Source organism: Myodes glareolus, chromosome 7, assembly GCF_982192425.1.
Source record: "Myodes glareolus chromosome 7, mMyoGla1.1, whole genome shotgun sequence".
In the NCBI taxonomy this organism is placed as follows: domain Eukaryota; kingdom Metazoa; phylum Chordata; class Mammalia; order Rodentia; family Cricetidae; genus Myodes; species Myodes glareolus.
The window spans coordinates 22,184,257-22,256,345 of NC_142032.1; the positions used below are offsets into that span (position 1 = coordinate 22,184,257).

Sequence of the window (72,089 nt, forward strand, 5' to 3'; positions counted from 1 at the left end):
GTTTCTATATACACTTCTGGGCAGGTATCTGAATAAGTTCTAGAAAATTGTTGGAAGTCTGTCACTGTAGTTTAGGAAGTTGTGAGCCACCATATATGGGTGCTGAAAACCATGCTGCAGCCCTCTTCAAGAACAGTAACCCTCTTTATACCCTTACTTGTCTCTCCTGTCCCAATTTATAATACATTGTCTTAAAATTAAAATACATAAAAGATTGTTCTGTGTTGTTTTAAGTATCTTAAAATATTTAGTAGCATACCTTTTAATAGAAAAATCTAATTGAACAAAATATAAGCATTTTGATCCAGTTTTATAGAAACCCTTATTTTAAAACATTTTTATCTGTGCATAGATTGCATAGGTTGCATGATCATTTGCTTCTGCACTGACACTGATGTGTATGTAGTTGTATGTCTGCATTCACCACTACTATAGTGGCTAAGGAGGAACAAAGTGACTTTCTTGGAGTTGATAGGAAAGCTTATGTGAAATCATTTGCCATGAGATGTAACAGAATATCAGCAGATGGAAATTGATATTTAAGTTGTCAGCCCACCAGGAGGAATCACTCTGAGGATGAAAACATCCTGTGAAGTAATAGACAGAAACAAATGATATTAAAGAGTCTGTAGCTTCATGCTTTATAAGACGACCTCTCTAGATAGAGAGCAAAATGACTGCTTCTTTCCTTGCATCTGTAAGGTACAGTTTGCCAATTAGGGAGTTGACTGAGAAAAAAGTTCCTTCCTTGCTATGTGACAAGTTATTTATATTTATTTCATGTGAGTTTTGGGATGACTCTATTTTTATCATTTACTTAAGAATTGGAATGAATCATTCAAATGTTGCTCCTGGATTACCTGAAAGAGTCTGTTGAGTAAATATGGCTGTGAAGAAAAAAGAAGAACTGAAGAATTCAACATGAGAGAGTAAAGAAAAGATTGATCATATATCAAGAGAATGTATGAGTATCTTCCCCCACAGCCAAACACTCAGATAGAAAGTCTTAGTGGATTTCATTCATACCCTGGACAGTCTAGGAGTTGGTTCTCTCTGGTTTTTGGTAGTTATTCTCATTCAATAACTTCCAATGCCGTGGGAAGAGAATATATCAACTGACATAAAAGAAAACTGATGTTTCCTGTAACTTATTCTTGCTGGAGAGAAGAAAAGAGCTTAGAGATATGGTAAGCAATTGAATTATATACCCAAGATCAAGCATGAAGAAACAAGTCAATGCTCAACCTCCTTAGTGATCAGGGAAATGCAAATCAAAACAACTTTGAGATATCATCTTACACCTGTCAGAATGACTAAAATCAAAAACACCAATGATAGCTTATGCTGGAGAGGTTGTGGAGTAATTCCATTGTTGATTGGAATGTAAACTTGAGGAACCACTTTGGAAATCAGTGTGGTGGTTTCTCAGGAAACTGGGAGTCAACCTACCTCAGGATTCAGCAATTCCCCTCTTGGGAATATTCCCAAGAGATGCCAATCATACTAAAAAAGCATTTGTTCAACTATGTTCATAGCAGCATTATTTATAATAGCCAGAACCTGGAAACAACCTAGGTGTCCCTCAATAGAAGAATGGATAAAGAAGGTGTGGCACATATACACTTTATAGTTTTACTCAGCGGTAAAAAAAAATGGCATCTTTAATTTTGCATGCAAATGGATGGAAACAGAAAACACTTTACTGAGTGAGATAACACAGACCCAAAAGGAGGGATATGGTATGTGCTCACTCATAAGTAAATTCTAGCCATAAACAAAGGACATTGAGTCTATAGTTTGTGATCCTGGAGAAGCTAAATAAGAAGGTGAACCCAAAGAAATACATATATATAGTTATCCTCCTGGATATTGGAAGTAGACAAGATCGTCGGGCAAAAGCTGGGAGCAGGGGGATTGGGGTGGGTTAGGGGGAAGGGGAGATGAGGAGAGAGAAGGCAGAAAGGGGGATTGGGGAGAGCTTGGGGGAGTGGGATAATTGAGATGGAGGAAGGATGGATATGGGAGCAGGGAAGAAGATATCTTAACTAAGGGAGCCATTTTAGGGTTGGCTAGAGTCTTGGCTCTAGAGAGGTTCCCAGGTGTCCAAGGGGATTTCTCCAACTAGGTCCGTGGGCAGCAGAGGAGAGGATGCCTGAACTGGCTTTCTCCCATAGACACACTGATGAATATCTTGCATATCACCATAGAACCTTCATCTGGCAAGGGATGGAGATAGAGACAGAGACCCACATTGGAGCACTGGACTGAGCTTCCAAAGCCCAGATGAAGAGCAGAAGAAGGGAGAATATGAGAAAGGAAGGCAGAACCGCGAGGGGTGTGTCGACCCACGGAGACTGTGGAACTGATCTAGTGGGAGCTCACCAAGGCCAATTGAACTGGGTCTGAACGAGCATATGATCAAATCGGACTCTCTGAATGTGGCTGACAATGAGGGCGGACTGAGAAGCCAATGATAATGACACTGGATTTTGATTCTACTGCATGTACTGGCTTTTTGGGAACCTCGTCTGTTTGGATACACACCTTCCTAGGATGGAGGGGGCGAGCCTTGGACATCCCATAAGGCAGAGCGCCCTGACTTCTCTTAGGACTGGAGAGTGAAAGGGAGGGGGCGTGCAGGGCGGGGGAGGGAAATGGGAGGATGGGAGGAGGTGGAAATTTTAAATAAATAAATAAATTTAAAAATAATAATAAAAAAGAAACAAGTCAAAAGCATATTTAAAATGTTTACATTTGTATAAGAGCAAAGCAGGAAATGACCTTACTCTCCCTGTATATTCCACCTATTTTTCTACAGCTTGCTGCTGCTACTGTTCACTGCTTATCTCTTTACAATGCAAGTGCTTCCAGTAACTATAAGGGATCCCCAGGCAAAGAGTGTTCTCACACCATCCTCTTCAATAGCTTCTTTTGCATATGTGTGTTCTGGGTAAGAGTATAGGCCTGTGTGTGTGAATGGTAACAAAGTGCTTGTACAATAGTGAGTATTTGCCTCTTTGTGTGTTGTGTGTGTAAGTGTGTGCACCAGCATGATCATGTGGAGGTCTGCATTCAGTCTTTGGTGTTGTTCCTTTGAAGCTCCCTACCAAGTGGGACTCAGAGATTCGCAGTTATACTGGGCAAGTTGGCTAGATCCAGAGATGATATTGGCTCAGTCTCCCACTGTGGTATAAATAGTAATTATCATTAGGTCTGACCTTTAAGCTGTGTTTTGAATATAGACTTATTTACTTAAGCCCTGTATGGCAAGAACATTGCTGTCTGAGCCATCTCAACACTGTTCCTACTTTACATTCAGAAAATGTCTTGTTATATAGTCCAGCATGACCTTTGGGAACTCTTTTTTTCTTTCATTTCTTATGAAAATTGATGGAAAGTCTGTTGAAATCAGAAATAAAAATTTAATATGTTATTGTCAAGGATATACAGAAGACACAAATACAACTGTGAATTATTATATAGTTGGACACTATTCATTTTATTTGGAAGCCATGTTAACTACATCTTTAGCTACATGTGAGTACAAGGGATAGTAACAGTGCTACGTAGAATATGAAATGGCAAATATCTTTGGTGATGACTTCAGAGACTGTAAAATGGAGAATTGATGATGTCCATGGGAAATTAGAGAACAGAAGCTGTGAGAATGTGGAAGGACACTGTACGCTTTCTGGGAAAGTGTTATATATAAGCTTTGGGAGTGATTTCAGAGAAGAACAGAGCAGGAACCACACATCTAATCTTCATTAGACAGGAATGAAGCAGAGCTGGAAAGGGGGAGGTAATACAATGAATTCGTTGACCAGTAGGGTATCATTGATATCATTCGGGTGATCCAGAGATTTCAGCTTGAAGTTCTGTAAAATGGTGGTCAGAAATAGAAACAGCTCCATTTGTGTCAGACCTTCTCCTAAACACATTCGTTTTCCTGTGGGGGGAAAAAGTCAAAAAAGGTAACTATGCCTCGTATGTGAGTGAGTGTGGGATGCAGTATGTTTGTAACTAGCATAAGATAATAAGGTAAATGCTGAGTTATTGAATGGGTGGTTAGTTGTATGAGTGTGTTAGAGGACAATTGCTTAAGCAAATAAATAAAGGTGGGGAGTCAGGAACTATGTAATCCAGTCTCAGATCAGTATATGAAAGGATGTCCTATGGGTCTCTGCAAGGGAATTACAGTGGAGACAGTATGTCACTTGTCAGAAAACAGTGGATCTGGGCACATAGGAGGATAGTGACATATTTGCTAGGCTTGCGCGCACTTCTCTCTTTCATTCTATTGGTGAATCTTTTGGTGATTTTTAGTTTCACTTTGGCAGTCACACATGCAACAGCTCTAATGTTCCCTGGAAACTCCATTCTTTCTCAAATGGTTTCCCCTAAGATTCAGCAGGGGGCTATTTGCTTCTCCAATTTCTTATCTGGAAGTATTTGGAAACTTTTCTGATTTAGTAGAGGCATTTAAAATTAATTTGAAATGCTTTCTTAATTGTTCTCAGGAAAAGGTAGATAGCAATACAGTGTGGAGAAAGAGACTCAAAATGGTAGTGGCAGGAAACAATTAGTTCATGTGAGGAAACAACACCTGGAACATTAACCATACCTCACAGTTCTGGGAAGGATATTGAGGTAATCAATACACAGAAAAGGGGAAAAGCATCAAGGAAAGACACAGTAGCAACAGTTGAGAATAAGTTCCCTCGATACCAAGCATTTATGGTAGAATATGCAATACTAAAGAGGAAAAAATGCCATGAAAAATCTGGGATGGCTGTATCAATTTTTACCACACACAGGATCATATGTTGGTGGAAGGAGAAAGGTACAATGGAATGGGAGAAGAGTGTGTTGACAAAGTTTGTCTTTTATAGAGAGAATTAGAGGAATAGCACCATCTTGAAGGCCAAGAAAATATATAAAAGCATTTCCTACAGACACCAAAGAATTTCTCAGGTTCAAATATTGTTGTCCTTAGTGCAATGTACCCATGTCTACAACCTTTTAACTTTTAAACAGCAAGTAGCTGCCATCTTACATATGCACTGCAAGAACAAGATGCTGGCTAGATAGTTAGTTAAACTTGCAAAATTGCCAAATTCTATGCCTAGACCGAGGTTGTGTAAGGGATGGGAAAATGTGTTTGGGGAAGCAGATAGGGGATAAAGGAGGTTTTGATGATGACTATGATGTAATTCTTAGAAGCCAATAATAGAAACCAATAATAAAACTATTCGTGGAATCCTGGTAGAACAAGCTCTGTTAATGTATAAATAAAGATGGCTCGTGTTATTTGGTGCCAATTGTGTGCAATCATTAGGTAGTCATTAGGTGGCCCTGAACTTGAGGCAGGATGCTGGCATTGGAGTATATATATATATTTTACCAGATAACATATGATCTTAAGAAATACATTGTTAAAGACAAGTTATCCCCTAAAAAATCAGAGAAATGCTTGAGTTATATAATTATATAGCAATATAAATCAAATTAGCCTAGCAGATATTTATTGACCATTTCACTTAAGTCAGAGCTGATCTACCTTATTCTGAGCAGTTCATGAAACGTTCTCTAAAACTGAATACATACTTGGACACAAGGTGTTTCTCAACAGAAGTAAGAAAATTAAAACAAGACCTTGCAAACTATCTGATTGCTATGGACTAAAGACAGATGCCACTATCAACAGAAACTATAGAAGGTTTACAAATTCAAGGAAAATGAACACAACACTACTGAATGAAAAATTTGTCAAAAGAGAAATCAAAAGTTTTTTAAGTTAAATAAAAGTGAACACTGAAAACTATGGCACACAATGAAGTTCTTCCTAAGAGGCAAGGTCATAGACCTAAAAATTGTCTAACAAAACAAAAGCAAGGGAGGGAACAAAAGGTTGTGAAAGAGAAAGAGGAACAGAGAGACAAAGAGAGCTCATATTACTAAATGGCACACCTGAAAGCTCTAGAAGAAAATGAAAAAAAAATACCCAGAAGTTTAAGATGGCAAGAAATATTCAAACCAAAAGCTAAAATCAATAAATATAAACAAAAACAACAAGACAATACAAAGAATCAATGGAAGTTAGAGTTTACTCTTTGAGAAAAGCAATACAGTTGGTAAACCCTTAACAAATATGTGAAAAGTTGAAGAGAAACAACCTAATTTACTAAAAGTAGATTTGAAAATGGTATAAGAGAAAAGACACTGAGGAAAGCCAGACAACAATAAGGGCACAGTACAAAAATATGTACCCAACTAAATTGGAAAACCAGAAAGACAGATATAAATTTTTGGTACATACAACTTACGAAAGTTAAATCCTGTTTAAGGTAAGAAATTTAAAGAAACTTATGACTCACAGTGGAAAAGAAGTAGTAATTAAATGCTTTCAACCAAAACAAACCCAGGGACAGATGGACTCAGTGAAAAAATTTACCAGTTTCAAAGAATAGTAAGTATAATTGACTCCAAACTATTCAGCAAAATAGAAACAAAAGAAACATTGCCTAAGTATTTTTATGAGGTCACAATTACCCTGAAGTGGAAACCCATGAAGACCTAACTTAAAAAGGGAATTCCAGGCAGATAGGTGTGGTGAGGGCTTTTTCTCAGCACTAGGTAGGCAAAGGCAGCAGTATTTCTACATATTCAAGGCCAGTCTGGTCTACAGAGCAAGTTCTAGGACAACCAATGCTTTTATACAGAGAAACCCTGTCTCAAAAACAAAAATAAACAAACTAAATCAAAATGAGGAAGGAGGGTGATATAGAGAAAGTATTACAGAATTATTTCTCAATTTACCTTATGAATATCATGTAAAAATTCTCAATAAAATACTGGCAAACCAAATATAGGACCACTTTCAAAAGATTATGTACAATGTTAAAATAGACTTCATTTCAGAGATAAAGGAATGGTTCAATATACATATATAAATAATTTGATTCACCATATAAACAAAGTAAAATATAATAACATAATAATCGTTTCATTAGTAAAGGCCTTTTCCTAAACACAATATTCCTTCCTATGAAATGTCCTAAAAGAGACTAGAGATATTAGGAACTGAGGTCTGGTATGTGAGAATTGTCTGTATTCTGTCAATCATGTTTTAAATAAATGCTAATTGGCCAGGCAGGAAGTATAGGCAGGAAAACCAGACAGGAAGTAGAGATGATGCAATGAGAACAGGAGAATTCTGGGAAGGAGAAAGCTGATTCCTCCCAGTTCTGCCAAGACCACAGAAGAGGCAAGATGTGAGCTGCCCCGCTGAGAAAGATACCGAGTCACGTGGCTAATGTAGATAAGAATAATGGGTTAATATAAGCTACAAGAGCTAATAAGTGGCCTGAGCTAATGGGCCAATCAGTTTTATAACTTATGGAGATCTCTGGGTGATTTTCTTTGGGGCTAAACAGCTGTGGGAACCAGGCAGGACAGAAACCCCCAACAAGCAGGCCTCTTCATGTTACAGAGGTCTATATAATAAAGGTGACTAAGAGTTAGCCCATAGACAAAGTCAACCTAAACAGAAAATCCCAAACCATTTCTACTAAAATCAGGAACAACCATATTCCTCTTTTTGGTTCTGGGTTACTTCACTCAGTAAAGCGTTTTCTATGTCCATCCATTTGCATGCAAAATCCAAGATGTCATTGTTTTTTACCGCTGTGTAAAACTCTAATGTATATATGTTCCATACCTTTTTTAAACCATTCTTCTATTGAGGGGCACCTAGGTTGTTTCCAGGTTCTGGCTATTACAAATAGTGCTGCTATGAACATAGTTGAACAAATGCTTTTGTGGTATGATAGGGCATCTCTTGGGTATATTCCCAAGAGTGGAATTGCTGGGTCTTGAGGGAGGTTGACTCCCAGTTTCCTGAGAAACCGCCACACTGATTTCCACAGTGGCTGCGCAAGTTTGCATTCCCACCAACAATAGATGAGAGTTCCCCTTTCTCCACATCCTCTCCAGCATAGGCTATCATTGGTGTTTTTGACTTTAGCTAATCTGACCGGTGTAAAATGGTGTCTCATAGTTGTTTTGATTTGCATTTCCCTGATCACTAAGGATGTTGAGCATGACCTTAAGTGTCTAAGTGGATTCTAGCCATAATAATGTCTTTGAGTCTATTATTCGTGATCCTAGAGAAGCTAAATAAGAAGGTGAACCTGAAGAAAATCATGTAGTTATCCTCCTGGAGATTGGAAGTAGCCAAGAGTGCCAGGCTACTTCGGGTGTATGGGGGGGTGGGAGGGTTGTTGGAAGGGGAGAGGGTTAGAGAGAAGGGAGTAGGGGAGGAATGGGGAAAGCTAGGTGGACTGGGATGGGGGGAGGGAGGAAGGATGGATATGGGATCAGGGAAGTATATATCTCAACTAAAGGAGTCGTTTTAGTGTTTACAAGAGACTTGATTATAAAGGGGATCCCAGGTCCAAGGAGAGATCCCCGGATTGTTCTCTGGACAGGGGAGAGGGTGCCTGAGCCGGCCGTGGCCCATAACCATGCTGATGAGTGGTTTGCATGTCACCATGGAATCTTCATCTGGCGATGGATGGAGACTGAGACAGAGACCCACGTTGGAGCACTGGACTTAATTCCCTAGGTCTGAACGAGAAGCAGAAGGAAAGAAGCAGAAGAGAACGTGAGCAAGGAAGGCAAGACCAGAGGGAACCTTCACCCGTTGATGGATGGAGATTGAGACAGAGACCCACATTGGAGCACTGGACTGAGCCCCCAGGGTCTAGATGAGGAGTGGAAGGAGGGAGAACATGAACAAGAAAGGCAGGACCGCGAGGAGTGCGTTCGCCCACTGATACAAGGGGACTGATCTAATTGGATTTCACCAGGGCCAGTTGGACTGGGACTGAACGAGCATGTGATCCGGCCAGATTCTTTGAATGTGGCCGGATTCTCTGAGTGTGGCTGGCACGGGGTCTTTCTGAAAAGCCATTGACAATGACATTGGGACTCGTTTCCTCTGCATATACTGGATTTTTGGGATCCAGTCTGTTTGGATGCTCACCTTCCTGGACCTGGAGGGAGGGGGGAGGAGCTTGGGCTTCCCATAGGGCAGGAAACCCTGACTGCTCTTGGGGATGGAGGGTGAGGATGAGAGGGAGTGGGGGGGTTGGGGGGTGTTGGAGGGGCAGAAATGGAAACTTTTATAAATTGATAAACTTTTATAAATAAAAAAGAATAAAATAAAAAATATTAAAAAAAAATCAGGAACAAGATAGAAATGTCCATTTTCTCCATATCTTTTTAATATAGTATTCGAAGTATTAGCTATGGTTCTAAGACAACTGAAAGAAATCAAGGTAATGAAAATAGGAAAGGAAGAATAAAAAATAATCCTTATTTGTGGATGATATGATTATATCTATAAAACACTAAAAAACTACACCAGGACCATCAACAGCTGAAACACTCTTTCACTAAGTGTCAGAATACAAAATTAACACACAAAAATTAGCAGGTTTTCTATGTACAGTTGGGAACTGTACTTAGAGAGAAATCAAAGGAAAAATGCTTTTTACAACATTCTAAAACAACGAGAACAAGAATAGCAAAAAAACCCTCAAACTAACCAAACAAAAAACCCAAATAAACAAACATATCTTAGTGTATTTCTAACAAAAAAGTGAAAGATTTTTTAAGATAAAAACTTCAAGACTTTGAAGAAATAGACGAAGATATCAGAAGATGGAAAGCACTCCTGTGCTCATGGATCAGCAGGATTAATATAGTGAAATGGCCACTATATCAAAACAACTCATGATTCAATGCCATCTGTGTAAAAATTCCAACATAATTGTTCATGAAAATTGAGAGGAGAATTTTCAGCTTAAAAACACAAAAGAGCCAGGATAATTAAAAGTATACTGGATGATAAAAGAATGACTACTAGTATCACTATCTCTGATTTCAAATTATTCTACAGAGCTATAGCAATAAAAATCAACATGATATTGACACCAAAAGAAAGAGGTTGAAGGAATCATGTTATGAGTTTGTTGTCAAAATTACTTGATCCATGAAAGAATATCCATGTCAAACACCACATATGAACTGGCTCTGTAGCTATTTAGATGCAATATCTGTGACCAGCATCTTGATTGACAGAGCAGCAGGGACCCCTAAGCTACCAATAGGGTCTCCTGCCACAACTACAAGGATTCCATGACTTCATGGTGACTTTTATGTTTCTTACATTTAGACCTAGGAAATATCATATATATGTGATTCACTATTTTCTTTTAAACAATTAAACATGAGAATAGTGTTTGAATGTGTGAATGAATGAATATGTCCAAGTTACTTGTTTAGGAAGTTCAGGGGATGGCTCCAGGTCTCCTGGAGCAGGGAATACAGGTTGTTCTGAGCTGCTCAAGATCAGCATTGGGCATTTGGTTCAAGTTTATGGGAAAAGAAGCAAGTTTTCTTAATTGCTGATTCATCTATCCAGCCCTTTATCACTTTTGCAAAAATGGCTAACATTAGCCAAAATTCCAGCCAGGACCGGGAATATGCAAAAAGTCTCCCCTCTAATGAAGAGATATGGGTAGCTAGAGGCTACTCAAAGAGTAGATTCAGTTTTCAATCATGAATTTGGCCACCAGTAGGTTATTCATGCTTCAGAGCATGTCACTAAATTTGAAGCACACCAGCAAGTCATAGTGCACTTGGTGCTTTAAGAAAGTGTATGAAGTTGTAAGAGAGAATGGTACAGTGAGAGAATTGAAAAAGTTTGACAATTAGGTTGAAATATAGTTGTGGTTTTGATGAGGAGTCATTGTATACATATATTAAACTCAAACAATAAGAATGAGATTTAAAAATGACATTCATTTTTTGTTTTGTCTTTCTTTTATGTTCTTTGTGCCAGATAGAAAGCCATAAATTAAATTATTGATTCACATTTGTGTTTATATTTGAAGTATATAGAGAAAAATTGTGCAGATTTCTCCCTAGCAACTGTCTTGGTCAGGAATGGGTGATTCTCTCTAACCACAAGTCCAAGCACATTAACCTCTTTTTCATATGCTTCCCTGAGTGGGCTTCATGCCACTGGAAATTTTCTGTATTTTTCGGATGTGTTTCTGTATAACTGAGCCTAGAGAAGTGTGAAACAACAAAGAAATAAAGTCAAATTATGGTAGAGTCTTTATCTTAATGATGATTGTTCAAAGGCCAAGTGACGTTTATTCTCTATGATGTTGTCTTTTGCATCCCTGAGATGTACATATAATGGAAGACTAGAAATTATATAACCACTAGCATTCTTTACTTTAGTGAAATGTGTGAAATAAGTGTAACCTCAAAATTTAATTACAGCAGGGAAGAAGTGTCAAGGACAATGCATAGGTACTAATCACGCACAAAATGAAAGTCTATGAGTCCCTTAGGTGTCACTGTAAATTTTTTTTACAGCTCCTCATGTCACCAAAGTCATGAAAATGAGATTATATTACCTGTTGAGAAAGGCATAAAGTAGTCACTTTTCTTAAAGTTTCCTTTTGCATCCAGAAAATGAGCAGGATCAAACGTCTCTGGATTGGGGAATTCGTTACTGTCATACAACACTGATGATAGTGATGTTATTATGGTCGTTCCCTGCAAACAACTCACACAAAGACACCAAGTTACAAAGATATCATGGCTCCATAAAGTAGGTACAAAGAAGATCGGGGACATTTCGACAGACAGAATATGAAGGGAACAGGGTGGAGTCTGAGACAAGCCACAGTGATATGGCTAATGTGACCCTACTGAATTTGAAGTCAGCACTTAGGTTTTGATAGTAATCCTTCTGAGTCTGTTCCCTTTCCCTGCACACTTGGCCATGGGTGTTTCAACACCTGTTTCTCTAGTTTATCAGTTGCTTTATATAAGTCACATGGGTCATGATATCATGTGGAGAGCTGTACTGTATGTAATAATACAGGAACTCATTCATGATGGAACACAAAGTCTAGACACACAAACATCAACTGGTTTTTCTCATGGACAGAATTCAGATATAGATGCATTCCTACAGGTGAACAAAGAAATGGTCTCTTCTCACATGTATTGTCTATTGTATAAACACACATATACAAGCAGAATGGATGCTGTTTTCCAAGGGAACAGAACTAATGGAACACGAAAGGAAGCAATATAATTTTCTTTTTAAATTTATTCTTCTTTCATATTCTGCATCCTCATCTCCTTCCAATCCCCTTAGTCCCACAGTCTACTCTCTTTTTCAGATCCACTGCTGCTCTGTTTCCCTTCAGAAAAGGCAGGCCTCACAGAAATGTCAACTGAGCAAGGGATAACAAGATGCAATACTGCTATGCAAAAATCCCCATATCAAAGCAGGAAGATGAAACATAATAGGAGGAAAAGTGTACCACAAACAAGAAAATGTGCCAAAGATAACTGCACTGCCAGTGTTTGGAGCTCCACTAGAAACCCAAGATAAACAACCAATCTATACTTTCATAGAATATATTGCAGGCCCATGTAGGCACCATGATGGCTGCTTCAGTCTCTGTGTGCCCCTATCAGCCCTCCTGAGCTAATTCTGTGGGCTGTGTTCTCCTTGCTTCCATGACTCCTCTGAATCCTACCATCCTCCCTCCTCCTCTTCCACAAGATTTACAAAACTCTGCCTCATGTTTCACTGTCCGTCTGCATCTGTTCACATTAACTGCTAGAAGTAGCCTCTCTGACAACTGATCTATCTATGTAGCAGAATATCATTAAAAATCATCTCTTATTTTTTATTTTTTTGTCAATTCTCTTTCATTCTACCCTAGGTCTCTGGGTCATTTAACTCTTGTTTCCTGTGCATCCATCCAGGCAGCATTTGACTTGGGTCTCCTCTCCTGACATGGGCCTCAATTAGACAAGTCATTGGTTGGCCACTCCCACAAGTTCAGAGTTATCATTACCCCATAACATCTTGTAGGTAGGACAAATTGTTGGTCAAAGGTTTTGTGGCCCAGCTAGTATTCTAGTCCCTCACTGGAAGCTCTGACTGCTAACAGAAGATGAATGGTTTAGGCTCCTTAGCCCCTATTATTAGGGGTCCTAAGAATATACTTATAGATTCTAGGGATTTTCCCCTGTACTAGGTTTCCACAATGAACCCCCAAAGCTGGCAAATTTCAGCCATCTTGCCCCATATACTCTCCTTCCATCACCCTCATGTACATGATCCGTCCTTTTCCTATTCCCAATGGTGTTCTGTACCCACCAAATCTACCTCTCTTCCCAGGCTGATCCATGTATTTCCCTTGACTTTGCTTCTCTGGATCTGTGTATTAACAGTTATCCATTAATTAATATCAATTTATAAGTGTGTAGATATCATGTTTGTCTTTTCTGAGCCTGGGTTACCTTACTTGGAATGATTTTTTTTTCTCGTTGCATCTATTTGCTTGCAAATTTCATGATATAATATTTAGAGACAATTTTTAGGGGCAATCTTTATTTTTTCCTGTTCATGGATCTTATAAACACAACTTCTATGAACATAGTTGTACAAGTGTGGTTTTGGTAGGGTGGATCATCTTTTTGAGTATATGCCCATCAGAGGCAAATTTGTTTCTTGAGGTAGATTGATTAACAATATTCACAGCAACATGGATATTAATTTCTATAGAGGATTTAAAAGTTTGTACTCCCACCAGCAATGTTGGAGCATCCAGCTTGCTCCACATTCTTGCCAACATGAGCTGTCATTTGTGCTATTGATCAGACATTCTAACAGGTATAGATGGAATCTCAAAATACTTATGGTTTATATTTCCATGATGGTGAAGGATCCTGGAAATTTAAAGTTTGCTCAGTCACTTGTGATTCCTCTATTGAGAATTATATGTTTACATATGTACCCTATTTTTAAGTGGGTGATTTTTGCTGATTTCTTGCTTTTTTCTTATTTAATTATTTAGTTATTAAAAATTTCCACTTCCTCCCTGCCTCCTTTTTCCCTTCCCTTCCCCACCTTCCCCTCCCTCTCTAGTCCTAAGAGCAGTCAGGGTTCCCTGCCCTGTGGGAAGTCCAAGGTTCTCCCCCCTCCATCCAAGTCTATAAAGGTGAGCATCCAAACAAACCAGGCTCCCACAAAGTCAGTTCATGCAGTAGAATCAAACAGTGATGGAGCATGTGATCAAACTGGACATTCTGAATGTGGCTGGCAATGAAGACTGACGGAGAAGCCAAGGACAATGACACTAGGTTTTGATTTCTCGCTTTTTAAATTCTTTATATATATTGGATTTTAGCTTATCAGATTTGAAATTGGTGAAAATCTTTTTCCATTCTGTAAGCTTCTGTTTTCTCCTATTGAGGGTGCCCTTTGTTTTACAGAAGTTTTTCAGTTTCATAAGGTCCCATTTATTAATTATTCATCTTGGTGTCTGTGCTATTGTGTTTTGTTTAGGAAATTGTCTCTTGTGCCAATATGTTCAAGGCTATTACTTAATTTCTCTTGTATCAGGTTTAGTGTGTCTGGTTTTCTCTTGAAGTCTTTGATCCACTTGTTTTGGTAGTTAGCCATTTCTGTCCCATTTTCAGTCTATTTACCTGTTAGTTATGTAAAAATTATAAGTAAAGTATTGTTATACTATGCTAAACCTCAGTACTAAAAACCACAATTCATATCTCAGGAAGATCCTTTTGCCACAACTTAATTAGATAAAAATACTTCCTCAATTATCCAACAACATTGATTTGACAGGTGGATATTGCAGTTACATTGATCAGAAAGGAAATTTATGAGCCCTTAGATCAGTCATACCTATTCACTCACTCAACTTTATCACATATTTATATTAACTTCATCTGCGCTCTAAATGAATCGTGGGTTGAAAGCATAATTTACATTTTGAGTTTCCCTAATTCCTTCTAGTCTCTGATTGCTCACACATTCTAAGTGTACTGATAAAATTTTAAAAACATTATATTTAAGTGAGGTTAGAAATTAAAATCCAGTTTAATTTCATGCCATCTGAAGTTCATCAATTACTTCAACAAATTATATGGGCAATAGCGAAGAAAAAAGGATTAAAAATATAAATATACATAAAATATTATGTAAAAAAATTAAGTATAATTTAAATTCTATATACATTCTCAGATAAAACATTTGCTGCAGCTAATAAAATATATAAATTTAAGTAAATTAAGATCAATATAATGATTAAATCAATTGTTTCTATCAACCTTATCTAAAATGCAATATCAAGAATATTAATTATTCATTGAAACTCAAAGAAAATATTTCCAAACTACATCAATGAGAACAAATCATTATGGAGAAAAAAACAAAGCATAGGTAAATTATGATATATCCTTTTTTAATAACTTGACTAATGCAGGATATAACCTCCTTCAAAGTATTTAGTAATTTTTTTCTCTATGATAAAAATCACAAAATGTCCTTAGATGAATTTGATAGAAAATTGAAACTACACCTGGAAATATAAAGTACCAGTATTCTTCCAAGCAAAATGTGGAAGGCTGAGCAAAAGTGAATTACTACTACTGTGTTATTGACTGCTGTAGGACTGCCTTCCTGATTATGAAGCAGCGTAAGAAACCCCAAAAAACAGTGTTACACAGAGAACTGGAACCATAATATGAACCTGGGCGCATTACTCGCACAGAAGTAGAGTAGAGAAGAAACAAGTTTACCTTGGGGATGAGGTAGTTCCTGAATTTAGTATCACAGGTCACTTCATGGGGTAGGCCATTGGGGGAGATAACCATGAATCTCTGAACCTCATGAATCATGGCATCTGTGTAGGGCATTTGCTTCCTGTCCTGCATGCAGGGGCTGCGCTGTCTGCCAATCACACGGTCAATCTCTTCCTGGACTTTAGCTGGTTAGGAGCAATGACAAATGTAGAAATAGGGAAAAGTAGCAGGGTATGTGTGGGTCTTTGTTTGCATAGTTTTACTCCAGTTATCTTATTAACCATCAGTGGGCAGGTTCAACACCAAACACTACTTGGAAATATATTTGTATTTTAACAACTGTTTTGTATATACTCAAGAATACATAATATTGAGTTATTGGTATACAAAAAGAAAACGTCAATTAAACCCACATCCTAGTTATAAATGCATCTATTAGAAATAAACACAGACACATCACACACATGTCAGTACATATGTACACATGCATCCTTTCACTTCTTTATAATAGACCTAGATTACCATGCTTAGCAATATGAATACTCATTGTGGAAAGAATTTCAGATACATAAATATCATTTCCTATGACAAATATCAGAGTTAGGTTTCATTTTTGATACATATTTTGATTGATGCATGTCTTTTCACTTTAATTTGTACTTTTCCCTTTTGTGAGTTACAATTACTTAAAGGTGGGTCCCTGCACCACCAGACAGGAAAATCTTTCTTATGGTTGAAAAAAGATATTGCTCAACAGAACTTTTATGTATTCTGATAAAATTCTAAATATTGACTTGAAATCATAATTTCAGCATTAATGAAATATATTTCTAAAGAACAAAACAGTGTTGAATTCTTCATAGAATGCAAAATTTCACAGGAAAAAAACATTAATATTAGGATTATTTACCAACTTTTGTGAGGTGAGTGCTCTTTTCTCCTCCCTACCAATAACTAAATTTATCAGAATGAAGAAAGTGACCACAAGAATTTGTCTTTTCTAAAAACCTGAAATTGGGGAAGAAGTCAATATTCAGCCATAGCTCCATATGTGCTTTAGGTGCCTAGAACAGACTTCCTGCCAGGGAGCTCAGAAAAAGGACAATCGTTGATGGATATTCTTCAGCTATGGTTTCTTCATTTTTTTTCCAGTTATGCTCCCCGTCATAGCCAGTAAACTGCAAGTTAAATACTGAGATTTTGAATAATAACAACACTCAGGTTACTGGCAGACTCTTCTCAGCATCTTCCCAGAATGCTGTGATTTACCACATGTGAACTCACCTGTGACATGTGGGTGCTTCAGTAGGAGCAGGAGAGCATATCTCAGTTTGCCTTTATTGTTTCTGTCCCACCAACAAACATATCAGTCAACATTCCTATCAGGTTTTCACGTGTATATATTGATTGTGGATTGCGATTTTCCTAGAGACGATTTGATACCGTTATCTAATAAATTTTCTCCTGCCACATCTAAGCTATCATTGAATATACAATATTGTACAATTATAGATTGTTGATAGCACAGAATCTGGAAGGTATATCGGTGGCTGAAATTATTATAGCATTTCAGAGACTGTGGTATAGATGTCTAAACTTCAGTTTTCTTACTTATATTTCCTGTTTGCCAAAATTGCACTCCTAAGATTATTTACCCCCCTCTCTCCTCTCTCTCTGTATGTGTGTGTTTTATATGCTTTCATTTGTTGTCTATTTTCTCTTATTAAAAACACATGTGTTTGAAGAATTTATGTTTCCTCTTATATGAACATAAGAAGACTCATTTGTAAAAGGAAAGCCTATATGCTAAACATAAAAAGAACCTTGACAGGCACTAGACTCTAATGTTTCATGTCTATTGTATGATAGTGACATGAGGGTTGCAAGTCTCTTTGTACCTGAGTTTTTGTAGACCCTTGATTTAAGGAACTCATAACTAGTTTTTCCCTTAATTAAAAGTACAGTTTGAATTAGAATAAATAGGAAAAATGGGGACATAAGGCTATCTTCTGAAGGCTCTATCAAGAACTTTAAAAATATTCTCAAGGATTTTTATGGACTAAGTATAGCTGTACACTCATTATTGAGTTCAAGTTGTTTAAAAGAGATGAAGCACAGTTAACAAGATTAAGTTCCCAGTCAAGATGACCTAGATCCATTCTATTAGGGAGTCAAATAGCAACATGATCTATGAATTAAGGAAGGGTGAATGACATATGTACAAATGAGATACTAAGTCATGAATATAGAACATGACCCACTCATGGCCTATATGGAATAAAACAGAAAGGATGAATAATGCATTTGACCAAGCTGTAAAGATGTTGTGCTACAGTATTGTCAACAAGATACATCTTGAGATGCTGAGGCAAGTTCAGAGATAAATCATTATTTTATAATTAGCAAATAGATAACATTTTCATGACTACTAGATAGTCTCCTGTTTATTAATATTGCATTGCTAACAATATTAAAGTAATTTACTTTTCCTTCAATGAAACCTGCCAAACAAAGAAAGTCATCTCTTTCCCTTTGTATTACCACTTCATGCGATTTTTTAATCATAAACTTGACATTGCTTGTGTCAAAATTTACCTTAATTAACTCTAAAGAATTACACTTTAAAAACTACAAATTATATTTATATATACATAAGTGCATTTGGATATACAGCAATGCAATTTTTGCTTATATCTTGTCAGTAAACATTACTTGTTGAGTGTAAGAATTGCTCAACAGGGAACACATGCATACTAATGCAACCCTAACCTCTTATTCTAGTGAGATACTTGTTCTAAGAGAAAACTCCCTACTTGCAGTTTAACAAACTAGTAAATTTCTTAACTGTATTAAAAGTATTTGTCCTAATACCCACACAGTAGTGATATGGGATGTCCTTCTGTATATTCGTTGGTTTTATTGGTTAATGAATAAAGTTGCTTTGGATTATGGCGGGGCAGAATTCTCCAGGCTGGAAAAGATACATACAGAGCAAGAGAGTAGGCAGAGTCAGGGAGACTCATTGTAGCTGCCTAAGGAGAGGACAGCAGGATCTTACTGCTAGATCACAACCTCATGGCTATACACAGATTAATAGACATGGGTTAATTAAGATGTAAGAGTTAGTTAATTGGAATTCTGAGCAAAGAGGCTAAACAGTGTTGTTATTAATATAGTTTCTGAGTGATGATTCGGGTGTGTGTGACCAAAAAATAAATGTGTAGTCCCTGTTTACAAAATGGTGCCCACTATCTGGGACTTGGATCCACATAAGACCTAAAAGAGCTTTAAAAAACAGGACTTCAGGACTCACATAAACGGGAGCCAAGCATAGTTTCTTGGTAGCCACATTTTTTTTTTTCAGATTTGCTCTGCTTTCTGATGGTAAGTATAGGCAGGGCTCTTTTAAGAAAAGTCTTCCTGGAGGTGGAGGCAGGCAGATCTCTATGAGTTCGGGGCCAGCCTGGTATACAAGAACTAATTCCAAGACAGGCTCCAAAGCTACAGAGAAACCCTGTCAAAAAAAAAAAAACACAAAAAAAGGAAAAGAAAAGGCTTCCCTACTCAGCATTAGTAGCAAAAACTGCACGGCTCTTTTAGGAGCCACCTTCCTGGTTCATGCTGGCAGCAAAAATGGCTCTGGCTTTTTGGGGAGGTATTGTTATAGAGCATTTAAATGGAGTTTGTGAGCAGAGTGCTTCAAATTGCTTCATGGTTACTTAGATCCACTGTTTCCCTGAAGCTGGGTCAGTGAGCATGACTTGCAGAGGCCATGAACATGCCTCTGTCATGTTAGACTGGCCAGAGCACACAGGCAGGGCTGTGGAGTTGGTCCTCGCCATGCCCACTTAGAATTAAATAAAAAAGCGCTTCTGGTCAGCAAGTGATTACAGATACACAGTAAAGACAGATTCAGACCAAAATAAGCCTCTGAAGGGGTTATAATATATTTAAAAAATATACAGAAGCTTAGGAGAAAGAAGAAAAAAGAGTATAGAGAGTTATAGAAACAAATAGTTTTATAAATAAAACAGTCTTTAAAGAGACAACAAAAGTAATATAAAAGAATATGGAGAGTTGTAGATTAAAGGAGTAAAGAAAAATAAGCCATATAAAGATGGAATACACACAGATAATCTGGATTATGTATATTATTGTGTTTTCTTTAAAATTTTGAATGCAAAGAGACATTTGATTCTGGGAGCTTCTAAGGTAAACCAACATAAAGATATCTTGACTTGAAAATTTTTGTCTTAAGGATATGTTGCTTTGGAAAGAGGTTCTGCTTTTGTTTGCACAGAAGATGACAACCTTCAGATTCCTTTCAGGATAATGGGTTTTGATGGGACAAGATTCCCTGAAAGGTTTCTGTGAATCCAAAAATACTTTGCCCAGTGAACCATAAGAAGAAGTTTGGAGAAAACTATGCCCAAATTACCAAAAATGATTATTTATAAATGTTTATTTTCATTTAAAGGTGGATACAATATAAAGGTGAATACTTTGCATTGGTGGTCTATAGATACAAATTTAAGGTTGATTTTTGTTACACTTTGTATATGTATTTCAGCTCTTGTTTAATTTATTGTGTGTTGTATAATTAAGAAATACAGGTTAATAGATTGTCATCTATAATAATCAAACTTTCAATTTGTTAGTTAAGTTTTCTAGATATATAGAAATATATTTCAGTTAGATAGATAATCTTCATTACTTGAAAGGCCTACAGAATATAGAATTTAAAATTTTTTAAGAACTTAGAATTTTCTTGACAATGAGACGTGTCTGCTTGGGGTGGCACCAATCTCCTTACAGAGGTTGAGGGCATTGAAGAAACTTGTTTTGAAATTTGCCTTTAATGTGACAAGGCTGGGGATTTGGGCAAAAAACTGCAGTTGCCTGGAGTTCTTGATGGTAGCTATATGAACTGTACATGCAGTACCCACTTAAAAAAATGACTGTCAAACTTGCTAAAAGAAAGAGAGACAGCACTTCAGTGTTCCTGCTCCATTAAAGAAAATGCCAGACATTCTGAAGGTCACAGAAGAAAGTGACTGACAAAGTACCAATATAGACTAAACAGCTTTTCAAATTTCCTGCTTCATGGAAAAGTCTGCTGGATACAATGAACCTGTGGATTGAAGATGGATGCACCAACATTACTGAGAAACTTTGGGTGACTGTCCAGGCAGCAAGATGTCTCTGTCAATTCTAGAACTTTGGAAGTGGCTTACAATGTACTTCCTATTTACTTAGGTACATTATATCTTTCTGGAGTCTTTGAGGAGTTGAAAACAGATAGTTAAAGTTGTAGTTTTCCTTAGTTATGATAAAGGATAAATTAGATACAAAATTTTGGACTCAGAAGGACAGGATAGATGATAAAGTATTTTCCTTAATTTGACAAATGCAAATTAACTAAATATCATTAACTGTAATTCTTGCTTCATAACTGTTTTGTTTTTTGTTTTACTACATTAAAATTAAAACCTTCCTTTTTATTTAGACAGAAAAGGTGAGATGATGTGGGATATCCTCCTGTATATGTGTTTCTTTTAATGTTAATGAATAAGATTGCTCTCGCCTATGGCAAGGCAGAATATAAGCAGGCTGGAAGAGAAATATAGAGAAAATAAGCAGAGTCAGGGAGACACTGTGTAGTTGCTGAAGGAGAAGAATGCCAGATCCTTAGTAATAGGCCACGGCCTTGTGCTTACACACAGATTACTAGAAATGGGTTAATTTAAGATGTAAAACTTAGTTCATAAGAAGCCTGAGCTAATAGGCCAATCTGCGTTGTAATTAATAAAGTTCCTATTCGATTATTTGGGTCTGGGCAGCCAGGAAACAAATAAGTAGTCTCCATATACATAGTACTATAGGATTCACATCTAACCAGTGATGTTTCATTTTACAGCAGAAGGAGAAATCATCACCTATTAAACTGTGCAGTGCAATTGTCTATGGGATGTTCAGCCCCAGTTATAACATTAATGATACATCCATTGCACTTGAGGCTCAGGATATATCTTAGAATATGAGCAAGAAAGATAGCAATAATCATATGGAAAGAAACTCTGCTGCAAGATGACTTCTAGATTTGACAGGGAAGTTACACTCATGAAATCTCTAAAATATGGCTGCTGAATATGACCTAAATAATGATAACATCAAGTGTATGATGTTGTTTCTGAGAAGAGTTACATGGGAGTACAAGCTTAGAAGATGAGTTGCAGGCAATTAGAAACTGTGGAGAAAGAGAGATGCAGTCTTTCTCAGAGTTGACCACCAGAAAAGGTTATCAACTATCAAGTGCTCAGTCCTAAAATATACAGATAGTCAATATTAAATATTAAATATGAATTTATATACTTATCCTTATGCACTTACACATGTAGCAATAATTATAAAAGACAATGGACATTGAATATTAAAGAAAGCTTGGTGCATGGTAGATGTATGTAGAAGGAAAGGGCAGGAAGAAGTGGTGTAATTATATTATATTTAAACATACTAAAAATAACATTGACATTCTTTAGATAGTTTAGTTCAAAATAAAGAACAAAAAGGAGTAGAGGAATTTGATAACTCTGTAAAGGTCTGTGGTAATCTTAAGAAAATATATAAAGATAAATCTGGAGAGCAATGGAAAAAGACCCAACCTTCAGAAAGTGTATATAGAGACTGACATAGCATAAATCATGTTCTTTAGAATATCTTGGTAGAAAATTTCCAAAAACTAGACAAGGAGATTAACATCTAGGTATAAGATGTGTACAGATATGGAAATACATGGACCAAAACAGGATCTGGCATAATAATATTCTCAAAATATTATCATAAAAAGATCATAATCAAAATCAGAAAACAAAGGAAACTAAAAGTTTTAAGAGAGGAAAGTAAAATTACTCTTAAAGGCAGGGCTTTAAGAATTACATCAGGGTTTTCAACACAAACATTTAAAACCAGAGGGGCCCAGAATAATGTATTTCAGATTCTGAATAACAGTTCTCAACCTAGAATAATATACCCAGCAACATGTTTCATTAATATTAAGGAAACATATATATGAAATGTTGGCTAAAGATCTGAACCCCCTAAATGGACACCTACAGCAATGCATGCAGTATGAGTTTGGCACACACAGATCAACATCTATCCAGATGGACCCAGAATAATACATAGATAAGGAAAAAAGCAAAAATTCCTTACACATGAAAGAAAACTTAAAAAAAGGGGTCTGGAAGCTGTGAATTATAAACTGTTAGGTGAAATTTTTGTGTGTTCTTCACAAAGGTAAATATGAAATGAGTTCAAATCAGAAATTCCATGCTGGGATATGTCCAAAGAAAATGAAAACGTGCCATCAAGAAACACATACACACATGTTTCTAAATGAATAGCTCAGAAGAGTCAGAGGTAGAAATAAGGCAAAGACACAGAAAGATGAATGAGTGTGTTGTTCTCATGCTTGTAAATGAAGGTTGCAGTACCAGGTGACCACTGTACAGAAACAAGCTGAGATTTTAGGAGCAACCAAGATTTTATGCATGTGCAAAAAGAGAGACAGTAAAGCCTCCTCTACTGAGAACTGATTTAGATGTCGATGTACTCTGTCAGACAGAAACAGGAAAGTCCATAAAGAAGAAAATGATACTCACAGTTACAAATAATGCCATGGAATTTGGAGATTAATTGTTAATGACTTGGTGTGTTTTGTAGAGTGAAGCAACATTTTGAAACAAGAAAGAGGTAGGTGCCCCAAATTGATGACTGGCAACATATGTTAATACTATCTCTGTTTAGTAAATTGCTCAGCCCCCTTAAACGATTGACATTTTAGGTGCATTCTCTGTGAATTTGTACTCGCCTCTTTACAAATATTGACAACATCTCTTAAATTCATATAGAAATTTAAAGGATTCAGAATGGTAAAGCAGTCTGGCAGAAGAAAGTAGCAATGTTGAGAGATTCACACTTCTGGATTTTAAATACTGATAAAATGTTTCAATAATAAAGACCTCAGACACTGAATCACTAATAAAATATACAAACCAAGATAATGGTAGCACAACTGACTTCCATCACACCAGAATATTTATCATTACTTTTGTTTAAAACAAGATTGTCAAATTGTGGGAGAAACTCTTTCTGAAATTACACAATACCAACAGTTAATCCTGACAGCACACTCACATTTAACCTCTCTGGTATTAATTCACTAACTCATTAGAAATTATATTCAAAGCTTTACTCTTTCATCCACCTAATTTTTCCCGTGGTACACATCATTCATCCATTAGAAGTCATATGTGTTGTCTATCAGTGAAAATATGCACAGATCTCTTTTAATCTATATGATATGGAAGTGATCAAAACACAGTCATTGATGGTATTCATGTTCAAGTTAAGACAGAAGTTTGTGACTTACTACTGTATTGAAATTTGTTTTCTTTTGTTTGCCTTTTGTGTTGTCTTTCTACTATGCTAGATTTTTCAAGTTTTTCTTTTTTTGTTTTAATGAAAAAAACAGGGTCAAGGTGCTCTTATTAACAAATCCAACCATTTTTCTAGGCTTACAGTCATTTAAAAAATACTAAATTGCTTATCAAATGATATGGTTTTAAACATCATTTCAATGAAGTATAAAATACTTTAACAATTCAATAATTGAATAAATTGGTATTAACAATTTACCTGCATTTCTTTAATTAGAAAATAATCAATAAAGTCCCGTGGGTTGGTAACATCCAATGATTTCTCGTGTTCTTTTATTTTTGTCAAAAGGTAATTCTGAAGACAAGTAAAATTTTTATACAATGTGTTATGATTTCCTGGACAATAATCAATCAGAACAGGGAAAATATTGCAAACCTGAAAGGAAATGCAAGAATTTAATAAAAATAGACACTGTATTAACTTAAGTAAGATATATTCATAATGACTAATTTGAATTGTTAGATAAAGAAATGATTCATATTCATCATAAGAAGGTGCATTAGTTACATTCTTTATTCTAATAGATAGATTTGAAGAAGAAATTTCTCCCCAAATAGTAAATGATTTTAGTAAATTTTTTGCCTATCTTTTAGAATAAATCATGTTCATATAAATTCATTGAAGGTGCAAATAAATTTTATCCTACATTTTGAAATACATGTGATTTAAATACTCACATACTTTCAATGTGACAATAGATGTTAAAATTTTGGGGTGACATTTACAGAAAAATCTAGTACCCAAGATCCAGTTTCTATCAACCATTTTCTGAAATGCAAAGACTATTTAGTGGTGGGAGTGACTCCAAGAAGAAGTGGATGGGTGGTGAAATCAATTATACTACATAGGCCTTAGAGGTTTCTCTTTGATCGCACAATCATTTTGTACCAGAGATCAAGAAATTCCAGTTTATACTAGTACAATTCTGTGAGGATATTTATGGTCCACACAGCATTAAAACATACATCTTTCCATTTTTAATTGACACCCTATAAACTAGAATCCAAATGACCCATTAAAGTACTGAAATACTCAGTTTTTACTGACAACTTTCTTTGTCTTTAATATTCTTCCTCCTTTGAGAGAATATTCTGTCTATACTGCAATAAGGCTCCCTATTAATTTGCTCAGAATGTGTTCAATGAAAAGCAGATACAGTATTTGATTAATAAAATGTTCTGTGAATGACTGATCACTCTTACTTATAGAAATGAATGCAGTATTTTAAGAAATAATTCTTAGTAATCAAGAGGAAGATTCATGGATAAGAAACAATCAGGCTTGAGTTAGTTGGCTTCTGCCTCTAAGTTTTTGCTATTTGTACACTTATGGGTTTAGTCCTCCTTTCCAAGAATTATTTCCATAATACATTAGCCCTAGTCAGCTGGTCACCTCCCTCCTTCTTGATCTATATTGTATTTGAGCTGTTTGAAAGAAAAACCATAGGTATGTTCTCAGAAGGAAATGATATTGGCTTTACCTGCACCCAGAGAGTGCTCAGAATCTTAGCGTTCTCATTCAGTTTTTTCAACAAGCTAACAAAATCCTGATCTTTATATTCAAAACGATTTTGGAAAATAATGGAACAAACGACATTGCAGGGAACACAGGCCAAGATGAAGGTGGGATCATAGGGTGAACCTGAAGAGTTGGAAACAAATGCCAAATGCTACTAAAATATACAAAAAAGAAATTTTTCTTTTGTTAACTACTTAAAGTAATTTAACCATTTTAAATGTTATTATAATTGTGAGTATACTTAACCACTATATATTTACCTGGTGAAGAATACATAATCATATTGATATTATATCTCAGTTAATCTTCACAAATAAAAATAGTTCACATCTATTTTACTAACTGCTTTAACTTCAAGTATATGTTATTATCTTAGAAAAGATTTTTACTTATTTCATTTTGACTATGGTTTTCTCTTTAAATAAGGTAATTAGGGGTCATGGAATAAATAGCACTCAGTAACAATTATTTTGGCATGATTATAACCCAAACCTGAAGTACAGGCTATTATATATATAAATGTACTAGACATTAAATGTAAGTTATTCTATGGAGTAAAGGGGAAGCATATCATACACAACATACACTATGTCTAAACATATTGAAATTCTACTATGAGATTAAAATGTGAAAACTCTACTCACTTCTGCTAGAGAGTAAATGAACTATTTTTGATTCTCGAAGTAGTATCAGCGTTTACATTTAATCACACGTCAAATCTATACTCTGAGGACAAAGCAACCACAGAACACATGAAAAATGCTTATTGGTTCTTCTTTCCTGGATCATGCAATGTGCAATGAGCACAGTTACAAGCCTACTTTGGGGTGGCCATATACCAACTGAAAAGTCACAACTCCTTGATTGAAAACGTTGTATTAAATAAGCAGGTCATTTTTATTTCTCGTGAGGATGTCATACTGTCATTTGATCATCTGTGTCTCTTAGACTGACAGGTATCACCAGTTGTCCATCTGAACAGATACTGATAAAACATTTAGAGCCTTCTGTATCCTAATATGTAAGGTCACTAAAAAGTTTTTGTTTGTATTTTGCAAGTTTTGTAGCAGAACAATCTACCAAGCTCAGGGATCTTACTGTAAATGGTGTAACATCCTAAAATTATCCAATTACTTCAGCATTGGCCATTCAGAGTCCAAAGTTTGAAGAATGACCAATGCCAATTATTTATTTTTGTAGCTATATATGTGTGGTCTTATGAATCCAACACTAGAGTTCTAAAATATTTATCAAATAAGCAAACTTCCATTACTCAGTGATATGTAAGGACTCTCTAGCTATCTTTATTGGGCTTAATCATAGAGCATTCACAATAATAGCATTTTGATATGAATTGTAGTATGATATTAAACCATTTCAGCTCTTGCACATACATGGTGCACTTCTGCCTGATAATAGAAAAAAGTTTCCAGCAGTACATTCGTAAGTTAAGCTGCATCCATACATTTATGTGTCACCAACATCAATGTCTTCACCTCATCCTTGGCAGATATCAGCGTTTTAAGCTTTGGTACACTAACAGTTTTTGAATATACCACTTAAATACTTTCACCTTCAACTCTTCAATTCTTTTATCATGAATACGCCAGGACAATAGCACTGAGTTTTGATTGTACTGCATGGACTGGCCTTGTGGGAGCCTAGTCTCTTTGGATGCTCACCTTCCTAGACCTAGAGGGATGGGGGGGGGAGGGCCTTGGATTTCCCACAGGGCAGGAAACCCTGACTGCTCTTAGGACTGGAGCGAGAGGGGGAGAGGGAGTGAGGGGAGTGGGAGGGTATTGGGACGAGGTGGAAATTTTTAATAAATAAAAAAAGAAAAGAAAGATACTTCCTCCACTTACTTATACATTTTGTAAATAATTCTATTTGGACATACATCACTTTGGCAAGTCCTTTTGAGACATATTTTTTGTAGACTATTTCATCCATCTGGGGAAGATGTGTACCACTTAAAGGTCTGTATCACACATCTCCTTTAAGGTATGTCAAATCCTTGCCTTCTTTATTTTTCTTTCACTTCTTGAATTGCTGCTACCATTCTAACTTGAGTTTTGATAATGAATATCCAGATATTATGATCTTTGTGAAACAAGCCTTGATATCTACAGACATTATAAGAATTAACTATTGTTTGTTCCTTTTGTTTGACATGCAGAACTGTATCAGGATTCTCACACTCAAAACAGAGAAAAAAAAACCTTTTTGAATGCATCAAAGAGTACCTGCAGCTTATTTGTTTCTTGGGATCCACTGAAAATGTAGTAGTCATTTTTGATTCGAAATGTGTCTGTGCTTCAAGGTCACAACTAAAATATTTAGGTGGAACTGCTGGAGGCTTTTGAAATGTCATTCATGTTGATTATAACTCTTTTGATTCCAGTCTTATGCCCCCAACCTTGGCAATCAAATAGGGCAAGTTATTGTAATAAAAGAGTTTGACATAATATGATTGACAGGTACTTTGGCATTTTCAGTTGCTTCAACAATCAGGTGAATGGATCTTTCATTGTCTTTTTTTGTTTTATTTTTCTGCAAAATAAGGACTTACATAAATTACTGCAAGAGTTCTTGCTTACTTACATAAAAATATTTTTACCACTAAAGTTGTAATCTTTTTGATTCTGTGAAATGTTTTTTGAGAATAGGTACCAGTGGCTACTCAACATCTCCTTTCTCAAATAAAGATATAAGGCCTTGGGGCTCAACAGTAATAGGTAAGAAGAGCCACCGAAATCTGTCTGGATTGGCTTCTGTCCTTGTGTGTGCAGGGGTGAGAAGTCTGTGGGACAGTCTCAGCAATGCTCCCATCTGTGTCAGTAGTGCCTAATTCTGGGAAACTGGCAAGGACAATTCTGTGAGTCATGGCTTAATCTGAGTTCTAGGCAAGCCTTGTCTACAGATCTACTTACAGGCCATTCAGTTCTACACAGAGAAATTCTATTCCAATAAACAAACTATAAAAACAAAACAAAATCAAACATAATAATCCATTGTGCTAGTAATGTGGAATAGAAGGAATCATGTAGAAACATCCAAGAATTAGGAGGAAAAAAATTTGAAAAACAGGGTATATCAGTGTTTATGGGAAGAAAGTATAAAAGCAACAACTTTAACTATAACATGAACTGTTTAGATAATTAAATTATATAAGAGCCTATATTTGCAAAGTCCATTACAGGTAAAGCAAAAATCATGAGGAAACTCTTGAAGACTTTTCTTTTCACATATTCATGTTTAAAACAATAAATTTGGCTGTTTACAAAAGAGTTATTTCATCTTAATACCTGGAGTGATAGTATAATAAAAGCAAAGTGGAAATAATGGAAGAAAATTGAAGAAAATATCAGTATGACTTAAAACAAAGTCCATGATCTGTCATTAGAAACTTGTCCCCACAGTCTCATTCCAGCATCCAATGGATTTTCAACAATATAAAGAAATATTATTTATTCTGGCCAAACTTCACATTCAACATTTGAGTAAACTGACAGTTGTGGATATTTTCATTGCTACTTCAGGGTAAGTATCAAGAGAGTATATCACAGAAATGATTAAAATGTATATATTACATATATCATGTGATTGATTTCACAAGTATAGAAAATGAGTAACCAGATTCTGTGTTGATTAGTTTTAGTCAAGTTGACACAAACTACAGTTAACACAAAAGAAGGAAACTCAGATGAGTAAATGCTTCATCAACCTAATCTGAGTCCATATCTCTTCATGCTCTTCCTTCATTTCTGATGATGGGGGGGACTCAACATACTATGGGCTATATCACACACATGGCTGGATTATTTTTATAACAACACAGAAAAGAATGACAAGACAGGAGAAAATGATTATTTCCTTTTATTCCTTTCATTGGTGAATTTGCTGTGACCAAGAGACCAATATTCTTTGTATTGAAGTTGATCCTAATTTATGTAGACTCAGATAAGCGCCACTTGATTTAACAAAGTTGGGCTACTGAGCATAAGAAATTCTTTGAACTTACTGATATTTTACTAGACAATTAACAAAATACATTACTCTAAGAAATTCCAAGTGTTTAATCAAAGCATATGAAAAATAAGACTTTGAGATTGTTATTGTATATGTGCCTGCCACTCATATTTAAAATTTGATAACCAGTCTTTTATTATATTTGTAAAGAATGCTAATTCAGTAAGGAATTCACAGAGAGAATAAGATTCTTCCTTTACAAGCAACAGGAGAGTAGCATCCAGAGTGTTAGCAAAGTAGCAGCCATCATTTTTCTAACACAAAAACCTAAAGGGGAAAATGACATGCAAGACTGAAGACACACAGGGAAATGCTAGCGTGCCAACAAAACCATACTGTTTTAGTGAAATTAATCATCTTAGTAATTTCATGTATACATTTATTTTGAATATTTGTGTTGAGTCATGTTTTATTAACATCAAAAATCAGAACACTAAATGCTGTTCAAGAAGAAAGACAATAACATTTTGAAACCATGCCAAAAACAGAGATTCATTAATAAAAAAGAATCTACTACACTCAAATAGGAAATAAAATTATTACATCACACCACAGTTACCAAGAACTACAAACATAATCAAGAAGGACCTTAAACACTTTAGAGAAGCAGTCTAGACCATTGTTATTTAAGAAATAAAGGAAAAGCGAGGAAAGAAAGGTAAAGAAAAGAAAGCTAATACAATCTTTTCTAGGATTCTAATGTTTTCTTAGTAACTATTGCTATTGGAAATTGTATTGTGATGAGATGAGATGCAAAGGAAAAACAATTTTTGATCAGCGGAATGCATGGCTCCATAATGCCATAGAAAATTAACATGAGACCCATACCCATGACATCTCTTTAGAAAACAATGCTCTGAATAGAATGGGAACAAACTGACTAATGCAGATATGCATAGAACAAGATGTAAACATCAGATTATAAACTTGCGCTTACCATTGGTTTTCTTGAGTTCCTCTACAAGGAACCGTGCTTCCTCTTGAATATGGTTCTCAATACTCCTTTGCCCCATGCCCAGTTTCCTCAGGGTTGTGAATGAGAAGTGCCTTGTTTCTTTCCATGCCTTTCCATTGCTAAAAGCAACACCTAAAGAAATTGGAATAGAAGACTAGGGAGTATGTCTGAGAGATAGATAAGGAACAGACTAGTCGCAAACTAGTCTCAAAGTTATTCCTGAAAAGCAAACTTGATCTCTGCTTTCCACCCTCCATCTCACTATATATACTACTCAGTATACACAGAAGCACATGCATACTTACCGCCTTTTAAAACCATATCAAAAATTGGGATTCTTGCTCTTCCATTAAATTCCTCCCCATGACCTATGAGAGCTTCTTTTATTGCCTCATAGCCGTACAATACCACAGTGGGTTTCATGCCCAAATATAAAGTGAACACAGGGCCATAGATTTTAGAGAACTGGAATGATAATAGAAAACACAAATATTCTAAATTTGTCACTGTCATTTACCTAGTCATACTGGCAATAGAACTGTGTTATAATGTTTTTATGCAGAAAAACTAAGTTTAAAGTTTGCATATATCTTTCAATATGATGATTGTTTCATATAGATGACCTATTGTGTGCCAGGCAATATCCCAGGCCGTTTATAGTCTAAAGAGAAGGAATCACCTTACTATGATATTTAACAGGTCATTTTGTCATAGTTCAAAAAGTACCTGAAGTAAAAATTTCACACTTATTTTCTGGGTTCTAATGCAATGGAATAGAGTTTTCAAATCCACACCACGCTTATCCATTTTTGGATAATGCATATCATTCTCACACTAACTACATACCAAAATAGACATCAATAGTCACATGATTGCTGTGGATGCAGGTGCAAAATCCTTCCTGTTTAAAATTAGAGAACCTATGTTGAAGGATAAACATTTAAACTTTTGGGTCACCACAATGTTCAAATTCCATCTTCATCTATTATTACCAAAGTAAAGAGTAGGTAGGCATCACAGAAGCTGCACCACAATATACAGCACCTGTAGAAAAAATATTCTCATAATGCAGTATTTTTGGTCCCAGGCATAGGCTTTGCATGACATCAAAGGAGATCGGGAAACTACAGTATAAGCTAAGCCACACTGTTTATGGTTTCCTTTTCCTGTGTGATGCTATGCCCATTGCTTTACTTTTAATCAGGATCCAATCAATTCTAAAGAGTAAGGCATGAATGAATAATTCAACAACAATGTTTGTCTACAACTATTACTTATTTAAAGAAATATTCATTGTAATGCTAATTTCAATTATTCTTAATAATAAACACTCAGAGTGTTTTAGATATTAGGGGGTGAAAGCTAAGAGATCAGAGAAACAGTGCAGCCAATCACTAGAGTTTTACCTCCACGGAATCCTCAGTCCCAAAGAGGTGATCCTGTCTTTATGAATCCTCAAACTGCATCTCCAGACTGAATCCTAAGACTGAATGCTCAGACTGTATCCTCAGATGGCATGCTCAGAGCACATCTGAGCTCTTGTCTCCTCCCGCCTTGTGTCCTCTCTCTGCCCAACCATATCACTTCCCTTCTCTACCTTTCTGGTACTGGGATTAAGGGTATGAGCAACTACCACCTGACTCTATTTCTTTTTGAGACTAGATCAGTATAGTGTAGCCTAGGGTGGCTTTGAACTCACAAAGGTCTGTCTGCCTTTGTCTTCCAAGTCCTGGAATTAAAGATATGTGTCACCACTAAACATACCTTTAATTAGTTCTCATTTAATTTGCACATACCTGAAATTAGTCCTGTACTCTGATCTTCAGGCAAGATTTATTTGTTAAATCACAAAATATCACTGCAATCCCTCACTCTTCACTATCAATAAAATAATGGAAAATGATTATGAAAGGAGGACTTGAAAAAGTAGATAAAATTTTTAATTCTGTGATTATTTTATAAAATGCAGTGTCCTTAATATTCTGTAACCTGAAATCTTGTTTATTACTAATCCCAACAGCAGTATTGCAGGCAAGTCTCAGAAAAGACAAAAACAACCTTACTGTTTTTCATTTTATACCCATTTAAAAATATTTTCTCTAATACTGGAGTTTCTTTGAAAGCAGCATCACTTATATCTCTCTTTAAAAAGTGCCAGACAAGCATGAGGTATACTTACATTGGTAAAGGATTGGTGAACATTTTTTACATTTATCTGGTGGATATTGCCAATAATTGGCAGAGGAGTAGGTCCAGGAGGTAGCTTCCCTCTCTTAGAACTCCATTTCCAGTGTGAGAGGAGAAGCAGACATGTCAGAATGAGCACTAAGACCAAGACTAGATCCATGGTTAGCCTTCCCACTGACACACATGTGATCAGATGGTACAGAGGTTTTATAATGCGGCCATTGAACTGACCTCTTGTACTTTGGAGCATCATTGAGTAACCAACTAGGCACTGTTTCAGCTCTCTTCCAAGTAGACTTCGTCCCAGTGATAACAAAAAATAAACAGCTATTTTGGTTTGTCCTTTATAGGGTTCCTCTTAGTAAATTTGAATTAATTTTACAGAGTTATGACCAAATATTGGTCATAAATATGAAAAAAGAATTTGATATTTTTAATGTATGTCTTTCTTTGAAAATAATTAATTTTTAGAAAGTATTTTATTCTGAAATTATACTACAATTATGTCATTTTACACTTTTCTTTTTTCAGCCAAAAATTTCCATATTTGCATTTCCTTGTTATCTTTCTACTGTGTGTCCTCTTTTGTTTTCTTGTTTTTTAAAAACAGATTTGTTTATGTATTCACTATGTATTCAGTGTTCTTCCAGCATCTATGCCTGCAGGTGAAAGAGGGCACCAGATCTTATTACAGATGGTTGTGAGCCACCATGTGGTTGCTGGGAATTGAACACCAGACCGCTGGAAGAGCAGTCAGTTCTCTTAACCTCTGAGTCATTTCTTCACCTGTTTTGTTTTTAATGCTTATTTTATACACATATATGTGTATATTGCTTAAAATATCATATATATATGTTTCTAAAGATACAGACTAATCAATATGTATAAACTTGATAGGAAAGATGTTTTCAGCACTGGGCATTTCAAACTATATAACTAAGCATTGTTCTCTTCCTTGTGGAATCCTATTTCCCCTCTGTCACTATACCTTAATTATTGGTATTTTCTTGTGTAGGGCTGAGATCCTCTTATATTTTCCCATCTCTGTAAACCTGTCTATTTGTGTTGCCCCTGAGAAAGATTTTATGGGTGTACCTGCTGACATTCCTAGGAGACATAATCAACTGTGTTAACTTTTATATGAATGAAAGTCTATCATGTATCTTCATTCTAAGTTTATTGTTCATGCAGGCACATATATTTTATGGATATTTTGTGCACTTTATGATATGTGCTTATTTAATAAAATCTTACAATTTTCTTTTCTCAATTGGTCTCAAAATTGCAGCTCTGTTTGTGCTTGCTCGCATGGCTAAATATATAGACACACAAGACTGTATGTATATTTGACAGGATTTTAAAAATGGTTATTGTTAAATTAAAACTATAGACACATATTCTAAATAACTGACCCTAACAAGTATATAACATATACTTTGAACAGAATAACTAAGAAAAAAATGCCTTATATTAGTCCAAAAATTTTAATAAGAAAAACACTGAGTTGTTACTTAGAGAAAGTTGTATAGATTTTTACCATGGTGGAACTCAACAGCGGAAATTCCAGGTTATTCTGTCTTTTCTTTTTTCTATTGGTGACAGTGTAACAGAAGGTCTGCCAATGTTTCACAGTTCACAGCTAGAAGAACTGAGAATTCAATGTGATTGTCTTGTAGCTGCAGGTATTTCTTCTGTTTCTCACACAGTTTCACATGTATTAGATTTCTGTATATCCCATCATGTCCAAAGTGATCCTGGGTCAGCATAACGAACAGAATAACTATGTACATGCACTTGAAGAAGTGTAACTGGTAGTTTTTGAATTCCTCCTAGAGATATTACCTGTGTTCTTTATGTTCTCCTCTTGACAAGAATTATGACAAAATGCTGTACAATAATGAGTGTTTTCTAAATATGGAGTAGCTTCCTGGGGTATAATAGAATATGGGTATTAGTTTAAAATTACTATAAAAGGACCAAATATGAAGAACTGAATGGGTAGAGAAATTATTGAAGAGAATGGCATACCAGAACAACATTGATTATTTGAGTGGTACTGACATTAGTCATCAAAAACTCCCTCTCTTAAAAAGTTATTATGCTTGTTATGATTAAGCAGTATCTCATAAACTTCTTCAGTATGGGAAGCTGTCTTCTTGATACTTGCTAACATCACATTTTATTAGTCATTCTTATAGTGCTTCTGTACATCTTGAAATTTGTAGACAAAATTGATGGATCTAGATAATATCATATTGATTGAGCCAACTCAGACCCAGAAAGACAAATATCACATATGCTCACTCATAAATGTCTATAAGACATAAATTAAAGAAAAAACACCCTAAAAATCACATTTCCAGAGAACCTAGAAAGCAAAGAGGACCCTAAGAGAGACATGCATGGATCTAATCTACATGGGAAATAGAAAAAGGCAAGATCTTCTCATTAACTGTAAACATGGGGACCATGGGAGAGGGTAAAAAGGGAAGGAGAAAAATGAGGGGAGTGGAAAAAAATATATAGCTCAACAAAAGCAATTTAAAAACAAATAAAATTATAAAAACTCAGTGGTAAGATGCTATTGCTGATTATACTTCATTCTTGAGTTCAGGTACACACTCCACTCATCCTAGTAGTCTTAGTTTGGTTTATCCTTGTGAACTCCTTGGTGTTTATCTGGTACCAGGTTTCTCCCTAACCCCCAAATGCTTCCCCACCAAGATTTTTCTTTAGTTAATTAATGCTATATAATATGATGAATAAATTGAAAGAAAACACAAATATACGAATCTACATATTCTTAGCAAAACCACTCATGTCAACTATAATTCTCACTTCTATAACTGTTCATGTGGCCTTATCTGATATTTATAACTACATTCCTCTCCTACGCATTTTGGTTTTGCTTCAAACTCAAAAAGCACTACAGATAGCCTTGGTTCTTTGCCTGACTAAGAGACCTACACTTTCATTCCTCAGTGGTCTATGTCATCCTGACAGGTTTAGGCAGTTGTAGTTTTGCATTAATCTTAATCACAGGACTTGCTATAAGCAAGGGATGCTCGAAGTGATTTCCTTCACTCCAGACATATTTTTCTATCTCCATTGTGTTGCAGCAACCCAATTTCCCCATTATAATATATATCAATTGCCCCTCCTAACAATATTTATTTCCAAGCCTTTAAGTTCAAGGGCACCAAAAACCTAAAGTAGCCAGGGAAAAGTTTGAACTTATAGTTCAAAGAAATGTTTATTATGCTTCTGGCAGGATTGTTTCCACAATTATATGTAAAACTTCTATTCCAGAAGAACTCAATGTGAATGGAAAGGAAACAAAAGATTTTCTAGTATGTGAATAGTGGTTATAATGTGTGTGATTTTTTTTCAGACTTTGATTCATTAACCAGTGGATCTTGGCTATGAGAGAAACTATAACATGTATTAGATGCTAATTCAATGTATATACTGCCCTCTGGAGAACCCTATCTATGTCCTCCAGGGTGTTGACACCTAATAGACATTGTAACTGTGTTTTCTTAAGGTTATTTCATTTTTGTTTTCTATTAGGTCAGATGCTCCAGGATGTAAGGACACGATTAGAAAATACATGCCATGATATGGGGCTTGTAATCACACTTCTCTAGCTGCCACATGAGTTTGTTAGTGAGAAGCAATACTGTACAGAATAATATGGAAGTGGATAAGCTATTCTCTAAGTCCAAAGATGGTGGCTTTAGCAGAGGTATTATGTACAGGAGAGGAACCTCCATAATAACACCAGAATATGTATTCACTTCTATATGGTTAACACATTGTCCTTTCCACATATAAAGTGGTACAGTGTTATAAATCTGCTACGAAGTCATTGGCTGGTCAGCCCAGGTATGGTGCCATATCTGGGACTCTGGTGTTTCTCTGCTGTGTAAAGGTCTGTCACTCAGTGGTAGGTGTTGACAGGTCAACTTTGGTGAGTGGATGTTGATTTTTGTCTAAGCCATTCACAGATCCCATCTTGACAGCCATGGTTACTTTGTTTATGGGTCTGCTTGTCAGTGAAAGAAAAGGTTGAGGGAAAATGGTGACAATACACATAATGTGTCCTTTTATCTACTGGGTTATTAAGTGTTTCCTCAGTTGAAGTCCCAAGCTGATGAGCATTTACGTGGGGGAACAATTATTTTCATATACCTCACCAATTAGGAGATCGATATCCACAGAAATCTTTCTCACCAATTTTCTAATCATACTCTGCTCAATACACTGACCATCCAACAAATCAAAAAAATCAGTGAACAATCTCACATCCGGCCATTTATCCTTCCAAACAAAATGTATTAGCTTGTATACAGTCCAGTGTTTTTTAAACTGAAGAATTTTGGTTGCTAATATCTTTTAGGGTTGTCCCAGAAAGGGGTTATAATACACTACCTGCCCAAGTCTGGGTGTGACTATATAATGTCCAGGACCTTTAGTAAATCTGGCCATAGTCTTCTCTTCCTCAGTCAGTTAAACTTAGAGAAACCCCCATGAGACTATATCCTCATACCTGGCAGCAGATGTCATTGTAATGGGAGTGGAGACGATCGGCCTTTGGACAACTTCTTCATGTAACTTGCTTGTTCCTTCAGTGCCTGCTTGGACTACATCATACATATATAAATTTCATTTGATATGATATGGTTGCTGTGCATAATCTACTTTTTGACAAGGTGATTCAAATAATACCTAGCTCATTATGGTGGCTCAGGTTGCAGAGCACACTTTGTAGCATCCTGTCAAAAGTTCAGCTTTGGATAAAGCCCTATAGCAGACCAAGAGCTGCCTTTTAAAGAAAGGATAGTTGTCTGCACAAGATTGTAGAGACTTGTCCCCAAAACCCAAAATATTCTTCTGTGATCTCTTACAGGGGCCTGCCAAAGGATTCAAAGAGTATTCCTACCTTCTACTGAAACCTCTAGTATAATTTATTCTTCTAGACCATATGGTCCAAGTGGTGGAGTGGCCTGTATAGGAAATTGCACCTGCCAAAGAGCATTCTGCTATACCAACTCCCATATGAAGTTAGTAGCTTTTGAAGATACTTGGTATAGGAGTCAGAGTCACACAGGGATACGAAGAATGTAGTGTCTCCAGAATCCAAAAAGATCCATTAAATGTTGTTTTTCTTTCTGGTTGGTGAGAAGGGCCAGGCAGGTGCAATATATTATCCTTCACCTTGGGAGGAATGTCTCTACATGATCCACATCACAGGATTCTTATTTATTTATTTATTCATTTATTTATAAAAAATTTTCACTTCCTCCCCTCCTCCCAATATTCTCCCACTCCCCCCACTCCCTCCCCTCTTCCCTCTCTAGTTCCAAGAGCAGTCAGGGCCTCCTGCCCCTCTGGACATCCAAGTTCCTCCTCCCTCCCTCCAGGTCCAGGAAGGTGAGCATCCAAACAGACCAGGATTCCAGAAAGCCAGCACATGCAGACGAAACAAGACCCAGTGCCATTGTCAATGGCCTCCCAGTCAGCCCCCATGTCAGCCACATTTTAGAATCCAGCCTGATCACATGCTCTTTCAGTCCCAGTCCAGCTGGCCCTGGTGAGCCTCCACCAGACCAGTCCCCTTGTATCAGTGGGTGAATGCACCCACCCCTCCCGATCCTGACTTCCTTTTTCATGTTCTTCCTCCTTCAGCTCCTCATTTGGACATTGGGGGCTCAGTCCAGTGCTCCAATGTACCACAGGATTCTTAAGAATTTCACTAAGGCTTTTGATTTATGATTGGATATATTTCCTATGTTCTGATGCAGATATGTAATAAGTTCTAAATAATTGTTTCTGCATGCTTACATGGTTCAGTTATCATCATGTCATCACTATAGTGCATCAAGGTAATATTTTGTGGAAAAGTTAGATGATCAAGATCTGTTCAAACCAAGTTATGACACAAGTCTGGAGGGCAAATGTATCCTTCAGGTAAAACTATAAGTGTATACTGGTAGTATTGCTAACTGAAAATAAATGATATTCTGTTGGTCTCTATGGACAGGTGCAAAGAAAAGGCATTTACTAGATTAACAGCCACAAACCATGTAGCAAAATATGTGTTAATCTGCTTGAGTAAGGACACTGCCTGTGGTATACAGCAAAATCATGGTCATTCCTGACTGAATGTGTGACAATCAACTGTCATTCTCAACCATACATGTATCTTCTTAATTGGCCTTATAGTAGTGATATAGGGACATGTGTTTGGAACCAGCACCCCTGCATCTTTCAAGTACTTGATGATGGCACTAATTTCTGCAGTTATTCTAAAAATGTGATACTGTTTTCAATTCACCATTTTCCTTGGAAGATGCATCACTAAAGACTTCCATTTAATAACAATAGCCCTCACTCTTCAGGTCGGTGGATCATTGTGAGATTTCTGCCATCTTCTAAGTATATTGATCCCTTTTATTCATTCTGAAACTGGGTAAATAACCATTGGATGAGATTGGAACCTTTTGGACCTATTGGGATTCAGACTACTGTCGTTTCTTCTCTTACTCTGCTGTTCATTAGCTCATACATCAACTAGAGAGCCAGAATGTTTCATGAGATCTCCTAGAATCAGCATCAGTTCAGAATCAGTATCCAATACACCCCAGAATGTATGATTGCTTTATTTCCTCCAATGTAGAGCTACTTCTGTAAAAGATCATAATTCTCTTTGGGAAAAGACTAGAACAAGGTAAATATTTAAACTTTTAAGAAATAACAACCGAACTTTTCAAAATGAAATATAAAATGACAAAGCAAAAATAATCTTATCAAAGTTATAAAAGGCATTCCAACATGGAGAAAAATGTACTTAGGCCATAACAAAAATCAGAGACCAAACCGTTGTCACACTCTAGTTTACCAATAAAATACTATGTGAAAAATGATAATGTATAGTTAGAGGACTATTTCCAGATCCATGTAGGCCCTGTGCTTGGTTCTTCAGTCTCTGTGAGTTCAAATTCCCCTTGCTTAGTTGATTCAGAGGGACTAAACTCCTAATGTCCTCTATTCCTTCTTCCTCTTCCATTATATCCACCTTGTCTTCTGAGGGGTTCCATGAACTCTGAGAGAGAAGTCTTTTCTAAAGTCTTCCCTTTAGACACTCTCTCTAAGTACTATCTGGTTGTGTTTTCCTGAATCTATTGCCATCTACTACTTGAGGAAGCTTCTCTGATGATGATTGAATAAAGGACTGATTTATACATACAGAATATATTAATAGGAGTCATTTTATTTATACTTCAATAATTTTTTTTAGAGCAGAAGTATTTGTTTTTACTCTAGGTCTTTAGATTATCCATTCTCTGGTTCTTGGTTACCCTCACAGTGTTGGATATGGGTTCCATCCCTTGGAATTGACCTTATAAGCTACCAGCACAAGTTTTTTGGTACCATTACCCTAGCATATTTTGTAGGAAGGACATAGCGTAGGTCAAAGTTTTGTGAATTTGTTATTGTTTATGTTTTCCTTTTGCTGACATATAAAGTACACTGCCACTCTAAAGACACTAGACCAGCCTACCTTATGTGTGTTCAATGAGCTATGTGGGTATTGTTCTCTGTAGGGCTCTGCTGTTATCTTGCAGGGAGCAACTCATTATCTTAGCTATTGCATGGGCTGTTTGCAGATTTCCATGGGACCCTCACCCCACCTTGGACAACAATTCAATTGAATACATCTCAGTTCATTTTAAGAAGCCTTGTTTAGTTAAAAGAGATCACCAGTTGAGACTCAATCTCTCCCATTATTTGGAGCCATCTTTAGTATTATCTTTCTATAGTTTTGAAAGTCTCAGTTGAACTAGGTTTCCATACCTTCCCTCCAGTACCCTCAATTCCAGCTGTCTGTCCCTGACTTCTTGCCTTCTATCCTATCTCTGCCACTTTTTCCTATCACAGACTGTGGAAAACCATCTCCCATATCTACTCCAGGATAATAAGAAGTAAGCCTTACAATAACAAACGTTCAGAGAAAAATTCTTATCCATCTAAAAAAGTCTTCATGGATAAAAACAGACTCATACAATCTGAAAGTAACTTTTCTTTACCATTGTTTCTTAAAACATTCCTCCTCTAAACAGTTTCCTATTTAGCTCTACATAGTTCTCTTTATTCTTTACACTGCTGCTCCTGTTGTCTTTCTCTCCCTATATTGTCAGTGCTCTCTACTGCTTCTGATCGTCTCTCAAAGCAAACTCTAGACAATTATAAATTACATTTTAAAGGCTGGACCAATCCTCACAACACAACACAAGTCACATAGTTTCTCTTAGGCTAAGAATGTCACAATGACCAGGCAGTTAGCAACCATGATCTTGCATGTAGCTCTAAATTGGTGAGGGATCCCAGAGAGTAAACAATTGGCTGAACCTTGAGTTTGTGGAGGTTGTGCAGAAAGCTCCATTGCTGCATGAAGTTATGCCTACATTTGCTTCAGACTGTGACCTTGAATCAGCAATAAACATCACCTGGGAAAATGTCCTCTAGAGGCAATCAGATTTTTGTCTCCAGGGGCAACTAGTCTGCTTTAAATCTGGTCTGAAGTATAAAGTTAGCTCTCTGTGTAGCGGTTGTCTTCTTTATTAAGAATCCTATGTCAGAATAATAGAAAATATCCTACTATTATTTCTATTCTTCAAATTTATGCAGCTTAAGCATCATCTTCCTGATATCCTGCAGCTATATTCAAACCCAATAAGTGTAAAACACACCACAAAAATGCTGTGGAAAGAACCCCACAGCTGTTCTTATTGTGTGTAGGCCTAAGAGAGAAAAGAAGGAACAAACTTGTGGCATATATAGAGATCCTACCACTGAAGAGCAAGCATGGCCTCTGCTCACAATGTATATTGATCAGTATACACATGTACACATGTACACTTACCCAGGCCTTTAGAAACCTTGTCAAACCTGGGAGTCTTCTTCTTCCAGCAAACTCCTCACCATGGTAAATGAGAGCATCTTTGATTGCCTCATAGCCATGCAACACCAGAGTGGGTTGCATGCCCAAATACAGAGCGACATAGGGTTATACACTTTGGAGAATTATAACAAAAATAGGAAAGAAAAATATTTGTAAAAATATCACTGTAGTTTCCAGAGATTCAAAATATTTAAACTGGTAATAGTATTACATTATAATATTTTTATTCAGAAAATCAAAATTTGAAGTATGTATTTACCTTTTGTTATGATGATTATCACATATAGATGACCTATGCTGTGCCAAGCAACATCACAGGCAGTTGACACAGTAAAGTCCAGTAATCACTACACTAAGATATCCAGCAGATCACTTTGTCATATTTTACAAAGAAATGGAAGTAAAAATCCCACATTCATTTCCAAGGTTCTATTTCAAATCAGTAGAAACTCCAAGTCCATGCTATGCTTTTTGATTATTGGATGCTTGAACTTCACTATCATACTAACTCCATACTGAAATATATATAAATGGTCACATGACTGCTGTAGATCCAGCTGTAAAATACTTCCTGCTGAAAAGTCTACAATGAAGAGTAGAAATCTAAAGTCTTAGGTCTCCAGGAGCAGACGTGTCTCATTGTCATGAAAAGTTCAAAGTTCTTAAACATTTTAAATGCCACATTTTGAAGATCTCTGAAAGATCTGAAGAATATCTATCTAACTGATATATATATATATATATATATATATATATATATATATATATATATCTAGAAAACCTAATGATTAAAAGCTTGGCTATTATAGATGACTATCTATTAACCTATATTTCTTAATTATATATTAAAATTTTAAATGAACTGCATAAACACAATACCTTGATCAAAAGTAGAAATATACATAACAAAATTGGACTTAAATTTGTATCAATAAACTGAAATCCATACCAATGCAAAATATCCATTTCAATAGCCTATCACCCTTTAAATGTAAACAAACATTTTTCAACAACAGTTGGGAATTTGAGCGTAGTTCTCTCCAAACTACTTCCTGTGTTTTTTTTTCTTTTTTTGAAAAGTAATTTTTGGAGATGTTTGTGGCAACTTTTCAGGGGGTCTTTGTTCATCAAACAATACTAGCCTGGAAGGAATCCTTAGATTCTCATCCTCTGTGGAAACAAAAGAGGAATCTCTTTTCCAAAGCAACATATCCTTAGGCCCAAATTTTGAAATTAGGATATCTTTAAAATATATGTGTTGGTTTAACTTAGCAGTCCCCAGAATCAATATCTCTCTGTAGTAAAAAAACTAAAAGAAAACTTAATAATATACATAATCCAGTCTCTCTGTGTCTATTCCATCTTTATGAGGCTTACTATTCTTTACTCCTTCAAACTATGATTGATGTACTCTGTCTCTTTAGACTTTGTTTTATTTTTTACAACCATTTACTTCCTTTATAACTGTTTACATTATTTTTCTTCTTTCTCCTAAGCCTATGTATATTTATCCAACTCTGTGTTCCATTAAGAGGTCTTTTCCATTTGAATTTGTCTTTATTGCACATTTGATATAATTTTCTGACCGGGAGCAATACTTTTAAATGCTAAGTGGGCATGGTTAGCACTGACTTTGCAGTCCTGTCTGTTGGCTCTGCTCCATCCCACATGGCAGAGGCATATTTGTTGCCTCTGAGAGCCATTCTCACAGCCTCATTTTCAGGCACACAGTCGGTCTATGTTGCCATTAAGCAAGTTGTAGCACTATGATCACAAACCCCATTTAAATTCCTAAACTGGTTCTATCAATGCTCACTCTTTCATTTATTTACAAGTGATTCACTTTCTTTACTGAGAAAAAAATAATCCAATTTGTGGATTAAAATCTGGGGAATGGAAATTCAAAATCCCAATGAAACTAGAGCTTGCAGTTGGTAGAAAGAGTGGTGCTTGAGGCCATACCACTTGAGCACCACATCTTTATCTACACAGAAACATTTTTCTTAATTGTAGCAATCAATGCCCTACCAATTTTGTCATAAGGTTCAATATTGACCTTACTCAGTGCCAATCAAAATAAGCAAAGATCTAGTAAATATTGTAAAAATTTTTGCCACATGGATTTCACAACAGTTTTGTTTTGTAATTCATAGAACATTAGTGAGCCAAATTCTTGACTCTTTCTATTATCTACAACACTACAAGCACTGCTTTATAACTGACTCATATTGCTATAAAATTCCCCAAATTCACACACTTTGTTTTGGATAAAACAAGCTCAGTATGCTTCTTTAAAAGTCTCATCATTCACCACCAGAGAAATGGTTGTTGTTTCTTAGTTTATTCTTTATTTCTGTGATGAAGATCTGAACGGATGTTTCTCTCCTAGAATGCAATCAATAAATCCCTTTTAGAGAGTTGGCATCCTTAAAAATACTTTTATTAATTCCATCAATTTTGTCCAGTACATTAAGATTATATTTATTTCCACCTGATTACCATTGATTCGGCTACCATTTTATACCCACCAATTTTTGTCCTAATTTTTTTTAACAGTTTAACTCTAGTACATAAAATTAGGGATGTGATGTTTCACCTAATAGTGGACATATGTTTAATGAAACCAAGCTTTCAATTACTTGTAGCTCCACAACTAGTGGTGAGACATTATGATCACCCCCAAGCAACACATACTTACTGGTATTTTGTCTGGCTTGAGCCTCCACATGCCTTGTGTTTACTTTCACAAGTGTTTGAGTTCATGAATGCTGGTACCCATTTCATGTGTAAAGTGCTTCTTCTTGTAGTCTTCTATGATATCTGTCTCTTACAACATTCTCGTCCTAGTTGTGCAGTGATTTATGAGTCTTAGAATGTGAGAATGTGGAAAAATTTGTCCCACTCTTAAGTATCTTATCTTCTGCATCCTGAATAGCTGTGGGTCTTGGTATTAACTGTAATTCAGTGAAGTGTAAAAAAATTAAAATACATCATTAGGACTCAGTTAAATACTATGTCTTTATAAAGCAATGGTACTTGATTCTCCCCTAGTAACTACAACCTACAATCTATATGACTCCAGGTTCTTGGCACTGATAACAGTTCCAAATATGAGTTTTATCTTGTGGAGTGGGCTTTAAATTCACTCAGCAAGTGGTTGAATATTCCTACTTTATTCAGGCCTGGTAGTTGGATATCTCCCTGGTCTTCAATATATATTTGAATCATAAAGAAATAGTTTCTAATGGAATTGAAAGAACTGACTTTCTATCAAGGTAAATATGTGCAGGCAAAGGACACAAGTTTCCTTCTTTCATGTCTATATACAGATTTCCAGCAGAATTTGTGGCCCAGATAAAAATGTGTGATTTCTTAACTCAAAATCTGGAGTGGATGTGGATCTTCCTTCTTCTAATTAAGCATAAGTTTTTCACTTATGTGCCCCCCATTTTGGAATTATATTTAATTGCATATTTAGTCAAGTTGACAAACAAGATTAACCATCAAAATAATGCCTAAACATGATATGACTACAATGCAGAAAATCAGTTATACATTATATCTTTAAACAGGTCAAAATTATGACTAGAATGATATAACTCTTCAATGTACAGTTGAAATGCATTATGAATATAGAATAGGTGGCAATGTCCTTTGAGTGACATTTATGTAATATCTCAAACTGAATAATGGTATATATAATTTCAATTTTTGGTTTAAATTCATAAACACACAAACATATGTATTTATGTGTATATATAATCATTCGCACACATATACACTTCAAAAAGTATGGCAGGTATTAAAGTGTGTCTTACTGTCTCAATATCCAGATTAAAGACATGCAATTTACTGACTCAAGATAAAGATTACAAGAATATCTTTCTGTTTCAAATTAGGAAAAATAAATCTCTCACTTTCATGCCCTCTATTTTTGGAATTTATTTTAATTCTGGATATTGTCAAGTTGACAACTAAAAATAACATCACACCTGCTTCCTTTTTATCAATGCTATACATATACCATATGTATATTTGCATGTTTTAGGTTACATATATGAGTGGGACAACATAATATTTGCCTTTTCAAGTTTTGAGAACTTCATTTTGCATGATCATCTTTAGTTCCATGTACTGTTCACAACTTACATGATTCCGAAATTCTTTATTATGGGTACATATAATATTTCACTATGGGAACATAGTGATACCTTCCAAATTTGTGTCTTTTTTCTTCATTAATAATTGTGACATTCATATTTGTATATAATATGTATTTCTAAAGATATAAAAACCACATAATAACTCTGCAAAATGTTATTTTTATGTATGTTTTTTGGGATTAAATATTTGGTATTTGCTACACCAATATGTGAACCTTTCCCTGGAGAAAAAATTGTCATTTCTCACACCCTCAACATTCTTTTTTAATTTTAATTAATTAATTTAAATAACTGTCTTTTCTAATTTAACTATCAATCCTAGTTCCTACTCCCTACCCTCCTTCAGCTCCCTCCACCTTTCTCCTACCCCACTCCCTATCCATTCTTCAGAGAGGGTAAGGGTTCCCATGGGAAGACAACAAAGTCTAGCACATTGCTTTGAGGTCAGACCAAGTTCCTCCCCACTATATCTAGGCTTATTAAGATATCCCTCCAAAAAGAGTGGGTACCAAAAGTCAGTACAAACAGTAGGGATAAATCCTGCTCTTATTGCCAGGGGCCCCACAGTCTGCCCCAGCAATACAACTGCCACCCGTATTCAAAGGATCTTGTTTGGTCTTTTGCTGGTGCCTTTGGTGTCAGGCCAGAGTTGGTGAGGGGCTATTAACTAAGGCAAGTTATTTCAGTGGATATCCCCATCATAGTCTTGATGCCTTTGTTTATAAAATTTCTGCTCCTTCTCTTCAACTTATCTTTGGGAGCTCTGCCTAGTGTTATGCTACGGATCTGCATCTGCTTCCATTAGTTGCACATGAATATTTTTTGATGACATTAAAGATAGTCTTCAATCTGACTAAAGGGCAAGGCTAGTTCAGGCACCTTCTCCACAATTACTTAGGGTCTTAGCTGGGGTCATCCTCTTGGATTCTTGGAAATTTTTATGGTGTCAGGATTCTTGATAGCCCCATAATGGCTCCCTCTATCAACAAGCCTCTTTCTTTGTTCTCCCTCTCTGTTATTTCCCCATCTTGACCCTCCTATTCTCTCAAGTTCTCTTCCCCTCTTTCTTTCTCTCCTCCTCCTTCCCTTCTGTCCTCCCTTCTTCCCCCCACCCAATGATCCCAATTTTTCTCAGGAGATCTTGTCTCTTTTCCCTTCCCAGAAAGATCTATGTATGTTTCTCTTAGGGTTCTCCCTGATACCTAGCTTCTTTGATGTGCTGAACTATAGGCTCCTCATCATTTGCTTTACATCTAATATACACTTATGAGTGAGTAAATACCATGTTCATCTTTTTGGGTCTGGGTTACCGCACTGAGGATAATTTTCTCTAGTTCCATCCATTTTCTTGTAAATTTCAAGATGTCATTGGTTTTTTTTTTTAACCACCGAGTAGTACTCCATTGTGTAAACATACCACTTTTTTATCCATTCTTTGATTGAGGGGCATCTAGGTTGTTTCCAGGTTCTGCATATAACCTGCTTACATTGATGGTTTTCCTGGCACCTATATGTAGGTCTGTATTTGGAGATTGATGATTTTAATTTGCCTTTATAATAGCATATCTTACTTTCTCCATATATTGTGATTGATAAATTTTCTGAGTATTATAGTCATGTCTGGCAGTTTAGGACTCTGAGTGTCTGTAACATATCACTCCAGGACTGTTCTGCTTTTAGAGACTCCACTGAGAATCCATTGTCATTCTACTAGGTTTGACTTTATATGGTTTTTGTGCCTTTTCTATTCCATATTCTAATATTCTTTCTTTGTTCTATAGTTTGGAGGCTTATTACTGTTATTATTGTTATTATTATTTATTAATATTATGTGGTGAAGGGACTTTTTTCCTGGTAGAATCTATTTGTTGTTCTATATGATTTTGTATCTTTGTAAACATCTCTTTCTTTGGGTTAGGAAAATGTTCTTATATAATTTTGTTGGAAACATTTTCTGGGCTTTGGAGGTAAGTTTCTTTTCCTTCCTCTGTACTTATTATTCTTAGGTTTGGTTTTTTTCACAGTAACTATATTTCCCTAGATCATTTGTTTTAGGAGGGTTTTAGATACAAAGTTTTCTTTGACCAATATTTTCATATCCTCTAATTTATCTTCAATGTCTGACAATCTCTTTCCATTCTCTTGTATTCTGTTAGCAAAGATTTCTTCTGTAGTTCCTGTTCTACCTCTAATTTTTCTTTTTTAGAATTTCCTGTTTTATTTTCTTTATTGATTCTATTTTCATTTTCAGGTCTTGAACTGTTTTATTTGTTTCCTTCCTCTGTTTGTTTATGCTTTCTTTTATTTCATTAATGGATTTATTATTCTTTTTCTCCAATTATTTATTTGTGTTTTTCTGGATTTATTCATTTCTCACTATGTTTGTTTTCATGAATTTCTTTAAGGAACTTATTAATTTCTTACTTTAAATAACTAACATTATCCTTTAGTTGTTTTATGGTCTTTTTCTTGTGCTACAGTTATGTTGGAATATTCAGGACCTATTGTGGCTCTATAGCTGGGTTCTAGAGCAGTCACCTTGTTCTGGCTGATATTGTGTTCTTATGTTGGCAGTTAACATCTGGGTTTGGGGTGTTTATAGGTTTAGGTACTAGTTTCTGGATTTGTCTTTTTGGGTAGGTGCTTAAATACTTGATTAATATCTCCTCTCTGGAGTTTCAGAGAGTATGTTGACTGTGTATAGTTGATTTTGATGTTTGTTCAGCTGGAACATTCAGAGGAAACTTTGGTTAGCAAAGATGCCTGTTTGTCTTGTTGTATCCCTGTCCTGATCAGCTGCTGTGTTCCCAATGAATGTCTACTGGAGTTGGAGGCTGGGACAGTGGGATGAACTTAGTGAAAGAAGGTTGAGGAAGAAAATATTTATCATTCACTGGGGATGGGATTACTGAGGAAAAGGAAACATCAGGAATTTTCTTGCTACACACCTGTGTCAGAGATTTGATCTCAGGAGCAGAGGAAATGGTGTAAGTCCCCTTTCAGTCTACTTGTTGCCCTGTGGGGCAAGGCCCTTGGAATAGCAGGGAGTACCTGGTGGGACTGGAAGCTGGGATAAAACAAGGACAGAGAAGGAGATTAGAATGGGAAAACTGGGCAAATGTACAGGAAATGGACGTAGGGGGAAAGTAGGTGGAGGGTACTGGGCCATAGAAGGCTGAAACAGGTTCTCTGCTATAGAGCTGAGAATGAGACTAGGGAGACTGGCTCTCAGGAGCAGAAGGAAAAGGTGTAGATCCACCTTCAGTCTACTTGTTGCCCTGTGGAGAGAGGCTCTTGGGCTAGCAGGGTTTACTTGATGGGCTTAAGTCTGGGGAGAAGCAAGGAGTAGGGTGAAGAAGATTAGAAGTGGAACCATCTAGGCTGAATGCACAGGCGATAGTAGTTGGAAGGAAGATCTACAGGGTCAGAGATGACTGAGTCTGTGGGATTGGATCTAGGGGAACAGAGTGTTATTTTTAAAAAGTATAACCACATCATTTGCCCCTTCCCTTTACTCCCGTCCTACTTCTTTTTGAAATTCATAGCATATTTTAAAATTAATTTTCATTATATATAATTTGCTAATCAAACAAGAACCACACACATAACAGAACCAGATGATTACCCATCCCCCATCTCCTTCAATAGCTGTTATCACCAGAGTCCAATGTGAAGTGTCATTAGTAAAGACCCCTATGTCACATTCCCACTGCATCACTGTCACATATTTTACCTATGGGTACACTCTACCACCTATATATCTCCTACTATTAGAGCTTTCTCTTTATTTCCCTATTTCCATGCCTTCTCAGAGGTAGCGTTTTTTATTTACCCCCTCCCAAATTAATCTCTTTCATGAGGTCTGAGGTTTGATGTGATTTTATGTTATTCTTTTGTCTTCCAATTGCCAGGGTACCCTTTCTTACATAAATTTATATTGGTGCAGGAATGTGGATTGACTCTCTTGAGGTTTGTGTTCTCCTCTGGAATCTGAGCCACACTAGAGCCCATCCATCTGCTCCACCCAAAATGGATCACCTTCTGACTCTGATTGCTCAACCCTCCATCAAACACTGGCCATTGGTAAGTTGCCCCTCTGGCCAGTGTAAACACTTCCCTGAGTTTGAACAAGTGATCTTTGCTCTTTCAGCACCCCTCTGGTACACTTGAAGGCAGAGGTACCACGGGCCATCGTGATTAAGGCTACTACTTGACCCTTTTTACCCACCCACCTTCGGACTCTTCCCCTCTGGTAAGGCTTCAATTTTTAGCTCAGTTTAGTCTTCTCTGTCTCTTAGAACTGACCCCCACTGTGTGGGATGATGTCCCACTGAGCACTTTGTCTTCCTTCTTCTTTGCTGAGTTCTGAGGACACCCTTCACTTTAGGACTAGAATCTTCTCTTCTTTTTTACTCAGAGGAAAGATATCATTCATACCTTTTGGATCCTCCTTGGGATGCCTCTTAGAAACCTTCAGGTCTATCCACCTGGCACCTGACCTGATGATCCCAAAATTATTTGGTTCTGTAAAAAGTCTGGAATCAAGGTCCCATAGATAATCAATTGAAATACAGGATCTCAGATCCCAATGTTCAGGATATTTACAAATACTCCAAGTGATCAGAGGCCAGAGGATTAAAAGAGGTTTCCTATTCCCCTTTTCTCTCTCTTTTTTTTGTGCACAAAGCCCTATGTTTTTCTCTGCTGCATCCCATCCATACCTTGTGTAAATGTTCTGTCTTTCATATACCATAAACACATCTTTAAGATACCATCTGTAACTTTGCTGCTAAAAGGTAGTCAGAACAAATAATTGAGGTCATTTTCCCAAGTGTTGTTTATGATTCAAGGTCAGAGCTTGAAACAACTTTAATTTTTCATACACTTCCTACCACTCAGGTCCAGGTCATTAGTTATTATTGCTAACTCTTGAATATCAATGTCATTTTCTGTCTGGGAACCCTAACCTTTTGAACTACGTGCATAGCTAAGCCTTAGTTACCCACTGGCAGGTCAATGTGACCACCCTAGCCAAAGAGAAACTATGTGGATTATCAGGTATTATGAGACTGGGTCAGTCCCTGGATTTGTAACTCATAATTGTCCAGAGTTTGGTTGTGAGAGAGCAGGAGTGGCAGTGCTGAGAAAAGGTGGATGTGGAGATAGAGTAGTAAGAGATGAAGAAGGAGAGGACCGAGACACAAAAAGAGGAATATGGTATGTACTCACTCATAAGTGGATTCTAGCCATAATTAAAGGTCTTTGAGCCTATAATTCGTGATCCTAGAGAAGCTAAATAAGAAGGTGAACCTGAAGAAAATCATACAGTTATCCTCCTGGATATTGGAAGTAGACAAGATTGCCAGGCAAACTTGGGTGCACCGGAGGTGGGTGGTGGAAGTAAGGGGAGATGGTTAGAGAGAAGGGAGAGGGGGAGGATTGGGGATAGCTTGGGGGAATCGGATGCGGGGAGGGAGGAAGGATGGATATGGGAGCAGGGAAGTATATATCTCAACTAAGGGAGCCATTTGAGGGTTTGCAAGAGACTTGATTCTAGAGGGGTTCCCAGGTCCAAGGAGAGGTCCCCAGATTGTTCCCTGGGCAGCAGAGGAGAGGGTGCCTGAAGTGGCCTTGGTCCATAACCATACTGATGAATATTTTGCATATCACCATAGAACCTTCATCTGGCGATAAATAGAGATAGAGACAGAGACCCACATTGGAACACTGGACTTAACTCCCTAGGTCCAAATGAGAAGCAGAAGGAGGGAGAACGTGAGTAAGGGAGGCAGGATCAGAGGGAACCTTCATCCGACGATGGATGAAGATAGAGACAGAGGCCCACATTGGAGCACTGGACTGAGCCCCCAAGGTCCAAATGAGGAGTAGAAGGAGGGAGAACATGAACAAGGAAGTCAGGACCGTGAGGAGTGCGTTCACCCACTGATACAAGGGGACTGATCTAATGAGAGCTCACCAAGGCCAGCTGGACTGGGACTGAACGAGCATGTGATGGGGCTGGATTCTCTGAATGTGGCTGACATGGGGCTGACTGAGAAGTTCTATCCAGAGAGGTGAGTGTGCACTAGCCAGGGCTGACTGTCCAGGAAGAGAGCATAGTACCCCACTCAGTTTCTGTGGCAGGGTCTTCGGTGTTCCACTGGACTCTTCCTTGCCACCACTGTCGCCTACCCTGCTCCCACTGTCACCCTTTTGTCTCCTGTGTCCTTGGAATACCAGCTGTCCCTATTTCAGTGTTGAGGAGATCCAACCAGAGGGGTGAGTCTGGGCTATCCGGGGCGGAACTCCTCAGCACTGCAATAAGGACAGCTGGTATTCCAAGGACACAGGAATAGAAACAGTTCCATGTGGGCCAGACCCTCTCCTGCACACAACCATTTTCCTGTGTGTGTGAAAGAAGGTAACTTTGTCTTATATATAAGTGAGATACACTGTGTTTTTTAACTGAAATAAAAGAATAAGATATGTGCTGATTTACTGGATGTGTGGTTAGTTGTATGGGTAGGCTAGGATCGATGGCTTAAGCAAATAGACAAATGTTGAGTGTCAGGAACTGTGCAACCTTGTCTGGTATCAGCATATGAATGCCTATCCAGTGGGTCTTTGCAAGGCAAAGCCAGTGGAGACTGTCACTGGACAAGAAACAGTGGACCTTGATACAGAGCAGAACACTACTGTAATCTCATGGGTTGTAGGCCCTTTTCTCTTTCATTATGTTGTTGATTCTTTTGGTGGATTTTCATTTTACTTTGTTAGTCATACATTCAACAGCTGTAATTTTTCCCTGGAAACTTCTTTCTTTCTAAAATGTTTTCCACTAACATTCATCAGAGGCCTAATGCTTGTCAAATTTCTTATCTGAAATTATTAACAGCAACTCCTAATCCTGGGAACTTTACTGATTCAGTAGAGGCAGTTAAAATTAATGGGACTTGCTTTCATACCTGTTCTCCAGGAAAGGCAGATAGCACCATCCTGTGGGGAAAAGTGTTCATAGACCAGCAGTGGCGGGAAATAATGGATACATATGAGGGAACAATTTCTGGAACATTAACCATGCCTCCCAGTCCCAGAAAGGAGATTAAGTTGATCAATACACAGAATATAGAAAAAGTCTCAGAGATAAAAGTAGTGTCAACTGTTGATAGTAAGTTTCCTGATGTGGGAAGTCCTTCTATCCATATTTGCTTTTATTGATTAATGAATAAAGAACTGGCTTGTCCTATAGCATGAGAGGAAGAAGGTGGAGTCAGAAAGAGAAGCCTTGGATCCACAAGAGTCAGACATGCTGAAACTTTGCTGGTAAGCCACTACTACGTGGTGATACACGGATAAATGGAAATACGTTAAATTAAGGTGTAAGAGTTAGCCAAAAAGAAGCTAGAGCTAATTAGTCAAGCAGTATTTTAATTAATACAGTTTCTGTGTGATTATTTCAGGACTGAGCAGCTGGGAACAACCAAATGACCCTCCCTCATGCAATAGTTTTCTGGATACCAAACATACAAAATCAATGAGAGGATCTAGAATTCTTCAAAAGGGAAAAAATGCAATGCAAAATGTGGCATGGATAGATCCCTTTTGACCATACACAGGAGCATGTATTGATGGATGATGAATGCTATGGTGGAATGGGAAGTTCCATCTAAGTCTGCACTTTGGGGACAACTGAGAAGAGTATCACTCTCTTGTATGCCAGGGGACTATATGTCGTATAGACACAAAAGAATTGTTCAGTTTCAAATATTGTTGTCCTTAGAGCAATGTAATAATATCTGAAACCTTTTAACTTTGTAACTGTAAGTAGCTGCCAGATCTCATAAGTGCTAAAAGAACAGAATGTGCCTGAATTGATAGCTAAGCTTGAAAAAATGCTGAAATATTTGTCTAGAATCAGGTTATGTAGAGATTGGGAAAATGTGTTTGGAGAAGCATAAAAGGAAAAGGGGGGACTTTTATGATGACTATGACATAATTCTTACAAATAAATAAATAGAAATCAATAATAAAACTGTGCATGTAATCCTAGAAGAACAAGCTCTGTTGAAGTATAAATAAAAATGACTCAAGCTATACAGAGATAGTTGTACTTATTCATTAGGTGGTCAGAGATTTTTTGTGCTGATGCTCTTTTCCCATCTCAAGAACTGAACCCAAGCGGAGGCAGAACACCTGAAGTGTTCTTATTCCTGCTAACATATGATCTTAAAAAAATTCATTATTGAAGGCAGGTCATCCCCCCAAAAGAAAACAGGACAGAGAAATACTTGAAGTATATGACACCATAAATTGAATGAGCCTAGCATATATTTATGATCACTTCACTAACACCTAAATCCATATACTTTATTCTCATCAGTTCATGGAACTTTCTCCAAAACTGAACACATACTTGGACACAAAGCATTTCTCAACAGATGGAAGAAATTAAGACAACACCTTGAAAACTATCTGACTGCCATTGATTAAAGATGGATACCACCACCAATAGAAACCACAGAAATGGGAAATGAATAATGCACTACTCTAAGAAAATTGGGACAAGAGTAATGAAGTTTTTGTAAATTGAATGAAAGTGAACAACAAAAACTATGACACACAATGAAGTCACTCCTAAGAGGTAAGTTGAAACTCCTAATTGTCAATAAAACAAAGGAGAAGAAGAAGAAGAGGAAGAAGAAGAAGAAGAAGAAGAATAAGAAGAGGAAGAGGAAGAGGAAGAGGAAAAAGAAGAAGAAGAAGAAGAAGAAGAAGAAGAAGAAGAAGAAGAAGAAAAAGAAGAAGAAGAAGAAAGAGAGAGGGAGATCTCACATTAGCTGAATGCCACCTTTGAAAGCTCTAGAAGAAAATGCAAAAATAATACACAGAAGGTGAAGATAGCAAGAAATATTCTAGTTCAGGACTTAAATCAGTAAAATAGAAATAACAACAGCAAAATAATACAAAGAATTAATGAAAGGAAGAGTTGACTCTCTGGGAAAAACAATAGGGTTGATAAATCCTAGAAAAAAATTAATTAAAAGATTAAGAGAAATTATCCAAGTTAAGAAAATTAGGGATGACAACTATTTATAGTTTTTCTTTGATTATTCAGGATTGGGCAGCCAGGAAATGAAAGATCAGTCTACATTTAGAATTGTCAAAGGTTACAACTTTTAACATTGAGACAAGTTCACATATGTATCATCACCATTTTCTAACTCTCAAATTGATAATATTTTTATAATCAGTGGATGTTCTCCAGTGTATCTAATATTATATAACTAACACTATTTAAACTACTAACCTTTCCCCTATTGATTTCTGCCACATAAAGATACTCATCTGTCTCCTTTTGTAATACAGCTTTATGCTATTTTCTAAAGATAAACTTAGCACTGCTTGTTTAATTTAAATTAACTTTAAATTAGTCTAAAGAATCACACCCAAAATTAATAATTATATTTCTATTTGCTGAAATGCATTTGGATATATAGTGGATATATATATAAATTAACTGCTTGTTAATTTAAATTAACTTTAAATTAGTCTAAAGAATCACACCCAAAATTAATAATTATATTTCTATTTGCTGAAATGCATTTGGATATATAGTGGTGCAATTGTTACACTTATATCTTGTCAGTAAATGTATGCTAATAAAAGCCTAGCTGAACACTCTAATGAAGTAAAGTTCTAAGAAGACAGCTTCCTATTTCTACATTGTTAATCCAGCAAAGTTCTTCAATGTATTACAAATATTTATCCTCGCCCACAGATTAATATAGAATTCACATATCAGCAGTGAAACTTCTTATAATAATAAAGGAAGAAATCATCACCTAGTGAATTGTGTAGAGCAGTTGACCATGGGATGTCCATCCCCAGTTATAACATCTATAGTAAAACCACTATACTTCAGGCTCAGAGTACATCATAATATGTATGATATTAATATGGGAATAAAGATTGTAAGAATCAGACAAAAGGATGGGTGATGCAGATGGCTACTTCTTGATATGACAGGGAAGCTACATGCATGAAGTCTCAAAAAATTTAGATGTTGAAATTGAAACTAAATAATCAAACATTAATTAAAATTATGAAGACAAAATTTTCATGGGATTACAAGCCTAGATGATGAGATGCAGGCAATTAAAAACTATGGAGATAAAGAGGTGCAGTTTTTCTCAGGGTTGAGCTCCATAAAAGTTTATCCAATCTCAAGTCGTCAGCTCTAAAATATACACATACAATCAATTATTATGTGTTTTCAGCTCATTGCATTTATATACTTATCCACATGCACTTACATATATAACTATCACAATTAAAGGGCAGAGACCATGAATTTCAAAGAGAGCTTGGAGCGTTGTAGGTGTTGGTACTAGTAGAGGTCAGGAAAAATTATATAATTATATTTAAATAATACATAAAATAATATTAATATTCTTTAGATATTTGGATTAAAAAAGACTACAAAGAAGTAGAGGAGCTAGATAACTTTCACAAGGTCAATAATAATATTTTAAAGAAATATAAATAGAAATTAGGAGAGCACTTGGGCAGTATAGAATGACCTATCCTTCACAAAGTATATATAGAAAGAAACTAACACTACACAGATCATATTCTTTAGAATGCCTTGAAAGAAAATTTCTCAAAATCAGAACAGTAGATTACTATCCAGGTATAATACATCTACAAATATTGAAATGCAAGGCCAGAACATTCAGGCATGGTAATGTAGTTGAAACATAAAAATCAGAAAATAAATAAAGGTCATTAAAATCTGTAAGAGAGAAAAGTCAAACCCAAAGGCAAGCCTATCAGAATTATACCAAGGTTTTCAATACGAACATTTAAAACCAGAAGATGCCCTATAATGATAATTCTAAGTTCTGAATGACAACAATTCTCAGTCTAAAATATTATTCCCAGGAACACGGCTCATTAAAATTAAGGGAAAATATAAACTTAATAAATAATCCTGCATGTATTTTCTTTTACCCTTGTTTCCCCAAATCCAATAATCTGGTCTTATCCTCAGCTCTGCAGGAGAATACTCATGGCAGCCTTATTTGCATCTGTGGTCTCAGGTTTTGCTGATCCATCAAATTTTTCTCATTTAAGCTACATCACTGATATTGTTGCTTTGTTATACCCATCCAAACACCTGTAGGACACTTCTCCTACTAGGGCAACAATAATCTAAGCAACAATCCACACTTCTCCTTCTGTTCCTCTAGGCCCAATACACCCAGTTTCATCCCCAGCTTTGTAGCAGAAAACATGCAGTGGTCTCCCTTTCCTCTCTTATAAATCTGCAATGGATCACAAAGATCTATAACTTTCCCTGAGTCAGTTCATCTCACTATCCCAGCCTCCAACACCAGGAGGCTTTGAGTAGGAACCCAGTTGCTTCTGAGCAAGCCAGGGAAACAGTCAACTAACTGAAGACATTCACTGTTTGTCCCACGCTATCGTCTCGCCAGCAAGAACCACGCAGAACACTAGGATCCTTCTGCAGGAATGGCTTTAATCCTCTTGGGAGCTAGAGCATAAGCCAACATGGCCGGGGACCCCGATAAGATGGAACCATCCCTTATAAAGGAAACAGACCCTGCTTTGGACGTGTCACTCTTGGATTGGTCAATTGTCCATAATCCCAGGTGAGTGCCTCGGGAGTAGGCGGGGACAGTAGTGGAAAAATACCAACACGTGTGAGCTTTCTAGCTCACCTGGCAGTGCAGCGCCATCTATGGTGGAGAGTGTGGTTGCGGCCTTCTACATCTCCCCCTAATTTTACTTCTTTGCAGAAAGGCAACTCCCTTGGAAGGTAAAGATAGATGTCGCACTTCCCAAAATAGAAACATTAAAATGGGCTTACACGGAATCTGCCCCTAGGCTCATGACACCTGGAACCTATCCGGCCTGCCCTCTGCCAATTTTCTGGGAAAGGGAACATACGGCAGAAAACCCTTATGCAGAGCGACTTATCTCTCAGAGAGGGCCATTCTCTGTGCGATGCTTTTCAGCTCCACAACCTTCAGGGCTAGCTAAGCCAAACACTCCACCCTGTGCAATGGACCATTGTCCTAGGGGTGCAGGAGCTGGTTGGCATAAACCTTACTGCTTCAGCATAGATAACCACACATCAGTAGAGGCCCCTGTTCCAGGGCAGCCAGCGCTTGTGCAATAACCACTTTGTCCCTATGATTTTGGGATTTGAGTCAGCAGACCATCCAGAGGAGAAACACTAATCCATAGCATAGGACTGTTCCAAAACATTTCCACCCCCACCCATTCTTTGAAGTAGGGGAAGAAAGACACGACCCAGGACTGTAATCCTATGGCCAAGCTTATAAATCATCTCTAGGACGGTAGGGGGAGGGGGCCCAGAGTCATATTGGTTGTAAAAAGTCGAGGAAACACCGCCATCCTATGGCTGACTGGTAACAGCTTCGGGAAAGCTGAGAGTGTCCTCCATCGGTGCTCTGTCATCCATCTGCAAAATGGCAGGAGGAACAGCAGCCAGGTCCTCAGGTGAATCCGTGTGTTGTGGATCACTCTTCACTATTCGAGTCAATCGCTCTGGCAGCCAGAATGGGCTTTCTTGATCCTGTGGGAAGACACAAACAGCTCCCCTGGATCTCAATAAGATGGGATCCGGGCCTTTCCATTCATTAGAAAGCACATCTTTCCACTTAACCAAATCTTTGGGCCACTGCGGATCCGAACAATGTCGTGTTGCAGCATTTTGGCCATTATCATCCAGATTTAAAAAAAATTATGGTGAACAGAGCCATGGCGATGGCCACCCTTGGCGTCGTGGGCAGCTCTGTCAATATTCCCCCTTTCTGTTTAAGTAGATAAGATTTGAGGGTGCGATGCGCTCGTTCTATGATACCTTGTCCCTGGGGGTTATAAGGCAGGCCTGTAATGTGGGTGACCTGCATCTGTGCATAGAACTGCTTAAACTTTTGAGAAGTATAGGCAGGCCCATTATCCGTTTTTAAAGATGTGGGCTTGCCCCAAGCATTCCATGCCTAAAGGCAATGTTGAATGACATAAGAGGTTTTTTCTCCTGTAAGTGGTATGGCATGAATAATGCCAGAGCATGTGTCAATTGACACATGTACATACTGAAGTTTTCCAAAGGCAGTGATATGAGTTACGTCCATCTGCCATATTTGCAAGGGCGTAATCCCTCTGGGGTTAACGCCAGTGTGTCTGATAGGAAGAAACTGGCAACAACTGTGACATTGGGTTACAATGTCGCGAGCCTCTTTTCTGGTAAGTGAGAAACGTTTGCGCAGGGTTTTAGCTGTAACATGAAAATTGCCATGAAAGGTTTTAGTGGTCTGCAACAGGGAGGCAAGAGCTATCGCAGCAAGCTGCGTAGCATGATCAGCCAGGTCATTGCCCAAACTCATTGGGCCTGGAAGCCCCGAATGTGCTCTTATGTGTGTGATAAAAAATGGAGCTCTCTTATTTAGTAAGCAATCCTGTATCCTCTGAAAAAGAGCTGCCATTGTACTAGTAGGTTTTATAATTCCAGCGGCCTCTAATAATTTAACAGTGTTAACCACATAGGCAGAATCAGAAACAATATTAAGGGGACAAGGAAATCTTTGAAGAACCTCTAAAACCACCATACATTCCATCACCTGGGGCGAGGTGGCAGAAAAGTTCTTTGTATATATTTTAGAACCTACAACATAAGCTCCCACACCATTCTTGGAGCCATCTGTATAAACCGTCATCCCGTCTTTTAGCGGTGCAGAAGACGTAACTCGGGGAAACATAATGGGATGACATGCAGCGAACTGCAGCAGAGGGTGTTTAGGATAATGATTATCAGTTTTCCCTGAAAAGGTGGTAACCAGAATGGCCCAATCGTCAGAGGCGGCGGCCAAGGTTTGTACCTGAGAGGAGGTATAGGGAATTATCATAACCTCTGGATGGTTGCCAAAATGACTAACAGACATTTTAAGGCCTTTAAGGGCAATTTGAGCTATAGCGGTGGGATACCATTCAATACTTTTGTTAGGAGAAGCATGCGGATGGATCCACATTAACGGTCCATCCTGCCATAACACAGCGCTGGGTAGCTTTCTCGTTTTAAACACATATAGAGCAAATGGTTGAGTTTCATCAATATGGCACAGCTGTGCCTCCTTAATGGATTCCTCCATTAGCAACAAGGCTGCTTCTGCTGCCGGCGTCAAGGCCCGAGGGGAGGTAATATGAGTATCCCCTTCCAAGATATCAAACAATGGCTTTAAATCAGCAGAGGGGATTTTTAAGAATGGTCGCAGCCAATTAATATCTCCTAACAACTTTTGGAAATCATTTAACGTTCACAAATCATCCCTATAAATCTTTATTTTTTGAGGCAGAATCTTTTCAGGAAGAATAACAGAACCTAAAAATTGGCCAGTATCTGCAATCTGGACCTTCTCAGCGGCTATTTGAAGACCCCGTAGCTGTAAGCTTTTAACGAGCAGCGGGTAGGCTTCCTTTAGGACCTGTAAGTCCTCATGACACATAAGTATATCATCCGTGTAATGAACCACGAGCAAACATGGAAACCGTTCACGAAGCGGTTTAAGAGCCTCCTGCACAAACATCTGACAAATGGTCGGACTGAGACACATACCCTGAGGTAGGTTTTTCCATTGAAAACGTTTATCAGGCTCTATATGATTAATTGAAGGAACAGTAAAAGCAAAGCGAGGCCTATCAGCAGGATGCAATGGAATAGAAAAGAAACAATCCTTAATATCTATTATTACCAGACTCCAATTTTTGGGCAAAGCTGAAAGCACCGGGAGTCCCCGCTGCATAGGCCCAAAGAGGTGCATTTGTTCATTAACGGCTCTCAAATCATGCAGCAAGCGCCACCTTCCAGATTTCTTTCTAATGACAAAAATGGGTGTATTCCACGGAGAGGTGGATGGTTCTATGTGTCCCAGAGCCAACTGCTCATTAACTAGCTGATTTATTGCTTCCAGTTTTTCAGAAGTAAGTGGCCATTGGGGAACCCATACGGGGGTCTCTGTTTTTCACGGTATGGGCCGTGCTGCCCCAGTGGCGCCTAGGAAAAACCCAGGCCCTGTTTGCTGATATTAGGTTTAGGATTTATTGGCTCCTGTATTCCCTGCTGGGAGCGACCCAAGCCCTTTCCTGGCCTATGACCCATTCTGATCATTATATCTTGGGCCTGAGATGAATATGCATTAGATAAGGTCAATCCCATGCCCTGCATCATGTCTCTTCCCCATAAGTTGACCGGCAGGGGGAGGACATATGGTGTAAAATATCCTGACTGCCCTTCATCTGTTTCCCAGGTTAATCTGGTGGAGCTAATGGTGGGGTTTGCACTGTAGCCCAAGCCCTGTAGGGCATGAGACGACTCAGTAACTGGCCAGGACTGTGGCCACCAGCGCGATGAGATAATACTTTTGTCCGCGCCGGTGTCCAAAATGCCTTCGAAGCATTTACCATTGACCCAAAGGGGCAGTTTGGGTCGATCTTGAAGGCTAACAACCAAGTAGGCTGAATCCTGTCCTGTTGACCCCATTAATCTATTTTCCGGCCTCTGGTGGATGTCTGCCGGGAGAAGCAGTAACTGAGCTATCCTGTCTCCTTTACTGATGGAAAAAACTCCACTAGGGCAAGAGCATAGGGCTTGTATCTCAGCAGTGTGCTGACTATCAACGAGACCTGGGTGGACGATTAATCCCTGTAGGGTAAGCGAGCCACGTCCTAAAAGCAAGCCCATGCTTCCAGGGGGTAGGGGCTCAGGCAGCTGCACACGGACGGGTTGTATCCCCATTTGAGGCATCAATAAGAAGTCGGTGGAGGCACACAAGTCCATTCTTGTTCTGCCTCCGAGGGTCCCTCGGTCGTTGCCCTGACGAACTTGTTCCCATATTTTTGGGGGCCCTGGGACCGAGGGCCTGTCATCCTGTTTTTTGGATCACCAGTCTGTGGGTTTCCTAATGGTGGGAGGATCTTACCATGGGCATCCCTAACGGAGCGGCAGAGCTCCGCCCTATGATAACCTTTACCACAGCGTGAGCAAGGCGTAGGGGGTGATGACCTACAGTCCCTTTTTAAGTGTCCTGGCTTCCCGCATTTAAAGCAAACTCTTGCGTCTGGCCCTTTAAAAGGGCGTTGTTGTGACCGCAAGATGGCTGCAGCCAAACCTGCATTTGTCAGGGGTCCTCCTAGTTCTCTACAGACCCTGAGCCAGTCCTGGAGCCCTTTATTTTTCCTAGGGGTTATGGCGGCACGGCACTCCTGCGTGGCTTGCTCAAAGACAAGCTGCTCTTTTAGGGGCGTGGCCGTATCAGTATCGCCAAAAATGCGTCCTGCTGCCTCAGTCATTCTTGCCACGAAATCTGAAAAAGGCTCCTGAGTCCCTTGTATAATCTTGGTGAGCAGAGTGCTCCCTTCTCCCTTTTTTGACAAGGCTTTTCATGCTCTTACAGCTGTATCGGCTATCTGGCGGTAGGCGCCGTAAGGGTAGTTTGTCTGGGCAGCGGCATAGTGCCCTCGCCCAGTCAGGAAGTCAAATGTCCATTGCTGTTGTTCTGGAGTTAAGGCCTGAGCGTTAGCTCTGGCTTGTTCCTGGGCTGCCTCGTGCCATAGCGCTTTCCATTCCAAATATTGACCCATGCTGATGAGCGATGCTTTTGCAACTGCTTCCCAGTCCGCTGGAGTCATGGCAGACGAGGCCAATCTGTCCAACTGGGCTAAGGTAAAATTAGCAGTCACTCCATACTTTCTGACTGACTCTGCTAACTCTTTGATTTGGTTGTACTCCACAGGCGCATGTACTCACCCGTTTTCCCCTTCATAAATGGGGAAGGCCAAGTGTAGCTTTCTCTTGACCTTGTCAGGGATAAATGAAAAGGTCTTTGGCCCAAGGCGTTCCTCATAAGGAGGCGCCGAAGGGGCAATTGGGGGAGGGCGTAGCCTATAAGGAGGCGGATGGGCCATTTGGGATGACCTCATGGCCCTGCCACTGGCTAATTCTACTTCCTCCTCTGTATCCAGTTCTCCTTCCTCTTCTCCTGAGCCAGAACTTTCGTGCTCACTTTCATGGTCACTTTCAAGGTCACTTTCAATCTGCAAACTACTGTTCTTTCCTTTTTTCTTATTATTGATATCAGAAAGCTTTTGGCCTTGTGGGCCAATGTTCTCCCCCATTTTCACTTTCTTAGAATCCCTGGAGGGTCCTCTTTCCTTAATTTTTTTTCTCATGCGCGCGTCTAACCTCCCATTGCATTTAGTTTCTGATATTCTGTCCTGAATTTCCTCCGCCTTTGCAACAACCGCTTGGCAAGATTCATCTTTTAAGCAATTTCTGGCGGAAAATAAGAGAATTGCTAAGATAAGCATCAAGGCCTGTATGAAACCTTCCCAATGCGGAGACAAGTCAAGCTCAAAACCGAAAAATCCAGGAGCAGACATTACCTCTCTGATTATGCAGACCCGCAGTTCTGAATCCTTCCTGAATCCAAGGTGAATCCAAGAGATTCGGTGCGGTGGTCAGGATTCCTCGGCATCCCGGGTTACGGCACCAGTTGTCCCACGCTATCGTCTCGCCAGCAAGAACCACGCAGAACACTAGGATCCTTCTGCAGGAATGGCTTTAATCCTCTTGGGAGCTAGAGCATAAGCCAACATGGCCGGGGACCCCGATAAGATGGAACCCATCCCTTATAAAGGAAACAGACCCTGCTTTGGACGTGTCACTCTTGGATTGGTCAATTGTCCATAATCCCAGGTGAGTGCCTCGGGAGTAGGCGGGGACAGTAGTGGAAAAATACCAACACGTGTGAGCTTTCTAGCTCACCTGGCAGTGCAGCGCCATCTATGGTGGAGAGTGTGGTTGCGGCCTTCTACAACTGTTCTTTTCTCCCCTCAAAATAATGTCCCTCCAGTTATATCCCTTTCTCTGCAATAGAACATCAGTTAAAGCCTACCTTTCCCTCCTGACCACAACTGCCTTGGATCACACAGACAATTCACTCCTAATCTTTTCCCTTTCATTTGTCACTTTATCCCAGATACCAATTCTAGTATGGTTCCCCTGATAAGCCTTAGGCCTTGGCTGAAAGAAAACCAGGTAGGATGCATGCATAGATTTTCTTCTCTACTGTTACCCCATATCTAATCAGTCTCATCTCTAGCACTACAATAGAACACTTGCTGCTACCTTCCCTGCCCCCATTCCCATCTCCTGTGGACCTCACAGACCCTCCTATTCTATCATATTGTGGGAAACCTCTTTCTCCCTACACATTGCTTTATCCATGCCCCAAACTTCCGCAAGCACTCCTTGCTAACACAGAGGCCACTCCTACAAAAGAAGCAGGTAGGCTGACTGCATATTTTCCACTGCCCCTTTGTTGTTCTAGATCTAAGCACCCAATCTCATTTCTGAGTTTATAGCAGATCTCCCCTGTAGAATTTTCTTCATCCTTTAATCCCATTCAAGGGAGACAAAATAGGCAGACCTGTTTTGAACATTTTGCTTTCCTCTCTTCTGTAATTTTTTTCAAATACATAGCCTATCCTGTTGTAAGAGTCTGCTTGTTGTTCCTAGCTGCTCAGCCCCAAAATAACCACACAAAAACTGTATTATTAAATCACTGCTTGGCCTTTTAGCTCTAAATTTTTATCGGCTACCTCTTACATCTTAATTTAACCCATTTCCATTATTTTATATTTACCATGAGGCTCGTGGCCTACTGGAAAATTTCTGGTGTGCCCATCTCTGGTGGGGGCTACATGGCATCTCATGATTCAACCTTTTTTCTCCCAGCATTCTGTTTAGCTTTCCCTGCCTAACTCTCTTCTACCCTATCTCAGTCAAGTCAGTTTCTTCATTAATTAACCAACAAAAGCAACACTTATAAGAAAGGTCTTCCCTCACCATTTTCCCTTTTCTGTTTAAATAAAAAGGAAGGTTTAACTTTAACATGGTAAAATTACATAAAACAAGCATCAAGTAAGAATTACAGTTATAATATTTATATCTATTTCATCTTTTATCGTGACTAGGGAAAAGTATCACTATAACTATCTATTCTTCAACTCCATCAAAGTCTCCAGAAGGATATAATGTTACCTAAGTAAACAGGAAGTGCATTATAAACAACTCCCCAAGCTCTAGAATTGATAGAGACATCTCACTGCCTGAACAGTCACCTAAAGTTCTTCCATATTGTAAGAGCATTCATCTTCAGCCTACAAGCACATAATATCTGACAGACTTTCCCATGAAGTAGGAAATTTGAATGAGAATTTCACCTATAATTTCAGTTTGCCAGTTATTTTCTTCTGTGTCCTGCAGAATGTCTGGCAGACTGTTTCATGAAGCAGGAAGTCCAAAATACCATCTCATATTTAGGCAAATTCATCAGTCATTTCTCTGTGGGTCTTGCATGTTCAGTTCATTCAACACAACTTCAAACAGTCCAGGCAAGGGCAGTTCTTGCCCAGATGGCTAACCAACTCCATATGGAGACTCTTTGATGCCTAACTTCCTCTTGAAGTAGCTTGGTGTGGCCAGGAGCAGATGTGCCTCACTGTCTTGAAAACTTTTAAGTTCTTAAACATTTTAAATGCCATATTCTTTAGTCTTTGAAAGGTTTGAGGAATGCTTATCGATCTGAAATATATCTCTGTAAATCTCAAAAATCTAACTGTCGTGAATACAAGTTTGACTATTATAGATGATTATCTATTAACCTATATTTATTAATTTTATATTACATTTTTAAAAGAGCTGCACATACACAGTACCTTAATCAAAAAAATTGATCTAAAGTTTATTACAATAAACCAAAATCTATACCAATACAAAGTATCCATCTCTATAGTATGTCTCCCTTTAAATGTAAACAAACATTTATAAACATTATTTGGCAATATTGGCATAGTTCTCTCCAAACTGCTTCCTGGATTTGGCTGGGTGAAGTATTTTTAGGGGTGTTCATGGTGACATTTCTGGGGATCTTGGTGCATCAGTTCACATTAGTTTGGAAGGATTCCACAGGTTTATATCTTCTGTGGAAACAAAAGAATCTCTTTTCCAAAATAACAGATCTCTGAACCCAAATTTTGAAGTCAAGAAACCTTTAAAACATATGTTGATTTGACTTACCAGCCCATAAAATGAAATGTCTCTCTGTACTTAGCTTCTTCACAGTCAAAAAAATTAAAAGAAAACACAATAATATACATAATTCAGGCTCTCTGTATTTTCTATCTAAATTTCACTTATTTTTCTTTGTTTCTTTATCTATGGCTGTCTGTATTCTGTCTCTTTAATGACTTTGTTTTAGTTTTTAAATGATTTACTTCTTTTCCAACTCTCTATACTCATTTTCTTCTCTCTCACAAGTCTATGCATATATATATATATATATATATATATATATATATATATTAAACATACTGTTTCTCATTTAGAGGTCTTTTATGTCTTAGTCTTTCCTATTGTATATATGAAATCTTTTTCTGTCCAGAAGCGATTTTCAAAATGCTAAGCAGCTGTCTTCTTCCCCCCCTCCCCTCTGGGGCCACAAGATCTCCCCAGAGCTGCTCCCTTGCACGCTGGGCCTGGACTGTGGGCTCAGGCCGGCAGGGGCATTTCCTTTGCTTTGAGAGCCTGCCTGAGGACAGGCAAGCTCTGTCTCAGCTCAACCACACTCCTGGCCAGCAAGAGACAGTGATCTTCTAGCAGTCATCCATTGGAGGAGGGGTGAGTTTGCTACTGGCCCGAGGGCTTTGGCTAGGAGGAATTCAGACTTTCCCCGCCCCCCTCGACTTTCTGGTCACCAGGCAGAGGCGGGTCCTCACTGCGGAGCTCTCCCGAATCCTGTCCCAGCCTATATCCAGGTACACCTTCCTCTCTTCCCCCCTCCCCTCTGGGGCCACAAGATCTCCCCAGAGCTGCTCCCTTGCACGCTGGGCCTGGGCTGTGGGCTCAGGCCGGCAGGGGCAGTTCCTTTGCTTTGAGAGCCTGCCTGAGGACAGGTAAGCTCTGTCTCAGCTCAGCCACACTCCTGGCCAGCAAGAGACAGTGATCTTCTAGCAGTCATCCATTGGAGGAGGGGTGAGTTTGCTACTGGCCCGAGGGCTTTGGCTAGGAGGAATTCAGACTTTCCCCGCCTCCCTCGACTTTCTGGTCACCAGGCAGAGGAGGCTCCTCCCTGCAGAGCTCTCCCGAATCCTGTCCCAGTCTTTATCCAGGAAAACCTTCCTTTCTTCCCCCCTTCCCTCTGGGGCCACAAGATCTCCCCAGAACAGCTCCCTTGCGTGCTGGGCCTGGGCTGTGAGTGCAACCCGGCAGGAGGGAGTGCCTGTGTTTCAATAGGCTGCCTGAGGAAAGGTAGGCCTTCTGTCAGTGAAGTCCCTGCCCAACAAGGGAACCTGACCTGGTACCAGAAGATCCAATAGAGAGCATTTGAAGGAAGAGCTGGGCAGATGCCAAGGCAAGAACTCCTCCAAAAATCTAAAAAACAACATGAAATTACCAGATACCAATGTCCCTACAATAGAAGGTCTTGAACCTCTTAATTCAGAAGAAGCGGAAAGAAATGCCATTATGAAAGCAATAGAGTCCCTTAAACAGGATATGAATAACTCCGTTAAAGAACTGGATGAGAAGTACAACAAAAAGATTGAAGAAATGAGTAAAGAAATGAATGAGAAATATAACAAAAAGTTCGAAGAAATGAGTAAATCCATGAATGATACACTGGGAAACCAAGAAAAAACAATCAAACAGGTAATGGAAACAGTTCAAGAATTGAAAACTGAAATGGAGTCAATGAAGAAAACACAAAACAAGGGCCGGCTGGATATGGAAAATCTAGGTAAACGAACAGAGACTACAGAATCAAGCATAACCAATAGGATACAAGAGATGGAAGAACGAAACTCAGAGTCTGAAGATACCATAGAGAAAATAAATGCTCTGATCAAAGAAAACAGGAAATCCAATAAATTCTCATCACAAAACATTCAAGAAATCTGGGACACAATAAAAAAAACAAATTTAAGAATAATAGGGATCAGAGAAGGAGAAGAACTGCAGATCAAAGGACCAGAAAATATATTCAACAAAATTATAGAAGAAAACTTTCCCAACATAAGGAATGATATTCCTATGAAAGTTCAAGAAGCATACAGAACACCGAATAGACTTGATCAAAAAAAAATCCCCTCGCCATATAATAATCAAAATACAAAACATACAGATTAAAGAAAGAATATTAAGAGCTGCAAAGGAAAAAGGGCAAGTAACTTATAAAGGGAAACCTATCAGACTTACACTGGACTTCTCTATGGAAACCATGAAAGCCAGAAGGTCCTGGATAGAGGTACTGCAGAAACTAAGAGAGCATGGATGCAAACCCAGACTACTATACCCAGCCAAGCTATCGTTCACTATCAAGGGAGAAAACAAAATATTCCAGGATAAGAACAAATTTAAACAATTCATAGCCACAAACTCAACCTTACAGAAAGTAATAGAAGGAAAATCGCAACCCAAGGAATCCAACATTGCCAACATTACCTACAATAACTCAGACATCTAGCGACCCTTCACGAGCTTAACTCAAAAAAGGGACACATACAAACTCTATTAAACAAATAAACAAAAAATAATAATAACCTGAGTCAACAACCACTGGTCATTAATATCACTTAATATTAATGGACTCAATTCACCTATAAAAAGGCACAGACTAAGAGATTGGATATGAAAACAGGATCCAACATTCTGCTGTTTACAAGAAACACACCTCAACCACAAAGACAGACATCTACTCAGAGTAAAGGGCTGGGAAAAGGTTTTTCAAGCAAATGGACCTAAGAAACAAGCAGGTGTGGCCATTCTAATTTCCAACAAAATTGACTTCAAACTAAAATCAATCAGAAGAGATGGAGATGGACATTTTATACTCATAACAGGAGGAAGTCTCAATCCTGAATATCTATGCCCCTAATATAAAGCCTCCTACGTATGTAAAAGAAACACTTCTAGAACTCAAGGCAGTCATCAAACCACACACACTAATAGTAGGAGACTTCAACACTCCTCTCTCACCAATGAACAGGTCAATCAGACAGAAACCTAACAGAGAAATAAGAGAATTATTGGAGGTATTGAATCAAATGGACTTAACAGATATCTATAGAACATTCCACCCAAATAGGAAAGAATATACCTTCTTCTCTGCAGCTCATGGAACCTTCTCGAAAATTGACCACATGCTGGGTAACAAAGCAAACTTCCACAGATACAAAAAAATATTAGTAACCACCTGTGTCTTGTCAGACCACCATGGATTAAAGTTAGAATTCAACAACAGTGCTACTCCCAGGAAGCCAACAAATTTATGGAAGTTGAACAGTCATCTACTGAATCACCCCTGGGTCAAGGAAGAAATAAAGAAAGAAATTAAAGTCTTCCTTGAATTTAATGAAAATAAAGACACAACATACTCAAACCTATGGGACACTATGAAAGCAGTTCTAAGAGGAAAGTTCATAGCACTAAGTGCCCAATTAAAGAAAACGGAGAAAGCACACATTGGAGACTTAAGAGCACACTTGAAAGCTCTAGAAAAAAAAGAAGCTGATTCACCCAGGAGGAGTAGAAGACTGGAAATAATCAAACTGAGGGCTGAAATCAACAAAATAGAAACACAGAAAACAATCCAAAGAATCAAGGAATCAAAAAGCTGGTTCTTGGAGAAAATCAACAAGATCGACAAGCCTCTATCCAAATTAATCAAGCAGCAGAGAGAGAACATGCAAATTAATAAGATCAGAAATGAAAAGGGGGACATAACCACAGACGCAGAGGAAATTCAGAGAATCATTAGATCTTACTACGAAAATTTATATGCCGCAAAGTTGGAAAATGTACAAGAAATGGACATTTTTTTAGATAAGTACCATATACCAAAGTTGAACCAAGACCAGGTGAACAATCTAAACAGACCTGTCAGTCGTGAAGAATTAGAAGCTGTTATTAAAAATCTCCCTACCAAAAAAAGCCCAGGACCAGATGGTTTCAATGCAGAATTCTACCAGAACTTCCAGGAAGAGCTAATACCTATACTCCTTAATGTATTTCACAAAATAGAAACAGAAGAATCATTGCCAAACTCTTTTTATGAGGCAACAGTTACCCTGATACCAAAACCACACAAAGACACGACCAAGAAAGAGAATTACAGACCAATCTCAGTCATGAACATTGACGCAAAAATACTCAATAAAATACTGGCAAACCGAATCCAAGAATACATTAGAAAAATTATCCATTATGATCAAGTGGGCTTCATCCCAGAGATGCAGGGCTGGTTCAACATACGCAAATCTATCAATATAATCCATCATATAAATAAACTGAAAGAAACAACCATATGATCATTTCATTGGATGCTGAAAAAGCTTTTGACAAAATTCAACACCCATTTATGATAAAGGTGTTGGAGAGACTGGGGATACAAGGATCATACCTAAATATAATAAAAGCAATATACAGCAAGCCGTCAGCTAATATCAAATTGAATGGAGAGAAACTCAAAGTCATTCCACTAAAATCAGGAACACGACAAGGCTGTCCACTCTCACCATACCTCTTCAATGTATTGCTTGAAGTTCTAGCAATAGCAATAAGAAAACATAAGGGGATCAAGGGGATATGAATTGGAAAGGATGAAGTTAAACTTTTGTTATTTGCAGACGATATGATAGTGTACATAAGCGATTCCAAAAACTCTACCAAAGAACTCCTACAGTTGATAAACACCTTTAGTAAAATGGCAGGATACAAGATCAACACCAAAAAATCGGTAGCCCTCCTATACACAAAGGATAAAGAAGCAGAGAGGGAAATCAGAGAAACATCAACTTTCATGATAGCCACAAATAGCATAAAGTATCTTGGGGTAACTCTAACTAAGGAAGTGAAAGAACTATTTGATAAAAACTTTAAGTCCTTGAAGAAAGAAATTGAGGAGGATACCAGAATATGGAAAGACCTCCCCTGCTCTTGGATTGGGAGAATCAACATAGTAAAAATGGCAATTCTACCAAAAGCAATCTATAGATTCAATGCAATTCCCATCAAAATCCCATCAAACTTCTTCACAGACCTGGAGAGAACAATAATCAAGTTTATATGGAAAAACAAAAAACCCCAGATAGCCAAAACAATCTTATACAATAAAGGAACTTCTGGAGGCATTACCATCCCTGACTTCAAACTCTATTACAGAGCAACAGTATTGAAAACAGCTTGGTATTGGCATAACAACAGAGAAGTTGACCTATGGGATCGAATAGAAGACCTGGGTATTAACCCACAAACGTATGAACACCTGATATTTGACAAGGGAGCTAAAGGTGTACAATGGAAGAAGGAAAGCATCTTTAACAAATGGTGCTGGCATAACTGGATGTCAACCTGTAGAAGAATGAAAATACATCCATATTTATCACCATGCACAAAACTCAGGTCCAAATGGATTAAAGACATCAACATTAATCCGACCACTTTGAACCAGATAGAAGAGAAAGTAGGAAGTAGTCTACAAGACATAGGCACAGGAGACCATTTCCTAAGCAGAACCCCAGGAGCGCAGACAATAAGAGAAACAATAAATAAATGGGACCTACTGAAACTGAGAAGCTTCTCTAAAGCAAAGGTCACTGTCAGTAAGACAAAAAGGCTACCTTCTGACTGGGAGACGATCTTCACAAACCCCTCAACAGACAAAGGTATGATCTACAAAATATACAAACAACTCAAGAAACTAGACACTAAAACTCTAATTAACCCAATTAAAAATGGGGTACTGAACTGAACAGAGAATTCACAACAGATGAACTTCGAATGGCTAAAAAGCACTTAAGGTCATGCTCAACCTCCTTAGCGATCAGGGAAATGCAAATCAAAACAACTTTGAGATATCATCTTACATCTGTCAGAATAGCCAAACTCAAAAACACC

General features: G+C 37.7%; 1 pseudogene across 1 annotated transcript; it reads right to left on the bottom strand.

Annotated features, from left to right (window-relative positions):
* Positions 1-3,456: 3,456 nt before the first annotated feature.
* LOC146893654 (cytochrome P450 2C26-like) lies at positions 3,457-33,063 on the bottom strand (annotated as a pseudogene). Its single transcript, XR_015738346.1, has 9 exons — positions 32,895-33,063; positions 31,021-31,180; positions 30,698-30,847; positions 25,691-25,851; positions 24,409-24,585; positions 16,996-17,136; positions 15,709-15,896; positions 11,496-11,637; positions 3,457-3,949 (listed from the first exon to the last, which is right to left on the bottom strand). The product of XR_015738346.1 is annotated as a cytochrome P450 2C26-like (transcript).
* Positions 33,064-72,089: the final 39,026 nt, after the last annotated feature.